This window comes from Nicotiana sylvestris, chromosome 1 (assembly GCF_000393655.2).
Source record: "Nicotiana sylvestris chromosome 1, ASM39365v2, whole genome shotgun sequence".
NCBI classification, from domain to species: domain Eukaryota; kingdom Viridiplantae; phylum Streptophyta; class Magnoliopsida; order Solanales; family Solanaceae; genus Nicotiana; species Nicotiana sylvestris.
This window is the reverse complement of record NC_091057.1, coordinates 155,378,838-155,450,926: the sequence shown is the minus strand read 5'-3', so window position 1 is coordinate 155,450,926 and position 72,089 is coordinate 155,378,838. Positions and strand designations below refer to the sequence as shown.

The 72,089-nt window shown below is 39.9% G+C and overlaps 4 protein-coding genes across 4 annotated transcripts; 2 read left to right on the top strand and 2 right to left on the bottom strand.

The window, feature by feature from the left end:
* The first annotated feature begins 30,534 nt into the window (after nt 1-30,534).
* On the top strand, nt 30,535-44,981 carry LOC104216249 (uncharacterized). The gene is made up of 14 exons (XM_009766267.2): nt 30,535-31,351; nt 31,507-31,593; nt 32,549-32,658; nt 32,959-33,009; nt 37,532-37,703; nt 38,112-38,429; nt 38,548-38,751; nt 39,016-39,501; nt 39,677-39,886; nt 40,563-40,751; nt 42,898-43,061; nt 43,190-43,342; nt 43,437-43,515; nt 44,152-44,981. The coding sequence occupies exons 1-14, from the start codon at nt 30,914-30,916 to the stop codon at nt 44,602-44,604; spliced, it is 3,114 nt and encodes a 1,037-aa protein (XP_009764569.1). The 5' UTR covers nt 30,535-30,913; the 3' UTR covers nt 44,605-44,981.
* A 648-nt stretch (nt 44,982-45,629) lies between these two features.
* On the bottom strand, nt 45,630-48,915 carry LOC104216250 (uncharacterized). The gene is made up of 9 exons (XM_009766268.2): nt 48,676-48,915; nt 48,511-48,576; nt 48,316-48,421; nt 47,722-47,764; nt 47,278-47,350; nt 46,455-46,542; nt 46,280-46,336; nt 46,104-46,182; nt 45,630-45,984 (listed from the first exon to the last, which is right to left on the bottom strand). The coding sequence occupies exons 1-9, from the start codon at nt 48,744-48,746 to the stop codon at nt 45,971-45,973; spliced, it is 597 nt and encodes a 198-aa protein (XP_009764570.1). The 5' UTR covers nt 48,747-48,915; the 3' UTR covers nt 45,630-45,970.
* Nucleotides 48,916-50,317: 1,402 nt separating this feature from the next.
* On the top strand, nt 50,318-51,273 carry LOC104216251 (hevamine-A-like). Its single transcript, XM_009766269.2, has one exon. It carries the CDS (start codon nt 50,371-50,373, stop codon nt 51,271-51,273), a length of 903 nt encoding a protein of 300 aa, XP_009764571.1. The 5' UTR covers nt 50,318-50,370.
* A 19,899-nt stretch (nt 51,274-71,172) lies between these two features.
* Nucleotides 71,173-71,622, bottom strand: LOC138876452 (uncharacterized). The gene is made up of 2 exons (XM_070155388.1): nt 71,521-71,622; nt 71,173-71,460 (listed from the first exon to the last, which is right to left on the bottom strand). Exons 1-2 carry the CDS (start codon nt 71,620-71,622, stop codon nt 71,173-71,175), a joined length of 390 nt encoding a protein of 129 aa, XP_070011489.1.
* Nucleotides 71,623-72,089: the final 467 nt, after the last annotated feature.

Below are 72,089 nucleotides of genomic sequence, written 5' to 3'. Positions count from 1 at the left end.
AATTGGGTTTGGTTAGTCCTGTCCAGACTCGAGAACCAAATCCCCCACCTCAGAATTTGGATCGATCAATAAGTTGTGAATACTGCTCAGGGATGCTCGGGCACGATACCGAGAAGTGTTGGAAATTGAGGCATGCCATACAGGATCTTATTGACACCAATAAGATCGAGGTCCAGACGCCGGAGGCTCCTAACATCAACCAGAACCCACTACCAGCGCACCACGAGACTCACATGATTGAGTTGGTATATAAGGGAGGAGAGTTGAGAAAACCCTCACAAACAGTGATGATGATCCAGGCCGCCCCGAAAGAAGTCTCAACCAGCGGGGGAACGAGGGTACAGTCACAGGGAGAGAGCGCCAAGCCAATAGTGATATTGGGAAAGAGCCCATCCGCCATAACAAGCAAACCCGAGCCAAACAAGTTGGTAATATCAGGGATTCCGCCCGCACCTGCAGTTGTGTTGAAGGGGGCATATAGAGAACTGGTAACCATAAAGCCTGTGGTCCAGCTGCCAATGATTGATAGCAAGGCTGTGCCTTGGAAATATGAAAAGGCGGTGGTGATGTACAAAGGAAAACAGGTGGAAGAAGTCAGTTGTGAAGCGCAAGGGCTGACTCGATCAGGTCGATGTTTTGCTCTGGTGGAGTTAAGAAGAACCAACCCAGTTGCAACCAAGAAACTTGTGTCCGAAGAAGAGGCTGAGGAGTTCCTGAGGAAGATGAAAGTGCAGGACTACTCCGTGGTCGAACAGCTGAGAAAAACACCGGCCCAGATCTCACTGTTGTCATTACTGATCCATTCTGAGGAGCATCGTCGGGCCCTGATGAAGATATTGAACGAAGCTCATGTACCCAATGAGATTTCTGTAAACCACCTGGAAACCATTGCCAACAAGATTTTCGAGGTGAACAGGGTAAAATTCTCAGATGATGACCTGCCGGTGGAAGGTATGGAGCATAATAAAGCTCTGTACCTAGCTGTCAAATGTGAAGACTCGGTGGTAACTCGAGTATTGGTGGATAACGGCTCAAGCGCCAATATTTGCCCACTATCTACCTTGAACCAATTAAAGATCGACCACGGAAGGATCCACAAGAACAGTATCTGTGTCCGAGGGTTTGATGGAAATGGAACAGCCACTGTAGGGGATGTTGTGCTTGAACTGACTATTGGTCCAGTCCTGTTTACCATGGAATTCCAGGTGTTAGATGCCACAGTATCTTACAACATGCTGTTGGGACGACCATGGATTCATGCAGCCAAAGCGGTGCCCTCCACCCTACATCAGATGGTGAAGTTCGAGTGGGAAAGACAAGAGGTCGTGTTACCTTTCATAGAGACTGCTGATGACAAAGGTCCTTGGGTCTACCATATTTACGACACAGGGTCGACCAACAAAATTTCTGAAGGAGAAATCATCCCGCACCCTAGGGTAGCTGCCGTGACAGTCATGATGGTCTCGGAAATGCTGGGTAATGGATTTGTACCAGGAAAAGGCCTGGGAGTCGAACTTCAAGGGATTGTCCAACCTGTCTCCCTTCCTAAAAATCTCGAAACTTTCGGATTGGGGTTCAAACCAACCGCAGCAGATAGGAAGCGAGCGCGAAAAATGAAGAAGAGGGTTTAGTTTCTGCCTAAACCAGTGCCGCGTCTCTCACGGTCTTTTGTCAAAGCAAGTGCCAGGGGGTCACCGGTCCCGAAGATTCTAGGACCATTGGTCGGTATAAATGAGGACCTGAATTAGAGTTTTGAGAGGCTATTCGCTGATGTCAGTATGGTGGAAGCTGGAGAAGGTTCCAGCGGAACAGAGATACAGTTTGTGGGGCCTGAGGCCAAGACCAACAATTGGACAGTTACTCCTCTTCCTGTCCGAGGGGAGTCTTGGTAGTAGGCTTTGATTTATGTTTTTGTTTGTTTGTTTGTTCGGATTATTCAAGGGTGTAATCCAAATTTTACTTTCGTTTTTGTAAAAGTGTGAACCCTTTTATCCCGCAAGTTTAATAAAGTTCTTTTCTTTTGTCCCATTTTAATTTTGTTTTGTTCTTTTTCTTTCTGAACAGTTCTCTTTTTACTGGTTCTAATGACATGGCATGCACAGCGGATCTTCGACCTAGTCTAATAAATCAATCTGAATCCGACTCAATGATGCAAGAGGTCGTTTGTGACGATGAATCTGAATGTGACGAAGGTGAAGCCTTCGAAGAGATAAACCGAGAACTGTGCCAATTTGAAGAGAAACCCAAGCCTAACCTAAATGACACTGAGGCTGTGAATCTAGGAGACGATGATAACGTCCAAGAGACCAAAATTAGCATCCACATTGAGCCGAATATCAGGGAAGAATTGGTCAAAACCCTCATGGAATTCAAAGATATTTTTGCATGGTCATATGATGATATGCCTGGATTAAGCACCAATTTAGTGGTTCACAAATTGCCCACTGACCCGGCATACCCTCCCGTCAAGCAAAAACTAAGGAAATTTAAAACAAAAATGAGTGTAAAGATCAAAGAAGAAGTGATTAAGCAGTTGCAGGCGAAGGTCATTCGGGTCACTCGATATCCCGAGTGGTTGGCCAATGTGGTACCAGTCCCAAAGAAGGATGGAAAAATCAGGGTGTGCGTCGACTACCGCAACCTCAACAAAGCAAGTCCCAAGGACAATTTTCCATTACCCAACATCCATATCTTGATCGATAATTGCACTGGGCGCGAGATCGGATCCTTTGTAGATTGCTATGCAGGTTATCATCAGATCCTAATGGACGAGGAGGATGCAGAAAAGACAGCGTTTATTACGCCATGGGGAACCTACTGCTATCGGGTAATGCCATTCGGGTTAAAGAACGTCGTGGCAACGTACATGCGAGCAATGACTGTTGTGTTTCATGACATGATACACAAAGAAATCGAGGTGTACGTCGATGATGTGATCATCAAATCTTGGCGTCAGGAGGACCATGTAGCAGACCTAAGGAGATTTTTCCAAAGACTCCGGAGGTATGATATCAAGCTTAACCCGGCCAAATGCGCATTCGGGGTTCCATCAGGAAAGCTGCTAGGATTCATCGTCAGTCGACGGGGGATTGAGTTAGACCCATCCAAAATTGAATCCATCCGAGATTTGCCACCGCCAAGGAACAAAACAGAGGTAATGAGTTTGCTGGGTAGACTCAATTACATCAGCAGGTTCATCGCTCAACTCACCGCAACTTGTGAGCCCATATTCCGGCTGTTGAGAAAGGATGCTACCATAGGTTGGACGGCAGAGTGTCAGGAGGCCTTCAACCAAATCAAAGGGTATCTGTCTAATCCACCCGTATTGGTCCCGCCTAAGCCAGGGAAGCCCTTAATTCTTTATCTGACGGTCCTGGAAAATTCATTTGGTTGTGTGCTGGGGCAACATGACGACACAGGAAGGAAGGAGCAGGCCATCTACTATCTTAGCAAGAAATTCACAGTACATGAGGTCAAGTACACTCAACTCGAGAAAACATGTTGCGCCCTAACTTGGGTAGCTCAGAAGTTGAAACACTACCTGTCTTCGTATACTACTTATCTCATATCCCGTTTGGACCCATTGAAGTATATCTTTCAGAAACCTATGCCCACGGGAAGGTTGGCAAAATGGCAAATTCTGCTCACAGAGTTTGATATCGTCTATGTAACGAGGACGGCCATGAAAGCCCAGGCGCTGGCAGACCATTTGGCAGAGAATCCCGTTGATGAAAAATACGAGCCTTTAAGAACGTATTTTCCTGACGAAGAGGTAATGCATACAAATGAGTTGGAATTACCTGAGGAACCGGGTTGGAAGCTTTTCTTCGATGGAGCTGCAAACGCGAAAGGGGTTGGAATAGGAGCAGTACTCATTTCTGAAACAGGACGGCATTATCCTGTTACGGCTCAACTACGCTTCTATTGCACCAACAATATGGCCGAGTATGAGGCTTGCATTCTGGGTCTGCGCTTGGCTGCTGACATGGATGTCCAAGACGTCTTGGTCTTGGGAGACTCGGACCTCTTGGTACATCAAATTCAGGGTGAATGGGAAACACGAGATCTAAAGCTCATACCATACCGACAATGCTTGCATGATCTGAGCAAGCAATTTCGATCGGTGAAGTTCAAACACATCCCGAGAGTTCACAATGAGGTTGTGGATGCCTTGGCCACCTTAGCATCAATGCTGCACCACCCTGACAAAATGTATGTTGATCCTCTGCACATCCAGGTCCGTGATCAGCACGCCTACTGCAATGCCATAGAAGAAGAAGCAGATGGCGAACCCTGGTTTCATGATATCAAGGAATACCTCAGAATGGGGATATATCCAGAACATGCCTCTGGAGACCAAAAAAGAGCCCTTCGGCGTTTGTCGAATGGTTTCTTCCTCAGCGGAGGAGTATTGTACAAAAGAACCCCGGATTTGGGATTGTTGAGATGCATAGATGCCAGTCAAGCAACGACGGTTATGGCAGAGGTACATGCTGGAGTTTGTGGGCCACACATGAGCGGATATGTATTGGCAAGAAAGATCCTTCGAACAGGGTGTTATTGGCTCACCATGGAACACGACTGTATCACTTTCGTGAGGAAATGCCATCAGTGCCAGATACATGGAGATCTGATTCATTCTCCGCCAACAGAGTTACATACGATGTCAGCACCCTGGCCGTTTGTAGCATGGGGCATGGATGTCATTGGACCTATCGAACCAGCAGCATCCAACGGCCATAGATTCATTCTAGTGACCATTGATTACTTCACCAAATGGGTTGAGGCTAAAACCTTCAAGTCAGTAACTAAAAAGGCAGTGGTGGATTTTGTGCATTCCCATATCATCTGCAGATTTGGGATCCCAAAAGTGATCATCACGGATAATGGTGCGAATCTTAATAGCAGCCTGATGAGAGAGGTATGCCAACAATTCAAGATTACACACCGCAATTCCACCCCATATCGTCCCAAGGCGAAATGGAGCGGTCGAAGCAGCCAATAAGAATATCAAGAAGATACTGCGAAAGATGGTGGAAGGGTCCAGACAATGGCACGAGAGATTACCCTTTGCTTTGTTGGGTTACCGCACTACCGTCCGAACTTCCATAGGCACAACTCCTTATTTGTTGGTGTACGGAACTGAGGCCGTAATACCAGCGGAAGTCGAAATTCCGTCCCTCCGGATTGTCGCTGAAGCCGGGATTAATGATGATGAATGGGTCAAAGCTCGATTGGAACAGTTGAGCTTGATAGATGAGAAAAGATTGGCAGCAGTGTGCCATGGTCAGCTATACCAAAAGAGAATGGCAAGAACATATAATAAGAAGGTGCGCCCCAGGAAGTTTGAAGTAGGGCAGCAGGTATTGAAGAAGATCCTCCCACATCAGGTCGAGGCAAAAGGCAAATTCGCCCCAAATTGGCAAGGGCCTTATATCGTGACCAGAGTATTGTCCAACGGTGCTTTGTGTTTGACAGATGTCGAAGGTAGATGTGTCGACATGGCTATCAATTCAGATGCAGTCAAGAGATATTATGCGTAATTTCTTTAATTATGGCAATTTTTGGTTTATTTGTTTGTATTTGGCATTTATTGGATAATGAGATGACGGAGGCAATTCTTTCTTCCTATCCAAACACTTTTTAACCCTTGCTTCCCCCTTTTGAGCCTTAAGTTATTCTTTCATACCCCTCTTTTGGAATCACTAAAAGAAAAGAAAAAGAAAAATGAAAAGAAGGAAAAAGAAAAAGGAAGATAAAATCATAAGAAATACAAAACCGTGGGAACTACGTTTGACCTGATTCCTCAAAGAGGATACGTAGGCGCCTCACGGCTCGGTCATAGTGTGCATCACAGTGTATATAGGATGCATAATGTACATAGTGTGCATAATAGGCACAGTGTGCGTAACGCACGTAGCTCAACCTAAGTGTAAAAATAAGATTCCCCAAGCAAGAAAACTGGGGCAGAGGTTATGTTTTAAGTTCCAACAAAGGTTTGATTCCAAAAGTTGTAGCACATCACCCATCAAATTATTTTCATTTTTATAGCCTTTCTTTAGCCCCACACCAAAACCAACATCAACGTCCAAAAGACCTCCCGATCAATGTCCAAGAGATGCCAAGTCAGGCAAATAAGGCCGAGAATAATACACCGATCACTAGCAAAGAAGAGGATCGTAAGACTGGGAATGAATTGATGGTCAAAGGAATCTCCAGAAGAGAGGGTCGTATCAACAACACCCCGATTCCTCGAAAGAAATAAAATGAGAGAGTCTTATCGGTGAAAACCTTCACAGGCACCGAAAGGCGACGTAAGATGAGGGATATAAAATGAGAGAGTCTTATCGGTGAAAACCTTCACAGGCACCGAAAGGCGACGTAAGATGAGGGATATAAAATGAGAGAGTCTTATTGGTGAAAACCTTCATAGGCACCATAAAGCGCTGAGAGATGAGAGAAAGAGAGAGTCTCATTAGTGAAAACCCCTCGAAGGGCACTATGAGGCGACAAGACAGATCAACAAAAAGCGACCACATTCGCAATGAAATGGACACTCATTTATCATCCCCAGCAAGTCAGACCATCGGGCAAATCGATTGATACGAATAGACTGGGTCGGGAATCTATGGTGCATGTCATGATCACGGGGACCAGTCATGTCCTCCAGATAAGTTCTTCTGAATTTCTTCTCCCACCAAATATCGGTTCAGAAAGATTTTCTCCTTTTTCTATCTTTTATTTCTCTTCCTAAAAATTTGTCTTGAAAAGAATTTTTTTCAAAGCTTACTACTAGTGACCGAAGGGGAATTCAGTCAATGCAGGATAACACAAACAGACTTAAAGGCCGGCCCCAGGCAATGCAATGATCGCGCCTGGCAGTTTTGGAGAAAGTAAGCTCCTAAAGGGAGTGGTTTCGGGAGTAAAAACAGACTCCCACAGCATGTGCTTAAAGAGAAAGCAGGAAAGGGGATAAATTGAAAACCAGCCCCAGCAGGCTAGAAACCCCCAGCAAGCAATTTTGTCCACCAACCAATTATGGGGACATAGAGCAAGAAAAGGGGAAGAAAGGAAAAATCATCCGCCGGAAAGGCACCTTCTACCACCACGATTAAAACTAACTAAATCCTTTTGTCTGCTGCAGGAAAACAAAGGATTGATGATGGCGGCAAGACGCAACGCCAGGGAAACCACCAAAAACCGTGGCAGAAAATTTTCTGCCGATTGTCGAAAATTTTCTTGGAAGAACGGTGAAACAATTTCAAATACATTTAAGTTCTAGGTCGCCCACCAGTATAATGCGGGAATATATTTAGGTTCTAGGTCGCCCACCAGTATAATGCGGGAATACATTTAAGTTCTAGGTCGCCCACCAGTATAATGCGGGAATACATTTAAGTTCTAGGTCGCCCACAAGTAAAATGCGGGAATACATTTAAGTTCTAGGTCGCCCACCAGTATAATACGAGAATACATTTAGGTTCTAGGTCGCCCACCAGTATAATGCGGGAATACATTTAAGTTCTAGGTCGCCCACCAGTATAATGCGGGAATACATTTAAGTTCTAGGTCGCCCACCAGTAAAATGCGGGATTACATTTAAGTTCTAGGTCGCCCACCAGTATAATGCGGGAATACATTTAAGTTCTAGGTCGCCCACCAGTATAATGCGGGAATACATTAAAGTTCTAGGTCGCCCACCAGTATAATGCGGGAATACATTTTAAGTTCTAGGTCGCCCACCAGTATAATGCGGGAATACATTTAAGTTCTAGGTCGTCCACCAGTATAATGCGGGAATACATTTTAAGTTCTAGGTCGCCCACCAGTATAATGCGGGAATACATTTAAGTTCTAGGTCGCCCACCAGTATAATGCGGGAATACATTTAAGTTCTAGGTCGCCCACTAGTATAATGCGGGAATACATTAAAGTTCTAGGTCGCCCACCAGTATAATGCGGGAATACATTTAAGTTCTAGGTCGCCCACCAGTATAATGCGGGAATACATTTAAGTTCTAGGTCGCCCACCAGTATAATGCGGGAATACATTTAAGTTCTAGGTCACCCACCAGTATAATGCGGGAATACATTAAAGTTCTAGGTCGCCCACCAGTATAATGCGGGAATACATTTAAGATCTAGGTCGCCCACCAGTATAATGCGGGAATACATTTTAAGTTCTAGGTCGCCCACCAGTAAAATGCGGGAATACATTTCAGCTTTAGATTTTGGAATCAGTAACCTCACCTGAAGGTGGAAGGTTACAACAGAGACCCCCAAGCAGGAAACAATAAAATCCCCAGCGCCAAGAAGCAGAAGGCTGCAAAGGCAAGCGCGCGATTCAAAAGGAAGAAGGAACGCGTCTCAAAAGAAGCAGTTTGGGAACGTTATAGCATGCCCAACATAACAAACTGTGATACCACTGAAGAAACCATTTGAAGGTTTAAAGAAGAGGGCCATGTTCCCAGCAAATCAAGCAAAGTGATGAAAACTGGCATTCAGAAAAGGCGAAGGACCAGCATCATCTCCCAAGTTCACAAAATAAAGGCATCAAAGGAAAGCGTTAGCCGACAAGAAAGCAAGGCAACGAGAACAAGTTGAAGATAGATGAGATCTCATATTCTAGCTTAGCTTCTTGTTTTTCCTTTCAAGAACAATGTAGCAAGGAGATCAGTGAGCAGTAGCATCCTACAGCAGCATGCAACAGCGCACAATAGCAGCGAGCACTACAGTCACACGGTAGTCCCAGCTACCAAAATTTTCCCGAACTACATTGACCTGATTCCTGTTCAGCCCAGGATATGTAGGAAACCTTTGAAGCAAAGGTTCGGTCAAATCCTTTTCAAAAAATTACTTCACACGGAGTACTCGGACGAGCAAAAATTGCCTGCTTTATCTTTGCGCGAAAACCCTTCGTGTCTTCGTGCAAAGAGGGGCAGCTGTAAGCACGTGATTTTTGCTTCACGGACAATTGCTCCAAAAGAAAATAAAAATAGTGACAAATGACTTCACTGTACAATTTTTCGAGTTTTCCGTGACATGTGTTGTTAGTCATTTGTGGGTCTGTCCATTTCGCATTTAATCATTATCAAACAAAATACAAAAAATATGTGTCATTAAAAGAAAATGCTAAAATATATATGTGCATCGTCCGTTCTAGGTTGTGATTTAACTTACTTAAACATTTTAATTTGGTGTGATAATTATGTTGAAGTGCTACATTGTTGTTGTTTTAATTTCATTTGTTTTATTATTATTTTGTTATTTTTTTAAAAAAATTAGAAAACAAAAAGAAAAGAGTTGAAAATCGGTTTGGGCCCAAAAATGAAACAAAAAAACAGGCCCAAACCAAGCACTCAAGTCCAGTCCAAATCAGGCCTGCCCAGGCTCATCCCCAAACGACGCCGTATAAAGGCGTTTGATCTGAGCCGTCCATCCAGGCCAATCCAACGGCCCAGGACCCCCCTTCAGCAACCCGTTTCCAAACCCGACCCAGCTACCGGTTCAGCCCAACCCCTCACTTAAACCAAACGACCCCGTTTTAATATCAAACGACCTCGTCTCACCCCTCACCATCAGATCCAAGCCGTTGAGATCATCTGATCTAACGGCTCAGATCCAATCCCCTACTCCGTATAGAAGCTTTCCCTCATACCCCACGCCCCCTATCCGAACCCCACCCTTCACTCATCTCCTTCCCCAAGCCCTGAAACCCCCAAACCCTAGCAGCCGCCCTAGTTTCCCTTTCACCAGAACCCGGCGGCATGAACGCCGGTGACCACCCCCTTCACACCCCTGAAACATCCAACCACCCTGAACACGAATCTACTAACCCTGTACCTCGAATCACCTTCCATCATCTCGAATCTGGATTTGAAGATTCGAGACGAAACTCGATCTATACCAAACCACCCTAGATTCCCACTAGACAGTCCCTAGACCTCCTCGTGACCAAACCAAGCTTGGTTTGGTCCGAATCTACCCACAACTCCTAAAAACTCAAATCTGAGAATCTAAACCTTAGAACACAAGAGCCTGAGGAATCCGACCTGCTTCATAGAGGGTTTGAGGTCTAATAGACCTTAACCAAGGTGTTCTCGGTTGAGAACACCCTGGTTAGAGTTTTGTTTGGCCTCAAATGGTCAAATCTAATTCGGAATGGGGTCGGCCTGCTTTGAACATTTTTTTTGTAAGTTTTTCTTTTCTGTTTTTGTTTTATTTGAATGTGATTGGGTCTGTTAGCATGTTCTGTTGTGTTTGTTCGGTATTTTCTGATACTTTTCTTAATTTCTTTCGTCCTTGTAAAGACCTTTATTTGGTCGATTGTTTTCTGTGTATGTTTTGAACGTATTCTGTGATATACATGTTCGATTAGGATAGTCGTCGCATAAATAATTCATATAGGTTCCCAATAATTGCACAAAAGTTGTCCGAAGCCCTTTGGGTCCATGTACGTATTGTTTATATGAACGACTGATTGTTACCTGTTGTAATTAGTATAGTCGACTTGATAAATGTCGTCGATTAACTTCCTACGACTGAATGTTCAGATATGCTAATGCGTACAACCTCACATGACTGAACGAACCTGTATTGTGAATTGAATGTTGGACATTATCTGTGAATGCTAGTTTGTAACTGCATTGTAAACAATTAAAAGAATCAGGCTAGGGCAATTCTGAAATTGAACTTTCAGAAGTTCAAAATGCCCTGATGCTACGATGGGTTTAGGGCAGTAATAATCAGGGTTTAACAGGGGTAGTCTGGGGTTTGAAAAGAACAAAAATGATTAGTTTAAATGAGCTGACAAGTAGGGTACTAATTTGGGATTAAACTAATACCAATGGGGAACAAGACACAAGAGTATGGGGTTTAAAATGAATACTAAAATGAGCCCATAACTCTTGATTAAAGAATAAGCCAGGCGTGGGGAACAAATGGCTGGCATCAAAAGATGCTTAGGCATGGGTTTAAAGGGTATGGGCAGTCTGCAAATTGGCAGAATCCAGGCAGCTTGACTGCACTGGTTGTTTGGCTTATAAATAGGCCATTTCAGAACTTAAAAGGGGCTGGAAATTTTAGTCTTGAGGGAGAGGTCTTGTGAGTTTAAAGAAAACTGAAAAACATAAGGAAATTTCCAGAAAACACTGTAACCAAACACTGTCTGAAAACTACAGAAGAATTCATATTGGTCAAGCTGTCTTGGCCAAGTTCTGTTGTTTGCACTGATTGAGCTGCTTGTGATTGTTGAACTGCTGGTGTTGCTGCATCGAATACTCTGTTATTTCTTTTGTTTCACTACTCTTTTCTGGGATTACTTGTTTGGTGCTCGACCATCTGTTGGTTTTCTTTGTTCTGGAAACTGTTGTTGTTTGTCTGTGGACTGCGGAGAACATTTATGGTTGTTGGTTTGCTGCTGTGTTTGTTGCTGTTTGGTTGTTGTTGCTGTTGCTTGTTGCATACTACTCAACTGATTACTCTCCTTCTTCCTTTCCTTTCCTTACCAGGTACACGACTAATACCACCAATGTAACTTGAAAGTTTGAGCATGAATGCAAAAGAGAAGACCTGCAGATTGTCTTTATATATACATGGACTGTTGTATTAAATGTCATGTATTATATAATAGTTACATTTTCGTTTGGACAATAGAAGTAGCCTGCATGCCTAGTATATCAATGTAGGTTAGTGAATGCTAGTTCATATATGTATGATGTTAGATGAAAATATTCCCATTGCAATAAGTCGTATCTTAGACTTAGTTTGATTGTGTAGTATATTCTCTAATGTAGGTCAGGTATGAAAACTATCCACTACTAGTTAAGTTCTCTCCCTTCTGTCAAATTGTCGCATATAAATTGATAAACTTATTTTTAGATTAAAGAACCAGTTCAGGGCCTCAACCTCATGAAGGTCGAGCCCAAATCGAAACAGACCAAGCAGGCCCGTATCGGATAAACAGTGGCCCAAGTCTGGCCCATCTCGCATGAGCTGGGTTTGGGCCCATAATGTTCGATTAGTTGTCCATGGGCGTGATCACGTTTTTTTTATTATTCTGTAAAAGCATTTTGAATCTTGCTATAAATAAGCCTGCAAGCATGTAACTAACTAGGGCTATCTACTGTTTTCAATTAGTAGAGACAAACGCGACAAGAAACGTAGTTGCTATAGGATATCTTTTTAAAATAAGGACGAGATGAGCCTCGACAAAAATAAAGAAAAATGCACAAATTGCGGGGCCCTCGTTAAATGTATATATTGAAGCATTCAGTCCCTGAGGTGGGTCGTTTAGCAAATCTCACGACCTCCCGAAATAATAACGCGATAGCCTCTTTAAGCGCGTATTTAATAATTTTACCTTCTTAAATTCGGGTGCGCATTTATGTGACCCAAATCCAAATCTTGATGGATTCGAAATGTGTTTCTAATCATGGGTACATTGATTGTGACGTGGTTCGAGATGCATGTTCATGACGTCGCAAATTCCTTTTAAAAAATAGAACGAGACGAGCTTCGACAAACAAATGTACAAAGCTGCGGGGCCCTCTAGAAACGTATATATATCAAAGTATTTAGAATTCGGGACGTGCCGTTTAGCGAATTTCGCGGCTTTTCCCAAAATAATAACACGATAGTCTCTTAGGGTGCGTATTTAATAATCTACTTTCTTAAAACTTGGGTGTGCATTTCATGCGACCCAGATCCAAATCCCAAAACATCAAATAAAATATGTTCCGGATTGCGGGTGCATTTCATGTGACGCAGTCCAAAGACATGTTTTAAGCGATGTTCACATTCTTTTGAAATAATAATAATAAAGCGGTAAAAAGTTAAAATTTGCACATAAGTTCATATTTGTATAAAATCAGATAATCAAGCCAAATATAACAGTTGAGCGACCGTGCTAGAACCACGGAACTCGGGAATGCCTAACACCTTCTCCCGGGTTAACAGAATTCCTTATCCGGATTTCTGGTACGCAGACTGTAATATGGAGTCATTCTTTTCCTCGATTCGGGATTAAAATTGGTGACTTGGGACACCCTAAATCTCCCAAGTGGCGACTCTGAAATAAATTAACAAATCCCTTTCGATTGTCCTTTAATTGGAAAAAATTCCCTTGCGCCCTTGCGGGTGCGTAAAAAGGAGGTGTGACAGGTATGACCAACCTCGTCTGTTTTTCGATAACTCCCCTAAGCATTACTATCCCCCTCAGAACCCACAACACTCTGTTGTTCCACCTCAGTATGTTGCCCAGCCACCAAAACACCCCAGAAGGCGAGCACGAGCATCACAAAATCTCTACCAGCCTCCACAAAATTTTCAAGTGCCCTATAACCCACATCTCTGCCAAAGGTATAGAAGGGAACAAACATTGAAAGATAATTTTACACCAATAGGAGAGTCCTATGCAAGCTTATTTGAGAAGTTAAAGAATCATGACATGATTGCACCCATTCCTCCAAATCGTGTGGACCCACGTGCAAGGAGCTTTGACCCATCTAAAAGGTGTGAATATCATTCCAATGCCTAGGGGCATAATGTTGAAAGCTGTCGGGATTTGAAAAGAGAAATAGAAAGGATGATCCAGGAAAACCTGATTGTGATCCAAGACAGTGACACCCAGAATATCGCGCAGAATCTTTTACCTGCACATGATGATGCACACTTTATGGGAATGATGTCCGGTGATATGGAGTATGAGAATCCTCTCGGGAACTTGCTAACTGAAGTTAATGATGGTGAAATCGGGGAAGGCTCTGCTGATTCTGATGAGCAAATTTGTGGCTAAATGTCAAGCCTAGCAATTGAAAAGTCATTCCCTCCTCACTATGAGGGAATCTTGGTAGCTTGTTTTGATGTTTTTTCTATTATCTGGGTTATTTCAGGGTTGTGATCCATATTTTATTTGTTTTATTGAGTCAGACCCTTCTATCCCTCTATTCTGTTTGTATGAGTCTTGTCTTTCTGTTTTGTTGCTATTTTCATTAGCCGGGTTATTTAGGGTTGTAACTCGGATTTTAGGTTGTTTGTCTTGTTGTTTATTCAATGAAATACAGTTTGTCCTTTTGTGTCATTCCATGCTTAGTTCTTTTCCCGCTAGTCTTAATGACATGACATGCATGTGAAAATTTTGGCCAGATCTTAGGAATTGATTTAATCTGGAATTTGATAACTAAAAAAAATACTTTTGAGGATGAATAAAGAGTTGGAATACTTTGGAACTAAGGTCGAGTAAAATTCAACTTCAAATTATTGTGAAGATCGGTCTTGGGGATGTTTAATCAATTGAAGTTTGTTGGAAAGTTTGTCACTAAGGTATGAAGAAATGTCTTGTGACCACGACACACCAAGAAGACAGACATGTTCATCAATGCCGTGATTGCGAAAGGATACTATGTTTAGCGTTTTCAAGGCTGGGAGGCCCCTTTTATGCTACCCAAATACTTTATACCCTTTTGAGCCTGTGTTATTTTCTTTGACTACCTCTTTTGGAATCAAGTTTAGAGTCGAAAAAAAAGAAGAGAAAAAAGAAAAAAGATCCATGCCCCAAGAGTACAAACTGGGGCAGCTCTTTGAAAGTTCAAGTGAAAAAAAAGAAGAAAGAAGAAGAAAAAAGAACTGTCGAAGGTCCATGCCCTCAAAAATAGAAGCTGGGGCAAATAAAAAGGGAAAAAGAAAAGAAAAAAAAGAGAAGAAAAAGAAAATAAAAGAAAAGAGAAAAAAGAAAAAAGAAACAGAAAGAAAGATGAAAAATAGTTTAGGTCAGATGTTTGAACTACGTTAGACCTGATTCCTTGAAAATAAGGATACGTAGGCAGCCTCACGGTTCGGTCCAACCAAAAAAAAAGAAAAGAAAAAATAGAAAAATCCAAAATCCCCAGCATCTGAAACTGAGGCAGAGATTTTTTGAAAGAGTCGATTCCAAGAGTTTTAAGTCTACAACCCCTCATTCTGAGTTTATTTTGAGCCTTCATGCCGACCTTTTGTCCAACCCTATCCAAAAACCTTCCAAATAAAGACCTCCCGATACGCCTTCAAGAATGCCAAGAGAAGCATGTAATGAGCAACGGCGGTCACGCGACATAGAACACTGTCAGGATGCTCGCGCAAGAAAGCAAAAGAAAAATAAAAATAGATAAGAAATGAGAGAGTCTTACTGGTGAAAACCCTCACGGGCACTGTAAGGCGACGGTAAGCAGAGATGAATAAATGAGAGAGACTTGTTGGTGAAAACTCCTCGGGGCACCACAGGTCGAAAAGTGAGTCATAAAGCTGGTGTGAAGAATTGGCATGAACAAGCCTGACTTCAAAGGTCATAAGAATAGAAAAGGGAAGAGTGAATTAGTTTGATAGATCGGCCACTAAGTCCAAAATGCATGTCATAACCATTAAGGCTAGTTAGTAAAAATAAAAGTGAAAAAAAAAACTCTTCCTTCTGTCCTTCTGACAGGGGCATTTTTTTTGTTAATAATTGTTTCTTTGCATTATTTTGTCCTTTACTCTGTGTCGGTCCTTGTCAAAACAAGCAAGAAAAGATTTCAAAATCTGCTACCAGTTTTTCAGTTGTACAAAGTAAATTTGGACAGCACTAAGTTGTTTCTATCAACATGCCTTGAGGATTCATGCAAAGGTTTCCCCTAAATACTCTTGTCAGCCTACTTGGCGCAAGCAAAGATAACTGGTGATTCTCTCTGACAGACAAATTGCTCAAAAGCAGGAAGTCATTCAAGATATCGGAAAAGGTCACCTAAGCAAAGATATCCAATTGGGATAAGGTTGTTTGAGCTGCAAATATAAATGGTACTGGGTGTGAAACAATTATGGTTGATGCAGAGCAAAGTCTCTTGAAGCCGACTCAAGCTGATCGAGCAAAGGCCAAGTTGCTCAAGGCCACAAACCAACCATCATTTTCAAAATTGACAAAATTTTCTTTGTTTGAAACAAGAACAAAGCAGTGCAAGGAAAGAGGTTCCAAAAAAAAGGGAAAAGAAAAGAAAAAAAAAGAAAGAGAAAAATAGAAAAAAAAAAGCAAAATAAAAAGAAGATAGAGAAAAGAAGAGAAGAGTTGGCGAAGGGAAGTTTCTCAAATTTTTGCCTTTATTTGTCTTGTTAATATGCATAAAATCATGCCATTGCTCTTTACATTTCCTCCCAGGGTAATATGTCCTAGTTTGATGGATTTTACTTCCAATAAAAATCTTAGTCTGATGAATCTTTCTCCTAAGATAGAAAACCTAGTCTGATGAATTTTCTCCTAGGATAAACGTCTTAATCGGATGAATCTTTCTCCTAAGATACCAAAAAATAACAAAGAAAAAGACCTGGTCTGATGAATTTTTCTCCTAAGATAGAAAACCTAGTCTGATGAATTTTCTCCTAGGATCACAATCTTAGTCTGATGAATCTTTCTCCTAAGATAGAAAACCTAGTCGGATGAATTTTCTCCTAGGATAAACGTCTTAGTCAGATGAATCTTTCTCCTAAGATACCAAAAAAAACAAAAAAAAAGAGAAAAAAAGGGCCTAGTCTGATGAATTTTCTCCTAGGATTAATGTCTTAGTCTGATGAATTTTTCGCCTAAGATAGAAAACCTAGTCTGATGAATCTTCTCCTAGGATCAAGATCTTAGTCGATAAATTTTTCTCCTAAGATAGAAAACCTAGTCTGATGAATTTTCTCCAAGGATCAAGATCTTAGTCTGATGAATTTTTCTCCTAAGATAGAAAACCTAGTCTGATGAATTTTCTCCTAGGGTAAACGTCTTAGTCTGATGAATCTTTCTCCTAAGATACCAAGAAAAAAACAACAAAAAAGAAAAGAAAAAAGGACCTAGTCTGATGAAATTTCTCCTAGGATAAACGTCTTAGTTTGATGAATCTTTCTCCTAAGATATAAAACCTAGTCTGACGAATTTTCTCCTAGGATAATTTGAAAAAAAGGAAGTCTGGATTTGAAAAAAAGGGTCAATTTTTAGTTTTCTTAAGATTATCAATGTTTAATTTTCTTGAAATCAAGGGGTCCTACCTGGAGAATAGGGTCAGTCTTTACTTTAGTCAAGCTTAATTTATAGTTTTCCTAGTCTATTCTTTAGTTTACCCTCATCGTTGCATCAATAGTACACGTGGTTTACAATTTTACTAACAACTCACAAATCTTCCTAGTGCAAACTGGGGCAGAAAAAATTTCTTTTGTTTTGTCTGTTTTGTTGTAATCAGGCGTCCACTTGGAGAACAAGGGAAGACAACTCAAGTTTCAAGGGAAAACAGTTTTGAAGGAAGACAATTCAAGTTTCAAGGGAAAATGGTTCAAGGTGCAAGGGAAAACAGTGTCAAGTAACAAGAGAAGACGATTCAAGTTCAGCAATCAGGCGCCCACCTGGAAAAAAGGGGAATTCAATTCATAATGCAATTCAGATTAGCAACAAAAGAAGCTTGCATCAAGAATGCGAGTCAGCAGTCCAAGATGATCAACATAAGTTAGTCACAATCCAGAATAAAAAAAAATAAAAAGAAAGATAAGAAGTGAATCCAAATGCAGAAGTTAATGAAAGATGTGAGTTGCTCAAGACAGGACTGAGGTCACAAGCTCTGCATGTCCCTTTTTGGTCTGAAAAGCTGAAGAGGAACGAACTAGCACCTGCAACTAGCAAGCGTCAATGTTCAAATCTAAAGTCCGTATGAAGAACCACTCAAGACTCAAGATCAAGCTTCAGAAGACTTATAGATAGGAATCTTGTAACTCGTAGTTGGTAGGCTTATCTAGTCTTTTTCATGCTTTAATTTTTGATGTAACACCAGGACTGCGGACCGGAACCTCGGCGAAATGGCACCTCAATCGGCTCTCCACCTCGGCATACTCCATCACCTCATTCACCTCTGAACTACACGTGGCCTGATTCCTTTATAGCCAAGGATATGTAGGCAGCTCAGAAACCAGGGCTCGGTCACATTCCCCTTTTCTCTTAGTTTTAGTCTCTCCAAATAAGGGTCGTGTCAAAAAACCTGTCTAGTCGTTCTTTGTCTGAAAACTCTTTGCGTTTCCAGTCAAAGAGGGACAACTGTAGACATGTGATTTTTGACCCTCCCCAAGATTTTTCATATTTTAGCACGTAAATATTTAATTTAGGCCAATATAGCTATTTCAACTCATTTTTACTCTTTTACCTTATTTTATCACAAGAAAATGAAATTTACAATAAACAAATATTTTAGTTTACGCATCTTTCATAAATTTAAATAAAAATATACAAAAAATAGTAGCTTATTTTTATTTTTATATATAATCTTGAAAATACAAAAATAGTTTCATATTTAGTATAGTTTAGTTCAATTAATTAAAATTAGTTTTATATTTGTTTTTATTATAATTGTATATAATTTTAGAAGGAGGAATTAGTTTTGGGTTGGTTTACCCCGTCTTTATGAATCTTGTAGTCCATTTTTTTTAGTCTTTGACTCAATTCCCTAGCCCATAATTCCTAGGCTCATACCCCTAACCTAATCCCTACCCCTATATATAGTATCTAATACCTAAAATAAAACTACACCCTAAAGAACCTAGAATGGCGGAAGAACTTAGCAAAAGGGGACATTCCCCATTTTTGGAAAGGAGCTGCATAGACCTAGCTAAGGGACCTTTCAGCTGTGACCTTCCAAAAAGGAAAAAGAATGAAGGCCTAAGCTGGATCTTCTTCACAAAAAAATAAGAAAAAAACCTTTAGCATAGTTAAGCTCCTTCTTCTCCGATTGAAACAAAGTCATCTGCACACCCATCATCCAAGCTTGAAGATCAGCCAAAAAACACCCCATTACAACCCAAATTTCAACTCCAAAAAAGCTAGGAAAAGCATCTGCAAAACTCCCTGAAACTATACCAAATCCGCATCGAAATCAGCTCGAAATCGCTACCCAAATCCGGTCGAGTTGAATCAGTTCGGGTCGCCGATTCCGGTCCAGATTCGAAACGCAATCGAGGTGCTATTATCAGATTCGGTTTCTAGTTCATCTTTGACTAACGTCGTTGTTGTATAAACATTATTTTCGGTAAACATTTGATTCTTAGAAGAAAAAAAATTCTTTTTTTTCTTTTCATTTATGTTTCTAAAATCGTGTGTGTTGTCCTTCATAAATAATTGCTTGGATTCTATAGTTACCTTGCATGCAGTAAAGTATGTGATTAGTGTCTTTTTATTTTGGTTTGTTTTTTTGTAGTGCTATAATTATATAAATTATATGACTGCTAAATTTGTCGTTTAACGAAGGACTTCATGAAGCATTCTCATGATTGAAGTTCTCATTTATGTGTTAGTGTATTCGTGGTAGAGTAGTTGCTATGTTAGAATTACTGATTCTTTAATTTAGAATATGGATTGGTTTTGAGTTGTTGGGTTTGGTTATACAAATTGGAATTAAAACGAACATTATCTTGAAACAAGACTGTAATTTAGGTTTTAGACATAATTAAATGGATCTAAGTATTGTTGTATATGTTCTTATGTTAGTTCTAGCTTTATTTTGTCCATTTGGAACGTTCATAACTAGTGTAGAAAATACTTTGAACATCGAAGTTTGCTTTAAGTGCATTATTTTAATAAATTATTTCCTTAAACTCGGGTGTGCATTTCATGTGACCCAACTCCAAATCTTAACAATGTTAGATAAAATGTGTCGAGAGCTGCGGGTGCATTTATGTGATGCGGTTCAAAACGCGTTTTATATGATGTTGAATTTTTCTTAATTAAATAAAAGCGGTCATAAAACTAAAATTTGCACATAGGTTCATAATTGTTTAAATCAGATAATTAAGCCGAATATAATAGTTGAGCGACCGTGCTAGAACCACGGAACTCAGGAATGCCTAACACCTTCTCCCGGGTTAACAGAATTCCTTACTCGAATTTCTGGTTCGCGAACTGTTAAACAGAGTCAATCCTTCCCTCGATTCGGGATTTGAACCGGTGACTTGGGACATCATAAATCTCCCAAGTGGCGACTCTGAATCTTTAAATAATTAATCCCATTTTGATTGTCACTTTAATTGGAAAAAACTCCCTTATACGCCCCTTTCCGGGGGTGTAGGAAAAAGGAGGTGTGACAGGCCCGGGGGTCGGGTTTTGGTAATTTCGGGATTTGTGCCCTTTATTGATTGTTTTTGCTTGGGCTTTGTTCCCTTAGCATACTTTGACGTCCTCGTTCTAATTTTGGATAGATTTGACGCGCGTGGAAGCCGATTCGAGGGGCAAAGGCGTCGCGAGCTAGAGATTTAGCCGATTCGAGGTGAGTAATGATTGTAAATAATGTTCTGAGGGTTTGAAACCCGGATTGCACATCGTAGTGCTATGTTGAAGTGAGACACATGCTTGATGACGAGCGTGGGCTATTGGGAACTGTGACTTAGTCCGTCCCGGTTGATGATTTTACCGCGTATTTGACTGAAAACTATTTGCTATCATCATTATTTGGGCTGAATGCCATATTTGGGCTTCGTGCCAATATTTGAACCCTTCGGGGATTTTCATTACTATTTCCTCACTGTTTTGACTTTATACTCGAACTCAGTCATGTTATTTTCGACTGTTTTCATACTCAGTCATGTTTACTCAGTTTTAAGACTTAAATGATATTTTAAATGATGTTTGGGCTGAGAAACACTGTTTTACTATTGCCCGAGGGGCTTGCGAGTATTTTTGACTGAGTAAGGCCGAAGGCCTAAGTTGTGAGGAAACACTAATACTGATTTGAGGCCGAGGGCCTGAGATATATATATGCCACGAGGTGGTTTGATTTATATGAGGCCGAGGGCCTAGTTTGATGCCACGAGATGGCTTGTTATTACACTTGGGCCGTAAGGGGCCCCTCCAGGAGTCTGCACACCCCAAGTGAGCGCGGGTACCTATTGTGATATGAGATTGAGTCCGAGGGGCTGTTATTGTTCTAAGATGTTGCCCGATGGGCGGATGTGGTGATACTGTGCCCGAGGGGCAAACTTCTATTTGTTTACTTTACCTTAAGTACCTGTCAATTACTTGTTTACTTGTTGAAAGAGGATTTTACTTGACTTTTCACTGTTTTACTACTTTTAAATGGTTTTACTGTTTCATTATAGAATGCCTTGTGCCTTACATATTTTTTTTTTTACTTTCAGTCGTTATTTATATTTGTTACTCACTGAGTTGGAGTACTCACTTTACTCCCTACACCCTTCTGTGCAGATTCAGGCGTAGCTGGTTCCGCTTCCGAGTGCTGATTCCTCCAGCTTCAGGCGGGCTTTCGGAGATTACGAGGTAGTTGTTGATGTTCGCAAACCCATGTCTCTACTCCTTTATCACTTCTATTTCCCTTCAAACAGTTGTACTAGTTATGGATTTAGCAGAATTATATTATGACTTATAGATGCTCATGACTAGTGACACCCCGGTTAGGGCTGTGTATGGGTGTTCTTCCGCGTATTTATGTTAACATTGTTATTTTGAATTTATTTTATCATGATTAGACCGTTTCTTAAATGCTTAACTGTTAATAGTTGGAAAATGAGAAGTGTCGGCTGGCCTTGTCTTCACGAGAGGCGCCATCACGACCGGGTCCGGGTTTGGGTCGTGACATCAATGCTCACCACCTGCTGATAAGAAATATTCATATCCAACTCACGAGACATTCTAGACTTGATGCTGGGAATAAGGCCCTCAATAAACCGGCGAACCCTCTCGTGAACAGTAGAAACCAAGGCTGGTGCATGCCTAGCCAAACTAGTGTAACGGACAGCATACTCTATGACAGTCATAGCATCCTGGTGCAAATGCTCAAACTCTGCGCGCCATGCATCCCTGAGGCTCTGAGGAACATACTCTCTCAGGAACAGACCTAAAAACTAAGTCCAAGTCAGTGAAGCAGCCTCATCCGGAATGTCTAACTCATAGGTGCGCCACCACTCACAGGCAACTCCTCAAAGTTGGAAGGTAACGAAGGAAACCCCACTCGATCTTGATATACCCATGGTACGGAGAATGCGGTAACTCTCATCTAGAAATCCCAGAGCATCCTCCGATGCTAGACCACTGAATACAGGAGGCTTGTACCTCTTGAACCTCTCAAGCCTCAACTGCTTCTCCTCAGAAATCGCTGCCCTGCCCTCAAGCTGAACCGGCACTGCAGGCGGTACAAGAATAATCTCAGGGACCTGGTCAACATGCACTAGCTGCTCAGGAGTGCGGGCGGGGGGAGTCTGTGCTCTTCCCTAGCTTGAGATGTAGTTGCAGCAAGGGGAAGCAACCCTGCCTGAGCCAGAGTGGCGTACATGCTCATGAACTGTGCCAGAGTCTCCTGAAGAGCTGGAGTAGTAGTAGCAGTAGGCGTGTCAGGTGCCTGGACTCCGGCTGGAACTGCTGGTGGTACCTCAGCGGCAGCTCGCACAGGTGCTTTGGCTACACCACGTGCGCGTCCTCGGCCTCTACCCCGGCCCTGGCCTCTAACTCCTACAGTAAGAGGCGCGGGTGCCTGATCATCTCGGGTAGCACGTGTCCTCACCATCTTTGAGAGAATAGAAGACAGAAGTTTAGAATTATGATGTCAAAATATCACATGACAAGGAAATCAAATGAAGTGAAAATTTTCCTAATAGTTACATAGCCTCTCGTAGATAAGTACAGACGTCTCCATACCGATCAACGAGACTCTAATAAACCGGCTTGTGATATATGACTCCTATGAACCTAGAGCTCTGATACCACTTGTCACGACCCCAGTTTGCCCTCCGTAAACCATCATGACGGCACCTAGTCCTCTACGACTAGGTAAGCCTAAATTGCGGAAGATAAACCAAAGTGCGGAATAAAAATAAATTAAAACAGAATGAAGAGTGATAAAACAGTGTTTAAAAGTGCCGCTCGGCATACACAATATTTAACTCTCAAACTAATACATACTTTCAAGACCCGAAAACCCATGAATCACAAGCTAAGGATCATTACACAGTGCTCTAACTCCAGAATGTCTAACAAGAACAGAAAGAGAGAAGGGCTAATACGTAAAAACGAGAATAGAAATGGATTCATCGGTCTGCGAGCGCGGAAAATATACCTTGAAGTCGCTGGAGCAGTCGCCTTGCCTCAAGTGTGATAGGACTGAGTCTCAGTACCTAGATCTGCACATAAAAAACATGTGTAGAAGGGGATAAGTACACCACAACGGTACTTAGTAAGTGCCAAGCCTAACCTCGGTCGGGTAGTGACGAGGAAGGTCAGGGCCCTACTGAGATAAAATAAAGAATATAAGACATGACAGTATAAGATAAGCAGTACAGTTGAAAACTAACGATAAAAATTTAATACAGGAAAACAAGGAATTCAATAACTGAAACAGTGGCAAAAACAATCACAAGGAAATAACCGGGGATCTCTCAGTATCCCGAGAATCTCTTAGTGCTCTCAATATATGCCAGGGATCTCTTGGTATCCTCAATATATGTTAGGGATCTCTTGGTATCCCGAGGGTCTCTTGGTATCCTCAATATGTGCTAGGGATCTCTTGGTATCCCGAGGGTCTCTTGGTATCCTCAATATACATGCCGGGGATCTCTTGGTATCTCTCACCTCAGTTCAAATCATAAAATACGTACAGGGGATCTCCCGGGATGCCGTTTCGTAGTCCCAAAGTAAAACACATAGCAGCAACACAAGAATATTCAATTAAGCTCAATTTCGTATCAAGTAAACATGTAACTCTAATCTAACATGCTTAACATAATTCAATTAAGGCAGTTTAAGCAAATAAACAGTTAAGTCAATTAGACATGCTTTTTCTAAGCTAACAACAGGTTTAAATTGCAAGTCAAAATGAAATAGGAAAAGGAACACAATTGAAATTTCTTGAAGAAAACCAGATTTTCAACAATTAGCTCAAGTATGCACTCGTCACCTCACGTACAAGGCATTTCAAATAGCAAATATACCAAATCCTAAGGGGGAGGTCCCCCACACAAGGTTAGACAAGTCACTTACCTCAAACCAGCCCAAAATCAACCCGAAACCATGCTCTTGCCACGAGTATTCGACTTTAAATGGCCCAAATCTATTCAATTCAATTGCATAATATAAATAACACTTCAAGTAACTGATTCTATAAAGAAATTCTAAGCTAATACGCAAAATTAGGTAAAATGACCAAAATGCCCCTCGGGCCCACGTCTCGGAATCGGGTAAAATTTATATTTTCAGAATCCTCACACTCTCCCGAGTTCACGCATACCAAAATTATCCAAATCTAAGGTAAAATTCCCAATCAAAAGTCGAATTCTAGGTCTAAGAACTTCCTTCTAACTTTTTCCCAATTTTCATCTCCAATCCGAAATTAAATGATGAATTCATGTTTAGATTAATGGGTTACAAGAAAAAAGGAGTTAAGAATCATTACCCAATTGATATCTCTGAAAATTCCTCAAAATCTCGCTCAAATCTGAGCTCCCAAACTCTAGTTTTGATAAAAATGGCTAAACCCTTGACTTTGAAATTTTATATCTGCCCAGGTAAATCCTTCTTCGCGAACGCGGAAGGACCCTCACGTTTGCGAAACACAACTTTGCTTGGCCCAGATTTCCTTCATCGCGAACACAATGTCCCCTGTTACGAATGCGGTAGCAAACTTCCCCCTCCTACGCGAACGCGGGACCCTCTTCGCGAACACGTAGTCATACGACCTCTCAGCTTCGCGAACGCGAAGCGTTAAGCTTCCACCAGTCCTATATCCTCTTCACGAATGTGAGACCCCACTCGCGAACGCGAAGAAGGAAACCAGAACTGGAGACCTACTGCATTTTCTGCAATCCTCTAAGTCCAAAAATGACCCATTGAGCATCCGAAACATACCTGAGGCCCCCGTGACCTCAAACAAACCTGCCAACCGATGCTAAAACATCATTCAAACTTTTTCAAACCTTCGGAACGTTAAAAACAACATCAAAACACCTATTTTTCATCGTATTCAAGCCTAAGAATTTCAAAAACTCTAAAAATACGCTTTCGATCAAAAAGTCTATCAAACCTCGTCCGAATAACCTGAAATTTTGTACACACGTCACATTAAATACTACGGAGATATTCCAACTTCCGGAATTCCATTCCGATCCTCGGATCAAAATCTCACTATCGATCCGGAAACTTCAAAAATTCAACTTTCGGCATTTCAAGCATAAATTAGCTACGGACCTCCAAAACATAATCTGAACACGCCCCTAAGCCCGAAATCACCCAACAAAGCTATTGGAAGCATCCAGTCAGCTATCGAGATTGAGATGCCTGCCTCAAAACCAGTCATCCGAGTGGGGCCCTGCGACATGTGCCATATTTAGGTTGCTTGCTTCCTTACACTAAGACCACTATTTCTATTCCAAGCCCATCTTCACAATGTTCTGACTACGACCAACTTTCCAACACTTAAGCTCTCATTTAGGGATTAAGTGTCCCAAAGCTCTACGAAACTCAAAACCAAACATCCCGGCAAATCAAAATAGTAGAAATAAACTTGGGGAAAGCAGTTAATAGGGGATCAAGGCATAAATTCTTAAGACGACCGGACGGGTCGTCACACACCATACTGTATGGCCCCGCTAGAGTTGAAAGAATTGAAAGAACAGTTGCAATACTTGCTTGATAAGGGCTTTATTATACCTAGTATCTCGCCCTGGGGTGCGCTCGTGTTATTTGTGAAGAAGAAAGATTGGTCTGTGAGGATGTGAATAGATTATTGGTAGTTGAACAAAGTCACTATCAAGAACAAGTATCCATTGCCGAGGATTGATGACTTATTTGATCAGCTTCAGGGTGCCAAGGTGTTTTCAAAGATCGATTTGAGGTCTAGCTACCATCAGTTGAGGATTAGGGCATCCGATGTCCCTAAGACAGCTTTTCAAACTCGATATGGGCATTATGAGTTCCTGGTGATGTCATTTGGCTTGACAAATGCCCCACCAGCATTTATGGATTTGATGAACCGGGTGTTCAAGCCTTACCTGGATTCCTTTGTGATTGTGTTTATTAATGATATCTTGATCTACTCCCGCAACCGAGAGGAGCATGAGCAGCATCTTCGGATCGTACTTCAGACTCTGAGAGACAGTTAGTTATATGCTATGTTTTGAAATGCGAGTTTTGGTTGTACTCAGTCTCTTTCTTGGGGCACGTTGTATCAGCAGATGGTATTTAGGTGGATCCTAAGAAGATTGAGGCCGATCAGAATTGGCCTAGGACTACTTCAGCCACAAAGATTCGTAGTTTCTTGAGTTTAGCGGGTTATTACTATTGTTTTGTAGAGGAGTTTTCATCTATCGCATCCCCATTGACTAGGTTGACCCAAAAGGGTGCCCCATTCAGATGGTCAAACGAGTGTGAGGCGAGCTTTCAGAAGCTCAAGGTAGCTTTGACTACGACGCCTATGTTGGTTTTGCCCACATATTCAGGATCTTATACGGTATATTGTGATGCATCTCGTATTGGTCTGGGTGCAGTATTTATACAGGGTGGCAAGGTTATTGCATATGCTTAGTGGCAACTGAAGTTTCACGAGAAAAATTACCCCGTTCATGATCTAGAGTTAGCATCCATTATTAATGCGTTGAAGATTTGGAGGCGCTATCTTTATGGCGTGCCGTGTAAGGTATTCACGGATCATCGAAGTTTGCAGTAACTATTCAAGCAGAAAAAGCTGAATTTGAGGAAGAGGAGGTGGTTGGAGCTATTGAAAGAGTATGATATCACCATATTGTATCATCCCGGAAAGGCCAACGTGGTGGCCGATGCTTTGAGTAGGAAGTCAACTAGTATGGGCAGCCTTGTGTACATTCCAGTCGACGAGAGACTGCTTGCATTAGATGTTTAGGGCTTGGCCAATCAGTTCGTGAGGTTGGATGTTTCTGAGCCCAGCCGTATTCTAGCTTGTACAGTTGCTCGGTCTTCTTTATTTGAGCGTATCAGAGATCGACAGTATGACAACCCTCATTTGCTTATCCTTAGGGACACAGTGCGGCACAATAGTGACAAGCAGGTTACTATTAGAGATGATGGAGTTTTGAGGACCGTGTTTGTGTGCCTAATGTGGATGGACTTCGTGAGTTGATTCTTGAAGAGGCCCATAGTTCCCGATATTCTATTCATCCGGACGCCACCAAGATGTATCAGGACTTGCGGCAACATTATTGGTGGAGGAGAATGAAGAAAGATAAGTTTCATATGTGTCTTAGTGTCTAAATTGTCAGCAGTTAAAGTGTGAGCATCAGAGAATTGGTGGTTTGCTTCAAAAGTTAGAAAATCCTGAGTGGAAGTGGGAGCGTATCACTATGAATTTCGTTGTTAGACTTCCACGAACTCAGAAGAAGTTCGATGCAGTTTAGGTCATTGTGGATAGGCTGACCAAGTCAGCGCATTTCATTCCTGTGGCAGTTACCTATTCTTTAGAGCGATTGGCAGAAGGGTCATGCCGTACCATGTTATGAGAGGGTTAATGCACTAAGGGTGATGCCGTGCCGTTTCTATTATTTCATATGGGGAGATTGAGAGTAAAAGCACGAAGGGTGTTGCCGTGCAGTTTCCTTTACCACTTTTACTTGTTCTATCTGTTTAAGGCATATTGATTGAACAAATCTTTATCACTGTTTTGATTCTTTATCTTGTGATCCCCTCAGCATGTCCCCCTCCCAATATTGCTTGTCTTGTTCTTCCTTTACTGCTGTTATTGGTATATATAACGTTATACTACACAGGTTATTTGTGGGTGTCTTGTCTTAGCCTCGTCACTACTTCACCGAGGTTAGGCTCGACACTTACCAGTATATGGGGTCGGTTGTACTGATACTAGACTCAGCACTTCCTGTGCAAATTTTGGTGTCAGTCCTAGCTGATCTTGAGCCTAGCCGACTTCATTCCACAGGAGACACAAGATAGATCTGCCAGCGTCCGTAGACCCTGGAGTCCCCTTCTAGCTTTTTCAGTTTACTGTTTCTTTTAATTCGAATACAGTTGTACTTTCTATCAGACAGTTACTTGTAGTTAATCTTAGAAGCTCGTTGAATTGTGACACTAGATTCTAGGTAGTTGTGTATAAATATTAAGGTTGTTATGGATTTCCGCACCTTTACAACTTGTAATGGCTTGTTTGTTGTTAATCACTAAAAGGTTTAAGAATTTGGCTTAATAATCTCTAATGTTGGCTTGCCTAGCAAGTGAAATGTTAGGCGCCATCACGGTTCCGACGGTGGAAATTCCAGGTCGTGACAGTTACAATCGAAATTCATCATTTTTGCTTGTATCTAAAATCAAATTATATAATGTCAAGAATTTAAAAGAGAAAAAATAAAGTAAAATACTTTCCTTAAATCCAGAATTTAATCATGAAGAAAGTTCATGGAACAATTGACAATCATAATGCTCAATCCCAAAGCTTCTACTCAATTGGTTAGAGTCTCGTGCTGATAATGTGTTATAAAACAATAAAAGAAGAAGAAGAGTATTACAGAGAAAAGTAGGGAGAGTGAATTTTTATTGAGTTGGGATGAATTACAATGGAATAGAACTCCTCTATTTATAGGGAAAGAGTGACTTAGCCGTCACGTAAAATTCCTACAATCTCTTTAAAATATAAACATTCATCTTAAATAAAACTCTGTTTATAACAGATACAACAATTTTACGGAATTCACGTCGCCTAAAAAAACTGAATGAATAAGAAAAAAGAAATACATATATGTAGTGATACCTACTAGCTTGAATTAAGTTTAGTTGTTGTGGGTTCACTTACATTAAAGTATGGTAAATTTAATTAAAGGAAATATTCTAGCTTTTATTAGATATCAAACTTAACGTCTTCCTTTGTTTATCTTATCAAATCAAGTTTAACAAATTTTATTTATACTCATCAGCTTGCACATGAAGTTCAACTACCTTATTATTTTTCTCCTTATTTATTATCGTATTAGTTAAAGTTTGAGCTTAAACATTTTTACGAGGCACCTCTCACTGCCTCCTCCTATCTCTCGCCATGTGTCCTCAAAGGTCAAGACTGCACGAGACACTAACACACTACTATATTGTAAATTGGTCAATTGGTCATATTCTAATTCTAGGGATCTAATCCATTCAATTCAATCAAGCCAATGTTTTAAAAATAGGCTGGCAAATATTTTGTCAAAAATCATTATGTTATGCACATCCTGCTATTTTCACCTCCTCATTTCATCTTTTTACGAAATTTTCCAATTGAGAAATAAGAATAACGTTTTCTTTAAAAAGGTAATTGTAAATTTCTTAAGAAAAAAAAACGTTAAAAAGGAAAAAAATACAGTCCTAATTACTTCCTCGTAAAGGAAAATTTGATTTCATTCAAGCAGTATGAAAACACTGATTCTGTTGCCAAATTGTGAATTATTACACTCGTTCACAAGAAGGGTATTTTAGTCTATAGACCCAAACTTCAATTTCACTTTACAGACAAACAAACCCTCACCACTAGGCAGCGGATCTGATATCGCACTAAATTCTCCCTCACCTTCTCGATAAATCCAAAATATCGTTTATTATTCAATTTATCGTCTAGTACAGCTCCTTTGTCCAAAAGTTTTTCATTTTCCACTTCTGTAAATCAATCTACACCAAATTAATTTAAAATGTTTCCAATAAATAGTACACAGTGAAGTTTGACTGCTTCTAATAAATTATCTTCACTTTCCTCTAGCTTATTCACCTTTACTTTAGAAAATTCTTGTAAATAGTTAAGTAGTGTAGTATCTTTTCTACAGTCCATTAAGAAACTTAAACTCCTAATTTTATCAAATAGATTTCTTATTTTTTCCAATTTTTAAAGATCCATTGTATAATGATTTGTATACTTTTAAAGTACTTAAAATATTATACTCAATTTTTAAAAATTATTTGCATCATATCCATCAAAATAATCCAATTAACTTCCAATAACCGTTTCTAAATCAGACGTATATACCAAAAAAGGATTTAGGTTATGAAAATAATTGCAAGTATAGAAAATCGTAATGTAACTGCTTTTAGTATACAATTACATATAATTAGTCTTTTAAACAACAAAAAACAATCAAATTATCTATGTACTGTTTGAATTGAGCAACTTAATTATTCATCTAATAAGCTTTTGGTCAAAAATTTAAATATTTTGTGCACCATCATTGTAGTTTGTGCAATTAGTCCATATAATATTTTATATTATATACACTCTCATGTAATACTCCAATCAAAGCCGTTAAATAAAATGATCCATGATTACCTATTTAGTACATGATATAATTTAACAAAGTCCATCTAAAAAAACAAAAATTATGTAAAATACGGAATATACGGTGTACATAATTCATACAAAGCTGTATCCTAAGTGTTTTTAGTAGATTTTGTGTATATATAAGTTGACTAACGAGGACGACCAATGCCACGTAAGCACATCTTCCGCATGGGTTCTATCTTAATCTATTGATTTTTATTCACCTCTCTTATTGCATCCTTTGCTTCTGCTGCTTCTACTTTCTTGAATCAATAATAGCCATATTCTCTTTCCTTTTTCATATACAAATTACTTAATATATGCAGATTTTTATTTTTTATATTTAATGTGATGTAAGCTGTCTTTAACTCAAGAAAGAGAGAGAAAAAGAAAAAAAGAAGAGAAAAACTCACAGGCATCTTCTTGATTTCTTTAATGGTAGAAAACAAAGACACTCTCTGCTAATTCTTCTTTTGACATCACAAGAAATATTTTTTTTAAGCTCTTCCAAATACTACTAGGAGAAGTGGGTAGCTGTGTTCTTGAATTTCTTAAAAGGTTCTTTCTTTAGTTGCTTTTTGCTTCTATGAGTTGGTGCTGTATATAAGATTTTTTTTGTGATTATTTTGATGGGACTGTAAATGGGGTCTCTTGAAAATGGGATTTCTTTAAAGAAAGATCAAAGCTTGCTTCGTTCTGCATCAGCAACTAGTGGGAGGAATAATGCATTTGGTCAAAGAGCAGTCAGATCGAGATTTGCAAGATTCTTGTTTGTTAACAAGATCAATTATTTGCAATGGATTTGTACTGTGGCTGTATTCTTCTTCTTTGTTGTTCTATTCCAGATGCTGTTGCCTGGTTCTTTAATGGAAAAATCAGGGAATCTGAGTTCTCAAGATAGTGAAGTAGTGGATTTAGCTCTCTTGAAAGAGTTGGGGGCTTTGGATTTTGGGGAAGATATTAAGTTTGAGCCTTTGAAGCTTTTAGCTAAATTTCGTGATGAAGCTGTGGAGGCCAATGGGACTGTTGCTTCAAGGACTGTACTGAGATTTGGTTATAGAAAACCTAAGCTGGCTTTGGTAAGCATCACTACCCCGGTTCAATTCTTACTTATTTAAAGTAAATCTTGACTGTGGTTAAGTCATAATTTCAGAATTTTGTTACTTTAACAGTTCAACTGTATGGTTTTATTCCTTCGAAGTAGTTTCTGATTGATTGTGTTTGCTGCATATAGGTATTTGCTAATTTGTTGGTTGATCCATATCAAATAATGATGGCTAATGTTGCAGCTGCATTACACGAGATTGGTTATGAAATTGAGGTAACTTGTCTGATTTTTACTTAGTACCTTAAGGCTCATTGAAATGGAGGCAATGCCAGCTGCTATGTAAGTCAAACTAGGTTTTGGAACTGATCAGGAAGTTAAAACTAGGTTTTGGATGTTTTAAATTTCTAAGTTAAAACTAGGCTCCGAGATTAATGATGGTGATAACACAATTAGGGACTTCTTGCTTTAAATTTCTAAGTACGGATACAATGTTGTTCATGTACAAGTGGTAATCAGTGCTACGTGTTTAGTCAACTCAGGGTAACAAGTGACTACTGAAATCAAGGACTCTGCAGAAGTTGAACTGTTGCATTTGTTGAATACTACTTCCAGGATTTTTTGTATCAACTTTTCTTTTAAGTTGCTAGGAGAATTACACATGGAATTGGAAATCTTTGGGCCTGGTTTAGGACTAAGTTAAACCTGATAATCTGAGGGAATCACAAAAATCAGGTATCAAAGCAGAGGTGATTAGATTTGTCGTATACACTTGGAGAGATCATCAAGTTGATCTGGACTTGGTAAAAAAGGATTGATGAAGATTTTTCTAAAATGCTGGAGAAATAAAAAGACAACAGAATGCTTTAACATCAGCTTAGCTTATTGTATAAAGATGCCTGGTGAATGAATTTCAGCTTTTGCACACTTGGTGGTTTAAGAACGGGCAACCTGAATGTTTTCAACTTATGGGTAGCACCGTGAAAGATTATTTGTCAATCCAACAAGACCTGTAAATAAGTCCATCCCAATAATGTATTCTCTAAACAATTACTGTTTAGTTTCCTTAATAATTTTTACTAGCACAAAGAAGGCATGAATGTTGCTTGGTGCCTACAGCTGGCATGTCCTGCTAGGCTACAAGTATCAGAGGTTGTGGAACAAACAAAAGTTTCACCTTATCTTACAAGAGATGGTTATTTCTTTTGATAAACCTTACAAAAATCTGCAGGTGCTCTCGCTTGAAGATGGTCCAGTGAGATCCATTTGGAAAGATGTAGGAGTTCCAGTCATCATCACGAACACCAATGGGGATACAAAGATCTCTGTAGATTGGTTAAAGTATGTATCTTTTTATTATGTTCTAATAATTGCATAACTTTTGATTAATGATTGATGTATGAAAACTCTTTGTCTGTAGCTCAAGAATCATTTTTCTACTTGTTGTATACCTTTACTAGGCTCCTGCAATCAGACATAATTTTATCTACTCTTCATCAGATATATATTAAGAGTACATGGCATGTTAAGAGTTGTAGTTCCCTGTGCCTTATAATCTTAAATATTTCACCACCCAGAATCCATCTATTACCGAAAAATTGGAATGACATAGTTTCTGATTATTTTACATACTCTTTGTAGCTATGATGGCCTACTGGTGAACTCTCTTGAAGCTGTCAACGTCTTGTCTTGGTAAGCATTATATCTTCCTTAACTGTCCTGTTCGTTAATACTTTTGTCATTTTCCTCCTTTCATTCTTCGTGGAGTATGCAAATTGCTGCCTTACCTGATAAATATCTACATAACCAATTCAACTCAGAATTGTTTGATATATCCAAAGATACATGCAAGAGATGCTATAAAACTCAATGGACCCAAGTTAGTTATGCTCTGGTTCTGGTTGAAAGAATTGCTGATGATTTCCTAGTTTGGGCTCTTCAGGAGTGGTTTCATGGGTGTTTTAATTTAGTAGGCTGATGACCTTCAGCTCCCTTTTCTTTAGGTAGAAAATGATCTAATCTGGATTTTGGTTTTATGTGGTGCATATCTGGTGCAATTTTCTAATATATTTTAGGCCAAATCCTATTAATGGTGTGAACATATACTAGACTGTACAACCGTGCATTTTAGAAATGGTAACAACAACAACCTAGTGAGATCCCACATGTGGGGTCTGGGGAGGGTAGTGTGTACGCAGACCTTACCCCTACTCCGGAGGAGTAGAGAGGCTGTTTCCGGTAGACCCTCGGCACAAGAATGAAAGAGACAATGTATCAGTAGCAGCAAAGGAATCCTAACAGATAACCCCAGCAACGCAATAACCTAAAAATAGAGAGCAAAGTATTAACACTAAGCATCAACAAAGGCACAATACTACATACACAAGGGAATAATATGTACATACAGGGCCGCTAAACATACTATAGCCTAACTTTTGACCCTAAAGAATTATTAAGAACACAACTGGAGCCCCTAACAGCCTAAAACAAGACACTATCATACTAGCCTCCTATCTCCTAACCTACAACCCTAGTGCTCGACCTCCACAACTTTCTATCAAGGGCCATGTCCTCGGAAATCTGCATCCACACCACGTCCTGCCTGATCACCTCTCCCTAATATTTCTTAGGCCGCCCTCTACCTCTCCTCATACCCGTTAAGGCCAGCCATTCACACCTCCTCACCGGTGCATCCAGGCTTCTCCTCTTCACGTGCCTGAACCATCTAAGCCTAGCTTCCCGCATCTTGTCTTCCATGGGAGCCATGCCCACCTTCACCCGAATATCGTCATTCCTAATCTTATCTAGCTTAGTGTGTCCACACATCCATCTCAGCATCCTCATCTCTGCAATTTTCATCTTCTGGATATGAGAATTCTTCACTAGCCAACACTCTGCACCATACAACATGGACGACCTAACCACCGTTCTATAGAACTTTCCTTTAAGTTCCGGAGGCACCTTCCTGTCACACAGAACACCAGACGCTAGCCTCCATTTTATCCACCCCACTCCTACACGGTGCGTGACTTCCTTGTCAATATCCCCATCCCCCTGTATAATCGACCCCAGGTACTTGAAGTTCCCTTTCTTGGGGATGACTTGTGAGTCAAGCCTCACGTCCACGTCCGCTTCACCCGGCACACTGCCGAACTTGAACTCCACGTATTCAGTCTTAGTCCTGCTCAGCTTGAAACCTTTAGACTCAAGGGTCCGTCTCCAAACCTCCAATCTCTCGTTAACACCACCTTGCGTCTCATCAATCAGTACTATATCATCAATGAATAACATACACCATGGCACCTCCCCTTGGATATGGTGTGTTAGTGCGTCCATCGTCAGGGCAAATAAGAACGGGCTGATCGCAGATCCTTGGTGTAGCTCCATAACAACCGGAAAATGCTCTGAGTCGCCCCCCACTGTCCTAACCCGAGTCTTAGCTCCATCATACATATCCTTAATCACCCTAATATAAGCCACCAGAACACCTTTCACCTCGAGGCATCTCCAAAGAACTTCCCTAGGTACCTTATCATAAGCTTTCTCTAGGTCAATAAATACCAGGTGCAAATCCCTCCTCCTATCCCTGTACAGTTCCACCAACCTCCGAATAAGATGGATCGCTTCCGTAGTGGAACGATCAGGCATGAACCCAAACTGATTCTCGGATATCGACACCAGCCTCCTTACCCTCGCTTCCACTACCCTCTCCCACACTTTCATGGTATGACTCAATAGCTTGTTGCCCCTATAGTTGTTATAGTTCTGGATATCGCCTTTGTTCTTGTATAGCGTAATCATCGTACTCCACCTCCATTCCTCTGGCATCTCCTTCGTCTTGAAAATAACATTAAACAGCCCAGTTAGCCTCTCAATTCTGCTTTACTCACATACTTCCAAAATTCTACTGGAATTTCATCTGGCCCTGTCGCTCTGCCCCTGCACATATTACGCATAGCCCCGACAACCTCCTCGACTCTAATGCGCCTACAGTAGCTAAAATCTCGGTGACACTCGGAGTGCTCCAATTCCCCTAGCACAATGTCTTTCTCCCCTTCATCATTTAGCAGCTTATGGAAGTACGTCTGCCACCTCCGCTTAATCTGCGCGTCCTCTATTAACATTTGGTCTTCCTCGTCCTTGATGCACCTCACTTGGTCTAGATCTCAAGTCGTCTTTTCCCTCGCCTTGGCCAGCCGGAACAACTTCTTATCTCCGCCTTTTTCCCGCAATTCTTCGTATATGCGACCAAATGCTGCATTCTTCGCTTCTGGGACCGCTAACTTCGCCACCTTCTTAGCTTCATTATAACTTACTCTATTCCTCTGCCTCTCCTCCTCGTTCGTACTCTCCACTAACCGTCGATACGCCGCTTTCTTTTCCTCCACCTTACCCTGGACCTCGGTGTTCCACCACCAATCACCCTTGTGCCCGCCCGAGTAACCTTTCGAGACCCCTAGTACCTCTTGTGCCGCCTTCCTAATACTGTTTGCCGTCATCGTCCACATACCGCTAGCTTCCCCACTACTTCTCCAGGCCCCCCATAGCCAATAGCCTCCTCCCCATCTCGTGAGCTCTCTTCGTCAAGGCACCCCACCTAATCCTCGGACTACCCCGAACCACCCTCCTCTTCCTCCTTATCGGGATGCTGACGTCCACCACCAAGAGCCGATGTTGGGTCACAAGTGACTCACTCGGGATAACCTTGCAATCCTTGCACAACCCTCTATCATACTTCCTTAGGAGAAGATAATCGATCTGAGTCTTAGCCACCGTACTCTGAAAAGTAACCAAATGCTCCTCTCTCTTCGAGAACATAGAGTTTGCAATCACCAACTCAAAAGCCTTAGCGAAATCCAATAGAGAAGTTCCACCTCTGTTCCTAACCCCAAAGCCACAACCGCCATGTACCTCGCCATAACTACTGGCAGACGCGCCGATATGCCCGTTGAAATCCCCTCCTATAAATAACTTCTTCGTGGGCAGAATACCACGCACCACTTCATCCAAACCCTCCCAAAAACCTCTTAACCTCTTCATCCAAACCCGCTTGGGGCGCTTATGCGCTAATGACATTTAGAGTGAGCCCTCCAACCACTAACTTAATAAACATTAATCTATCACTTACCCGCCTAACCTCAACCACCGACTCCCTAAGATCCCTGTCCACCAAAATACCCACTTCGTTCTTACCCTTTGAGCGTCCAGAGTACCACAGTTTAAACCCATTTACATTCCTCGCCTTCGATCCTACCCACTTAGTCTCTTGAACACATGCTATATTGACCTTCCTCTTCTAGAGAATCTTCGCCAACTCGATAGACTTACCCGTTAACGTCTCTACGTTCCACGACCCGATTCTCAACCTAAACGCACCCTTGCCCCCCTTACCCCCTTGCCCCCCTTTCCCCCTGCCCCACCCCCTATCATCTGCCCCGCCTCCCGACCCGATTCTCAACCTAAACGCATTTTAGAAATGGTATAGGTGTTTAATAGTATATAGTATTATGTCTTCCTCGTTTTAATTTTTAAAAAGAGGATTACATCTTGTTGGAAAAAACCAGGCAACATTTTGAGGAACAGGATTTGGTGGAACATGATTCCTGCATGTATTTGGTGGGCAATTTGGAAGGAAAGAAACTCTAGATGTTTTGAAGGGATAGCAAACTCCGAACAAAAGATCATGATGAATGGTATATTTTTGTTTCACTTTTGGTGCAAAGAAGCTCTTGTAGAAGATGTAGATACCATAGTTGACATTTTGGGAGCTTTGTAACTAGAGCAGGACTATTTTTTTTTTTTTTTGGAGGGTCCTGTAACTTTGGTTTCTCTTAGCACTGTCTTTGTGCTAAGGACTACTCTAATTGTTAATAAAATTATATCTTGTTACCTTGTTCGAAAAAAAGAGGATTACGTCTTGTTGTGAAGATCTATAATTTTTTGAGTTCCAGACAGGTTTGGTTTTAGATTGAATTTTTGGTCAATCTATCTCACATGTGATATACGCTCAGAGACGGTCTTGTTAGATAACTTTGTCACTTAAAATAATCACGTTCTAATAAGTATTGCCCATTTCTTGCGTAACTTATTTTCAAAGCATTTGTATTTATGTTGCACTATCTTAACTATGGTGATAAGAAGTTTAATTTGCATCATTTTCCTTTCTCTTATCGCACTCTTTTCCGGTGCCTTTTTCCAATGATATTTGTGACAGTGTAATGCAGGAGCCTTTCAAGAATGTACCTCTGGTATGGACCATTAATGAAGTTACACTTGCTTCTCGGTTGGAGCAGTATATTTCAAGTGGGCAGAACAATGTTGTGGACAACTGGAGAAAAATCTTTACTCGTGCCAATGTTGTTGTCTTCCCAAACTATATCCTACCGGTATTGCTCTTTAATCAAACTTAGTTCTCTCCTTTGTCTCTTAAGTACAGGTGTGCAGCAAGAGTCTAGCTTCCATGCATGTCTAACTGCTGTAAAATTCTGGGTGAAAAATGATTTGCACTCTTTTTAAGTGTTGGTATTCTGTAATGCACAATAGAGTTGTCATGGTAGAGGTCATCTCACACATTATATTGCCTTCCCAAGAAGGAAATAACATGTAATCCATGAAATATTTGGATATCGTTAATTATTGCCTAAGCAAACACAATTCATATGTCCTCATCATCAACTATTAAAATTATTGAAACGGCTGTTATTCAAACTCCCTTCCGCATTCTCATACTTTGGTTCTTGTTAGTGAGGAATCGGTGTTATCTGTGCGCTAACTATGAGTCATACATTATTTAGATAGCTTATTCAGTCTGTGATGCTGGAAACTACTTTGTTATTCCGGGTTCTCCTAAAGAAGCATGGGAAGTTGATATGTCGATGGCTGTATCCAATGATAATATACGAGCTAAGATGGACTATGCACCTGAAGACTTTGTTATTGTGGTTGTGGGGAGTCAGCTTCTATATAAAGGCCTCTGGCTAGAACAAGCCCTTGTTTTACAGGCTTTATTACCGGTTTTTCCTGAATTAACAAATGATGGCAATTCAAACTCCCGTTTCAAGATTGTTGTACTTGCTGGGGGTTCAAATGCCAATTACAGTGTGGCTGTGGAGGTAGGATCTTTTTTTCTTTTCTTGGTATATACTTTAGCAATTTGAATGTCTGTAATTCTTTTTCTTTTTGGTTCTTCTCATATGTACGGGTAGTAACTTGGCAATGTGATTTCCATAGGCTATTGCGCGGAACTTAAGATATCCCGAGGGAATGGTGAAGCACGTTGCTCCTGCCGAAGATACAGATAAAACTTTGAGTGTGGCTGACCTTGTCATATATGCATCTTTCCGTGAGGAGCAATCTTTTCCGATCACTTTGCTAAAGGCAATGTGCTTTGGGAAACCTATAGTGGCTCCAGATCTACCAATGATAAAGAAATATGTACGTATCTTAACTCATTAATGGTTAGTACTTGATATGTTTTAAGACAATCATAGCTTTTCTTTGGCCTAGTTTAACACACCCAGTGCACAAAGCATTTGGTCAAACATATCTCATGCACTGAATAATTTGTCTTCACGGGCTTAAATGTATAATAATAATTGACATTTAAAGAAAGGAACTAAGTGTTTTACTTATTGGGTCGATGTAGGGTGGTTTTTGACTTTTAAAGCAAGGGACTGACTATTTTTACACTCTTATTAGGTCAATGATAGTGTCAATGGCTATCTTTTTCCAAAAGAAAATGTCAACGTTTTAACACAGATCATGTTGCAACTCGTATCAAATGGTGAACTATCAGTTCTAGCCCACAATGCTGCTTCAGTTGGACAACATACTGCAAGGAACCTTATGGTTTCAGAAAGTGTGGAAGGGTATGCTTTATTATTGGAGAACATTCTCCGATTTCCATCCGAAGTTGCATATCCCAAGGCTGTTACTGAAATTCCTGTAAAACCAAAAGCAGAATGGCAGTGGCATCTTTTTGAAGCAATCGAAACAAAATATTCTCAGAACAAGACTTTGAAGACCTCAAGTTATTTGAATAAGATTGAAAGGCAATGGAATCCGACCCAAAGAGAGGGTTCTGCAGCTGTGGTGGAGAAGAATGAGAACTTTTTGTACAGCATTTGGGAGGACCACAGAAATACTGAGATAGCTAATGTGAGAAAGAGAAGAGAAGACGAAGAGGTAATTGATTCTTGGACTTGCTGTTGTTTCCCTTCTTCCGTTTGATCTCCCTTTAACACTCGACTTTGTGATGTAGTCATTATTTCTACCACCAAAGCAAAAGGAGTTGTTTTGTAATTGGCACATTCCGTAGATTAATATGACTTTTATCTGCTTGCATTTGAATTCGATGCAGTTGAAGGACAGAACTGATCAACCTCGGGGAACATGGGAGGAAGTATACAGAAATGCCAAAAGGGCTGATCGGTCTAGGAACGATTTGCGTGAAAGGGATGAAGGGGAGCTTGAAAGAACTGGTCAGCCATTGTGCATTTATGAACCTTATTTCGGCGAAGGGACCTGGCCCTTCTTGCATAGTACAACACTTTATCGTGGTCTTGGACTTGTGAGTCATCTTGATTTCAAATTGCTTGCTATTTCTCTATGGCTTGCTTGGCAGGTTATGTCTGGTAGCATAAAGTTATTTGTTTTCTCCTTAGTTTTATTCATTGTATCAAGTCATACCATGAACCATATGTAAAAAAAACTGAAATTTTGTGCTACTGAAAGAAATAGGAATGGAAGCTTTGCAATAGTGTTTGTATGTTTTAAGCTTAAACAAATATCACTTTTTCCAAGCGTGTCACAAAAATGCTTTATATATTTGGTGGTTTTCTCTTTTCCTTTTCTTTTTATCAATTTCTCTGTGGGAACAACAACAACAACAACAACAAAAAATCCAGTGTAGTCCCACAAGTGGGAAATCTTTTCAAAAGTTGAATTGACAATTTGCTCTAGGAGGGTTGTTTTCTTTGGCTTATCAGTGTCCTTTTATTTCTTCATTGAAATTGGATGCCAACCTGAGCGAGAGAGAAAATACAACTTAATTTGCAAAATGACATGGTACTAGCTATAATTGGTGAAGTACTATTTATTTTCATTTAGTGTTGATATATTTAGTTATGATCTTTCAATGTGATTTTACTGCCAAAGCTTTAGTATGATTCATAATCTTTTTGATGCTGGTGGATAATAAAACGTCACTCCCCAGTCTGATGTGTATCTGAATTGGCTCATTGTAGTCTACCAAAGGGAGACGATCCGGTCATGATGATATTGATGGTCCTTCTCGGCTTCCACTTCTAAATAACCCTTACTATAGAGACGTTCTTGGTGAATATGGAGCCTTTTTCGCTATTGCTAACAGGATTGATAGGATACACAAAAATGCCTGGATAGGGTTTCAATCTTGGAGAGCAACAGCAAGACAGGTACTCCCGCCGTTTCAATTTATGACGTAGTTTGACTTGGCACAAAGTTTAAGGAAAAAGATTTTTGAAACTTGTGGTCTTAAACATTCCATAACATTTGTGTTGCTATAAAAGCTTTTCATTAAGAGTAAAATGGGTAAAAAAGATACTTTAAAGTTAAATTGTTCCCAAATATAGAAATGTGTTATTCTTTTCGAAATAGACTAATAAGAAAAGTGCGTCATATAAATTGAAACAGATGGAGTATATATTGTTCATGGATGTCACCGTTTTCGTTTGTACTTTAGGCAACTTGTTCTTTTGCTACATGATAGCATATCCACAGAAGAGAGAGTATGGCCCTTGTCCAATTTAGTTTAGACGCAGCTCAAATGCCTTTTATGCTATAGGCTGTGTTAAGCATGCTTTCACTGTATGGGGGCAGGACTGTCTAGATTTCTCTCGCTTTTTCAGCTCTAATAAATTGCCTTTTTGACAGACTAGTTTTGGTGACAACTATCTCCATTTACCTTCTTGATGTCAAGTAACTATGTGAATGTTGGTTCACCTGTCACGACCCATACCATGCAGTCTTTATCAGGAATAACTCGTAAAAATTTGATTTCAGATGCTTCAACCTCTGCACTCAACATATTTATTAAATAAGCTATCCAAACATCCTGAAAATAACTTCAAACCTATTGAAAATGGTAGTCTATACCTGAGGTAACCTAGAGTCAAAATCACATATGACTGTTCAAATTTAAATTCATTCTAGTAAAAGTCTTGAAGAAAAAAAAGGTCCAGATGTATGCATTTAAGTCATAGTTTAAGAATATCCTGCATTGGTTGAGAGAATGAATTGTTGTCTCCTTATATGGTCTTGGAATATCCTTATATGGTCTTGGAAAATCCTCACCTCATTAGCTAGTTTGTGGTTGAGTTGGGCCCGAGGTCTATTTTCTTAACAATAGTTACAATATATGCATCTATATCATCACCAGTGCCTCATGGGTCTAAGTGGAGTATGATTTCTTCAAGTTAGACTGTGCATAGAAACCTGACCTTCCCAAATGAGAAATAAGGACTTCAGGTGGTCCACACATTGTTGTCTCCAAAGTACGAAGTTGTAAAATAAAGTTGTAAAATAAATTCCAACTCTTCCCAACGAAATTTGACTTAATATATCATGATCAAATAGTTAACTTCTATTTCCAAAATATGGGAAAAGAATTTTGAAATCTTCTAGTACTAACTCATGCACAGTGGCGAAGCCACATGTTTTATAAGGGTCGTCGAAAAATTGCACTCTATATATAGATAAAATATTACGTTTTAGAGGTATATAACACATATTGAACAACCTTTGTCAGGATTTTTTTTCACTTCTTTCAAATTTGAATATCCTTGGGTAAATTCCTAGCTTCGCCACTGCTCATGCATAACTGTAAACATGGATGTGAGTCATTTTGATGAAGTACAAACATAATCATTTTTCTCTTATAAGTTTACGGAGATGTTGAAATTCCAGTAACGTGTCAACAAAGGCTCAAGTCTGAACATAACTTTCTTTAACAATGCATAAGTTCCGTGTATTATTCCCCTTGAGATACTGCATAGCCGCAAATATCCTATTAAAATAGGAAATTTGAAAGCCAATCACCATAATAGGCCACAATGAATCCGTTTTAAATCCTCAATTTTCTGGCTGAACAAACAAGAAACCAAGAGGTCCATCCAATTATAAAATCTAAATGTTTTACAGAATAGAAAATCTTGATAGGCATTTTTTTTTTGGGGGGGGGGGAGGTGGAGGGGGGTGTGGGTTATGCTGATCAATGTGGGCTTTGGAGAGTAGTTGCTATCCTGGGAGGTAACTTGTCGTGTATTGTCTGGCCAAACAATGTGACTAATCAAGTAAAAGATTGCTAATTCACGCTCTCAAATTTACTGCTTCAGCTGACTAGATTTAAGTGGCCAGAGGTTCTTCGCTTCTGCCTTGAATGGAACAAGTAACTTGCCAGCAAGTTTGTTTGAATATTTTTGGTGTTGATAGGTCTAGCTTGGCAAGTGAATTAAGTGAATTGATGCTTTTAGTGCAAATTGCATTGGTGTACCCATTGGTTTTTATGATTTACAATTTACACTAACATTGTTGCATAAACAGCAATTGTTGTCCAACACTGCTGAAAAGTCACTAGTTGATGCTATTGAAGCGCGAAGGCATGGTGACACACTCTATTTCTGGGCTCGTATGGATGTGGACCCAAGGAACCCGCTTAGACAAGATTTCTGGTCATTTTGTGATGCTCTTAACGCTGGAAATTGCCAGTAAGGCTCCCTACATTTATTAAATTTACTGTCATGATTCGCAACATCCTTGCTTCAAATAAACACTTCCTATGTTTGATATCTGTTCGCAATGTATTACCTAATGTCTTTCACGTGATCTATTGAAGGTTTGCTTTCTCTGAGGCGCTAAAAAAGATGTACGGCTTAAAACAGAATTTGAGCTCTCTTCCTCCCATGCCTATGGATGGAGACACATGGTCTGTCATGCACTCTTGGGCCTTGCCTACCAAGTCTTTCCTAGAGTTTGTTATGTTTTCAAGGTTTGAATGCTTTTTCTTAGTTGAATCCTGAGATTGAGGTCCTGGTTTATTTTCCTTGGTGAAAGTTCTGTTAAGATGTCATCTTTCTTCGCAGGATGTTTGTTGATGCACTCGACTCACAATTTTACGAAGATCACCATCGAAGTGGCCGATGTTATCTGAGTTTGACCAAGGTAGTGATCCTAATTTGGAAGGCAAACAACATTAAAATGTGAACAAAATGCATCTTTACCATGTTTAATTCATGCATTTGCACGTGCTATGGAATTTGCTCACTAACCTCCTGCTTCTGAGACCTGGTTGTTAAACAACTAGCAGAATGAGCAAAAGGAGGGAGTTATATGAAGTCTTTAGAAAATAGAGAAGTATTGAAATATATCTCTCTCAAAATACAAATTCTATATTTTACTGGATTTGGTATATAAAAGAGGGGAGGAGGAGAATGAAAAAGGTAGAGGGATATTCCCTTGTACGAGCCACGTTATTATGCAGATTACTGCATTGACAACCTCGCCCCCCCCCCCCCCAGCTCCACCACACTGCTCCCCGAGCCACCCAAAACAACATTAACAAACTCGGTGTAATCCCATAAATAGGGTCTGGGGAGGATAGTGTGCACGCAGACCTTACCCCTACCTTATAGAGATAGAGATGTTGTTTCTGATAGACCCTCGGCTCAAGGAACAGTGGAGGAGCCACCCAAAAAAAAAGGAAGAAAAAAACTCGGTGCGCAGAAGAAAATAATATTATTGTTGACATTGTTATGGACTTAGCTTGTAACCATCAAATTTTTCTGACATATTTTTCAGGACAAACATTGTTATTCTAGAGTCCTTGAGATGCTTGTAAATGTTTGGGCATACCATAGTGCAAGAAGAATGATGTACGTGGATCCACAGACGGGCTTAATGCAAGAACAACATAGACTAAAAAGCCGTAAAGGCAAAATGTGGGTGAAATGGTTTCAACTTAACACTCTTAAGAGCATGGACGAGGAGCTGGCTGAGGAGATGGATACTGACCACCCAAAAAGAAGGTGGTTGTGGCCGTCAACTGGTGAAGTGTTTTGGCTAGGTATCTATGAGAAAGAGAGAAATTTGAGAAACAAAGAGAAGGAGAAAAGGAGGCAACAAAGTAAGGATAAAATCTTGAGGATTAAGAAACGAACTCATCAAAAAGCATTAGGAAAATATGTCAAGCCTCCACCTGAGGAGTTGGAAAATCCGAACACAACGACGACAACAGCAACAGTTATGAGGTAGCACTAGCCTACAGTAGTCTGTCCAAAGTTAAGTAGTCTAATTTGGTTAATATTATTTTTTCAATATCCCCACCATTTTTTCATTTTTGTTCAGAGGGATGCTATAGGTTTATGTTGTGTATGAGAGGATATTGAGCATAGATGCATCCTTCTGATATTGTTGCCAAGCATGTGCATGTATGTTAGTGTTTCTTTTCTCCATTTTTTCTTTTTTCTTTTAAAAATTCTCTTATTCTTTTTTTCCATCACTAATTTTCTCTCCAAGATTCTCTCTTTATTTATTCATATAGGAGACACAGAGGGATGGATTTGTAAGCTAACAGTTACACGCTGAGCTTCAGCGATTGTATGTGTTGTAACTTAAGAAAATTTTCTATACCTTTGTGCTAAGATTAGTTGCTTTGATGCAAACTAAGTTGTCACTGAGTTAAGCCGAACATTCACAAAAGTCGCATCTGATTTGTGAAGGAAAGGCCATTCAAATCATATTTTGTTGCTATCGCTTGCCTTACTCTTCTTTTAATGTTGAAGATAATGAGTTTAAGTGCTATGCATTACCAAAGCTAAAAAGATATTTACACTATCAAATAATTTATTAGGCAATTACTACTAACTCTCTTGATATGCATTCATTGGTAAATTGAGAACTTCAGCATCTAACATGTTATCGCAGGTTAAAGTGAAAAGATAACTGATGTTACCAAGGGTAAAAGATTTAACTTAAATCCAAAGACAATAACCGCTCTAAAGCGTACCAAGCGTCAAATGTCTGCTGTTGCATTTTGCAACATAAACTTTATGCACTTTTTGCAACATAAAGCGTACCGAGCGTCAAATGTTTATGCATTTTGCAGCATAAACTTTTAACATTAAAAGCGTAGCCTTTAGAATCATGATCGTCCTTGGGATGGAGTATTTATGTTTTTTTTCTTGTCCTTCAAAACCAAGAGGCAGCTTTAGTCCGATTTATAACAGCCAGATTAGTCTGTTCTGAGCACAAATTGTGGCAAAGGAAAGAGGGCCAAATTGAAGGTTGATAACATCTCCTTACACTTAAAAGGAAGCACAGATTATAGTTCTGTGGGAATACCTTAGAATAGCGCTATTGGATGTTTAATTAAGATTTACACACTGGGGCTTCTATAGATCCTAAACTGACCAAAATTGAACGAGATTCATATCATTGAGGAACACAGATAACAATCCAGCGGGTACAAAATTGAGACTCTGACTGATACTTCAGCATTTTCAATTCTGCAACAATGCAGTGAGATCTGGTAGTCTTAGCGGTGATGGCCAAGCGTTGGCAATTCGAACCACCATCCAAGGTCTTGGAAATTCCATTGTTGACTGCTCGAAACACATACTCAATATCTTGGAGCTGCAAACAACGATGCAATAAGAATCCAATGAGAAACCAATTCAGGTGGAAGAAGATTCTTTTCCCTTGATATTTTGAGTAGAAGGTTTGTGCAACTAAAACAAGAGTATAGGCTTTACCTCCACCTATTGTTGCTTCAGGCAACCTCTCAATGGAATATTTGTGTTGAGTAATGTACATGATTGGTACACCAGGGACCTGACCATCCAACAGTTAACCGTATAAGTAAATAGTTAGCAGTAGAAAAGATGAGGAGTAGGGAAAAGAACAGGGATACCAGCTTAATATGTCATACCTTGCGTATTCTACGCTTCAAATCTCGATCACATGTTGCAACAATATAGCACTTGTGCTGTAGAGGAACAAAACCATCCACACACTTAGTAGAGATCACAAGCAAATTGGCTTCAACACGACCACATAACTAATACATTCAGAGAACATTTATACATGATGGATTAAGATCATACCTGAGTAACTCTCTCGACAATACAATCATCAGCATATGTTCCTTTGTGAGTGCAGGGAAGCCTTTCAAACCGGGGATCTTTTGCAATTCTATTCACAAAAAAGGAAAAAGAGAAGAGAATAAGAGCATTATTATCATAGGGACAACAACTGAAGGCCTCTCTTTTTGCCACAAATTTACTGATGCTGAAAGAGAATTTTCATAACAATATAAAATAATAAAAACAAAAGGAAAAACCAGATATATTCTTTCCAACAAAACTTCCAAAAGAATATAGAAATATAAATCAAACAGTACCATCTAAAATCACCCATGCTGGTTCCATCAATGCTCCTAACAACATAGAATTTACTGACTCAATTTACAACCATGTTATCCCGCTGTTTCTATTAAAAACAGACTCTAGAAGGTAGAATAATTTGCACTCATGACATGGCTGGCTAGCCTAGAAAGCTTAAAAAGAAAAATAAAGAAAAACACACAGATAGAGACAAAACTAGTCTATTGTTCATTTTTTCCCGATTTTAGAAGTTTTTTAGTGTTTACAATAGGTCATTAATGTCAAGGTGTTCTTTTAATCATCATGAACGAGTTCCCAATTCATATTTCAAGCATAGTTCAAAACTCTGCGTAAAAGGTAACCGTCAAATTAAACATGCTAGGCTAAGATATCAAAAATGCTGAATAGGTTTGAGCTGTAACACTTTATATCCAAGATGTGCTTCACATGAATGTCGTCCATTTTCCTTCATTTTAACAAGTGAAATAGAATTCATCTCACCCAAAAAAAAACAGTTAAACGACAATATGAAACAGGAAAATACCTCAGAGCAACACGGTATTTCTGACCCAGCTTCTCCAGCTCAGCCATAACACAGTCTGTTATACAAGGCGTACCTGTGTTCGGAAAACATATTCAAAGAAACATGTAAAATCACCGTAAAAGTTAATATAAAGCTGCACAGCTTTGGGATATACCAGTGAACTAAGATAGGTTGTAGTTCGAAGCACATGCTTCACGAAAAATGTAACTGCACACACTAAGCAAACTGCCACACTTCGAAACACACTTATTGATCATATTCATTGGCTAATCGCTATTTGATTTCAAAATTTGTCTTGAAATTATATTATATCATCCTATCCCTGAAAACAAGTGCATAAATTTACTTTTGTTACTTTGATCACAAAAGTATCCTACAGAGGGAAGACTATGATCATGAATACAAGGCCGCCAAGAGAAACCGTTTAGGATAGAGGGAACTTACATTTGGCATACAAACAATCCATCATTCCTTTCTCCAAATCCAACTAAAACATAAGAGATCAGCTCGATCAGTTACAGCAATCAGAATTAACATATATCAAGGCAAATGAATTCATTAGACAAAGATAGAACAAAAACTGTATATGACCCACATTATTTGCTAATAAGCACTATCATCTAACTGAAAATTAAGGGAGGGGAGGGCAACGAAAAACAAGAGAAGAGAACGTTTTCTGCTCTTTCTCATTCTAGGTGGGGAGTTGTACGAACGTTCTCCAATTAGATGATGGTTGTTAGTAGCGAAGTCTTCCTAACACCACAGAAAGCTAAGCTAGAACTTCCATCACTTGTATAATTTGAATATAAAAAACTTTCTGATACTCAATTGAATACTGGCTGTCAAGCATAGGCAGGTCAATAAAACGAGATAAAATAGGTTTAAACAATAATGAGTGAAAAACTGTAAAAGCCGAGATAATCTATATCATGCTCCCTTTTTCACCATAACTTCTCTTTTCTATAGCCAAAATGACACCAACTCTGAGCAGCATTAATAAATACATTTTATTTACCAAAGCCAAAAATGGTCACTCACTTTATTCTGAATGGAGAAATTGATAAAGTTAGTATCGACTAGAACTCGATAAGGCGGTCCCAGAGCTGTGTTGTACTTGAAGAAAAGCGCAGACGAAACGTAAGGCCTGAAATCAATACAAAGTTCTGTGCTTTAATTTCTTATGAAGAATTTCTTTTGTCAAGTAATTTCTTTAGGTCAGAATTAGAAACTTACACGTTCTTGGGGAGCTTCTCTTTAGTCAAATCTTTCTTATTAGGGTTCAAAACGTCCTCTTTGTACCTGAAACGGAACACCAATGAAATTCAATATTGAAAATCAAATACACAAGAAAGTAGACGGGCTTGTGAAGAAAATCAAAAGAGGGAATCAATAACTCACTGTTTGATAGCTTTGTGAGTAACCATTTTTTTCATCACTGCGAATTTGGGGGCTTTCTTCGCTTTTCCCATTTTTGGTTCTCCAACTGTGTGATCGAGCAAGGGCTTCTTGCTGGAAACGTAGTACGCTTTCTGAAAACCCTAACACTTATTTGGAGCGGGTCAAGGGTTTTAGGTAGTTCGGACGGGTTCTAGTCGGCGTAGTTTGGACCCAATACCTAAGGCCCAAGCCAGTATTTGTGCGTGGAAATGACGTCAGATGACCACTTTTAAGCATGTTGTTTAAAATGAATCCACAGTTTACAATATATTTAAAGATTAGCTAATTTCGCTTAAATTTTACGATACGGTGTCCTAGAGTTTAAACCTCAAAATTCAAACTTCAGGACTCGTATCCTACAGTTCGAAAATTGTATTCAAAAGTTTGAATCTTATGTACTGAATTTTAAATTAGTAGTTCAGAAATTCAGGACACTCAGTCCTTAATTTCAAATTAACAGCTCAAAATTCAGGACACTAAGTTCTGAATTTTTAAATTCAGGACACTTATTCCTAAATGTTGGGTAAATTGGTTAATTTTAAATATATTTAAAATTGTGATTATATTTTAAATTGCAAGCTTAAAGTGGATATTTCTGCACTTCGCCTTATTTATGCTCACTCGGATATTCATCTGCTTTATTGTGTTGCTATTTGGTTTTAGGCATTTAAAATCAAGTTACACATCAAAATTAATTATATATATATACATTTTGTCGGCTGTTATTTTTGGGAGCGATTATATTCTGTAGTTTTCCTTGACATAAAATTGACATTTAAAATAAGAAAAGAAAGTATGACTCATAATTTTTATTGTATTGGGGAAGTTATTCAGGTATCGCCAATCCTAACTTGTTTGGAATTGAGGGATAATTATTGTTATTATATTTAGGTGGAAATTGGAGAAGAAGAGCACCTTCTATTCCGTTACCCTTTTTAAGTAGTAGTAAGGAGTACTATATAATCTTTCCTTTAGATTGCCTTTTGTTTTATTCCAACTTTGGACATCTTTCCTAAAAAGATTACGAAATAACACTTATACGAGCTCCATCGTATGCCCTAAATCTATAAACCAACCTCCAAGTCCAGCCATCCAGGAGACAATATTCAATAGTTACGAAATAATTTAAATAAGTAATAATCAGAAAACCCTATTTTTATGTGTTACGGTCTAGTGCACAATATAAAAAGTTTATTTACGTGACTTATGGTCTAACACCCATTACATGTGTAAACCCCATCTACTTTTATTTTGTGATAAAGTAATTGATTGAAATTTTGAATTTACCTATATGGACATTATATCTAAAGATAAGAACAGAAAGAAATGTTTTAATTGTAAGTGTTGAACCAAAAAAAGGACTAACGCAAAACGATATCAAGCTCTCATAAACAGACTAATTAATGGTAGTGAATAAGTTAATTATCTTTAGAACTTCGGTAGCGTTTAGTTATTTGCTTTCAGTTTTCTATTGTCTAGCAGTCAATAATGAACTGAACAACTTCCACGCAACGTAGAAGCACAAAATAACAGTAACAAGGCTTCAATTTTGTCTACAATGGTACAATGGATTCAACTCTTCCCTATAAAAAGCATGTAGCTTTGCTGTGTTCCAGCAAGAACAAACTTCAGATCACATTGAAATCAAATTAAAACATGGCAATCAAGACTTCATTTTTGCTAGCTTATGTCCCAATATTGTTGATTTTAGCACTAGTGGCGAGGTCTGAAGCAGGAGGAATTGCTATCTACTGGGGACAGAATGGCAACGAAGGAACACTAGCCGAGACTTGTGCTACAGGGAACTACAATTTCGTGAACATAGCATTTCTTTCATCGTTTGGCAGTGGTCGAAACGCAATGATCAATCTAGCTGGCCATTGCGATCCATACACTCCAAATGGATGCGTTAACGTGAGTTCTGACATAAAATCTTGTCAATCCAAAGGAATTAAAGTTATGTTATCGATCGGGGGAGGGGCAGGAGCATACTCAATTGCCTCATCTGCTGATGCTTATCAAGTTGCTACATATCTCTGGAACAACTTCTTGGGTGGAAAATCGACCTCTCGCCCACTTGGCGACGCGATTTTGGATGGAATTGACTTTGATTTAGAGAGCGGAGAAGGACCATATTGGGGTGATCTTGCTAAATATCTAGCAAGATATAGCAAGATGGGTAAAAAAGTGTATTTAACTGCAGCACCACAATGTCCATTTCCTGATGCTTGTGTTGGAGGGGCATTAAAAACAGGTCTTTTTGACTATGTTTGGGTACAATTCTATAACAATCCTCCATGTCAGTATAATTCAGGAAATTTTACTAGCTTTCAAGATTCATGGAATCAGTGGATTTCATCAATTCCTGCTAAGAAAATATTTCTTGGATTGCCTGCTGCTTCTGATGCAGCTGGAAGTGGGTTTATTCCAGTCAGTGATTTAATTTCTCAAGTTCTTCCAGCCATAAAGGGGTCTGGTAAATATGGAGGGGTTATGCTATGGTCCAAGTATTATGATGATCAAACTGGTTATAGTTCTTCTATTAAAAGCCATGTCTAAAGATTTGTATCTTTATATATGTATTAAATATGTGAAATAATATTATTTAGTTTTCTAGTCCTACCCTCTTTTCGTTTTAGTATTAATGACCAAAAATTCCACAAGAAAATAAAGTAATTATATTATGTTGTTCCAAGAAGATAGCTACAATGCAGCATTCAAAATGTGTGACTTATCGGTCACAGATGGATTGGGAGACTATGGTTCAAATCTCAATTAAGATAATAAAAATTTAGGTAAATTTATTTTGTGTATTTAAATCTTACCAAATTAAATAACCTAATAATTTACTCGTAATAACAGGTGTTCAATGCAGCATTTACCTCTAGTACTACCACCGTTATTAATAAAAATATCAGCCATGAAGCATCTTCAGATTTGTAAAGAATTTATTACTGAAAGCAATTTGCGAAACACATAAAACCCCACAATAATTTAGAAAAAGAAAAGGAAGGAAAGAAAGAATGTTATCTTGCAAATGCAAGGTCTAATTGGACTACTGACTTATCTTTTTCCTACCCAAGTTTTTCCACTTAGACAGAGGCCTGCTCTTCTAGTGTGAGGAAGAGGCCATGAATTCATATATATACCTATAAATATGCCCTGCATTTATAAGGAAAAAGAAGATGAAAGAAATAAGAATATAGCTAATACATGTATTTTAGGATGAATATGTCATGCTTTTTTATTCAAACCCCCATTGCAATAAGGAAATTGACGTTCTTTAATGGAGTAATAATAATTCAATGATCAAACTTTTTCTTAACTTTAATTTCAAGCAAGTTTTTGTTCAATATTTATAATCTAAACGTCTGAAGTCTGTATTTGTTAAACTAGATTACGATTGCCCGTGTTACCACGGGAACGGCTCCTACAGTGATAGCATAATTAAATTTCGCATTATTACCAAAAAAAATAATTATAATAGTTGCAATACATGAACTCAATTGCTGAATGTAAAATTATATGCAACACGCAGAATATGTAATATTTGGTTGTATACCGTACATAACAAATATTCAAAACTAAATGACATAGCATATTACTAATTCAAAGCAAAAAAACTACAATGCTTAAAAGACATGTCATGAAACGTTAATGGAACTCATCACTCCACAAGTATACAAAACCAGATTGCTCTGTCATTTCTAATGTTGCTACCATCCTGGCCATCAAAGCAACTTTTTGCCTTCCTTTCGCACTGCAAAGTCACATAGTTAACTCTATTATCATTGAGATGTAGAAAGTTTCTACCATGAGTGAATGAGATGATAAGAAACTTTTATTAGTAGCTATCATATTGGCTAAAATAAATTCCAAATGCCTCCAAGCAGCATCACCAACATAACGCTGATATGTGCATATGGCTCGACGGACTTGCACTACTTGTCCTTCTGGATAAGCTAGATATCCATCCATATTCTCCATTGCTGGCACAATCTAGCAAAGGGCCAAATTCACATAATCTAGTTAACTCTCATTGTTTTTTCAATCTCAATCATACTTCGTAATAACTTTTTGCAAGAGAGAGAGATTAATCAGCTTCGTGATATATGAAGCAACCTTGAAGCAGATACTCATTCTCATCTTTCATATTCGATTTCTTTATTCTAAATTTTTTCATGCCTTCCTATATGCCTTTCTGGAACCCGTCTAAGAAATGTGCACAATCATATAGCAGCATCGGCATTTAAAAGGCCCAATTATAAACTTCACCATAATTTTCCAACACACATGGATCACTACCATTTCCTCTTAGACAACTTTGTCTTTACTATCCTTAATGAAACTAAGAAATATATTCACAACAAAGGTTTCAACACCACATCATAACCTATCAAATTATAGGAAGAATTTATGCATAAGTTTCATATAATTATGGCTTAGAGAAGTGCAATACACATTTTGACTGTCCACTTGGTCAAAATCCTCTAATAATGTTTGACTACTTAAAAAGCATGGAGCTAAGTAAAAAAATTTAGTTGCTTCTCAGAATCAACAAACCAGACATTAAACTGGTTATATAGTTCTTTTTTTTACGTAGCGTGTCATTAAGTGAATTGCATCTTTCAACTAAAAGTAATAGATGTCGTAAAGAAGTAGTATTTCAGTAACCAAAATGTAAATTCAATAGAATTTTTCTTGAAGACAACTTGCAAATCATTTCATGTGCCAGATGCACCATTTTCTGAAAACTTAATACTGTATCTTACTTTAAAATTCAAAAACTTAAGAACAAACATGTTTATATAACATTGATTAATCCTCAAACTAATTGTAATGCATGTTTCCAAGACTAATCGACCTTCTTCCTTTCCACTGCAATACTCAATTAACATCCCAATTGTGTCACCTGACAAAAAAAATATGATGATCCAAAGGGTCATCTTGTATTTTAGAATCCGAATTCGGATTCCGAGGCCTTGAAAACCTCATTTTTCTTCTCTTCGATTTGCGTGCGCAGTACGGACACGTTTTCGGAAAGTTTTTATGTGAAATTTAAGAAAAATATTGAATTTAGCCTTTAAAAATGATTAAAGTTGACTTCGGTCAATATTTTTGGTAAACATACACGGACTCGTAATTTGACGGTCCCGTAAGGTCCGTACTAAAATATGGGACTTGAGCGTATGCCCGAAATTGAATTCCGAGGTCCCTAGCCCGGGAAAAGAAATTTTAAAAAAAATATTTGGTGGAAAATATAAGGACTTTTGAAAATGAAACGGTGTGTGATCTTGATGTTATTAGACCCGTATTTTGGTTTCGAAGTTCGGTACAGGTTCAATATAATATTTAAGTCGTATATGTGAAATTTGATAAGAATCGGAGTTAATTTGACGTAATTCGGGCATCCGGTTATGAAATAGTAAATTTGAAGTGTTCTTGAGGAAAATCATGAGTTTGAGGTTAATTCATAGTTGTTGATGTTATTTTGATGATTTGATCGCACGAGCAAGTTTGTATGATATTTTTAGACTTGCGTGCATGTTTGGTTTGGAGTCCCGAGGGCTCGGATGAGTTTTGGATAGGCCACGACGTGATTAGAACTTAGAAAAACTTAGATGTGCATCTGGTGTATGCGAGATCAGGCTTCGCAAATGCGAAGTCTGTTGGCTTGGGAAATGCGACAATAATGTCGCAAATGCGAAGAAGGCCTGGGAAGGCCAACCTTGCAAATGCGAAACCTTGGCCGGAATTGCGAAGGCCCGAGAGGTCGCAAATGCGATATATGTGTCGCAAATGCGAAGGCAGAAGAAATTCAAAGGGTTCGCAATTGCGAATCCCTAATCACAATTGCGATAATTGCGGCCTGTTAAGTGAGATTTTAGACGGGATTTTCACTTCATTCTTCAAAATTTCAAAACCTAAACTCATAAGAGTGACTTTTCTAGAGCAAGTTCTTCCCCAAATCATAGGTAAATGAATCTTAACTCTTTTTCTTCAATCTATTTCATCTTTTTACATGATTTCACTTCAAAATCTAGGGTTTTTCATGGGAAATTGGGTGTTCTTGGGTAGAAATTAGGATTTTCAAAATTTGGGGATTTGGACCTCAAATTGAGGTCGGATTTCAAAACCAATTGCATATTTGGGTTCGTGGGTTCGTGGGTAGTCGGGTTTTGGTTCGAACTTCAAATTTTGACCAAGCGGGCCCCAGACCGATTTTTGACTTTTTGGGAAAAATATTGGGAAATCTGTATTCATGCATTAGAATTGGTTTATTTAGCATTTATTGATGTTATTAAGTAAATTATGACTAGATACAAGCGGATTGAAAGTGGAACCGAGAGGTAAAGCGGTAATTGAGGCTTGATTTTGTGCGTGAAATTGAGGTAAGTTTTTGGTCTAACCTTAGCTTGAGGGAATATGTGTTGTGGTCTTATTTGCTACGTGTTAGTGTAGAGTATGACGTATAGGTATGGTGACGAGTATCTATGCATTGGTGTTGAGCATGCCAGTGAGTGTTATACCATGATTGTTGTGACTCTTATTATGTACTGTCCATGCTTAAATTAATGATTATCAATGTTGAACAAGGCTTATGATAATTTCTTGGTAATTGACCATTGTTGAGTATTGGCTCAAGTTGAGATTTATTTTGTGAAGTAACTGTTGGAATGATATTGGTTATAGCTGAATCCCTTGCCGGGATGTATTTGTTTCAATTGTTAATTCCCTTGTCGGGATGTATTGTTTCTATTGTTTGGGTGAGGAAGAGTGTAAAGCACGAAGGGTGATGCCGTGCATGATATTGTGAGTGAGTGTTAATGCACGAAGGGTGATGCCGTGCCGATATTGTGAGTGTTAATGCATGATGGGTGATGTCGTGCCATGATTTGAGAGCTAATGCACGAAGGGTGATGTCGTGCTAATATTGTGAGAGTTATTGCATGAAGGGTGATGCCGTGCCACGATTATGAGAGTTAATGTATGAAGGGCGATGCCGTGCCATTTCTATTATTTCATATGGTAAGAGCGAGAGTAAAAGCACGAAGGGTGATGCCGTGCACGTGTTACTGTTTCATTATTCTTGTTGATACAAATATGGCGTTCATTATGCTTCTCTATTGAATTACTGTTAGAATCTGATATTCCCTGCAGCATGTTCCCCTTCACATCTTTATCTATTATTTTCTGTTATTATTGTTCTATTCGTATATGATTTAACTATACAGGTTTATATGGTTGTCGTGTCCTAGCCTTGTCACTACTTCACCGAGGTTAGGCTCGACATTTACCAGTACATGGGATCGGTTGTATTGATACTGCACTCTGTACTTTTTGTGCAGATCTCGGTGTCGGACCTTGTGAGTAGCTTGAGGTAGGTGCCTCAGTCCAGGAAAACCAAGGTAGATCTGCTGGCGTCCGCTGAGCCTGAAGTCCCTCTTTCCCCGCTTTAGTTTTCTGCTGTCTCTTTTCCTTTCGATAATAGTTGTACTTTTCTTTCTAAATCAGTGTTTGTGGAAATTCATAGATGTTCATGAAATTGTGACACCAGATCATTGGGGTAGTCATGTATCGGAGTATTTTGAATTGTTATAACACTTCCGCACTTTATATCTCCTTAGCTTTAGTTACTATTTATCTTTGATTGGGTTAATTGCTAATGTGTTAAAATCATAGTAGTTGGCTTGCCTAGCTTTCACGAGTAGACGCCATCACGATCCCAATGGTGGGAAATCCGGATCGTGACAAGTTGGTATCAGAGCTCTAGGTTGCCTAGGTCTCACAATTCACGAACAAGCTAGGTAGAGTCTGAGGGATCGGTACAGAGACGTCTGTACTTTTCCCCTGGAGGCTACAGAGTTTAGGAAAAACTTTACATCTATTCTTTCCTGTCGTGCGACTTGATTTCTCAATGCTAATGAACTTCTACTTTGTTCTTTTGCAGATGGTGAGAACATGTACCGCTTCATCAACTGACCAGCAGCCCGAGCCCCCAGTGGCAGTCCTACGAGGGCCAGAGGCCGAGGCCGAGACCATGCTAGAGGTCGAGGTAGATGCAGGGCTCAGCCCAGAGCTCGAGCAGCAGCACCAACAGTGGAGCCTAAGGTAGAGTTTGAGGAGGAGGTTCTGGCCCAGGCAGTTCCAGCAGGGCCAGCTCAGGTCCTATAGGGGTTCATCGCTACCTCGGTACTCCAGGATGCTTGGTCCGTCTAGTAGCCCTTATGGACAGCGTCACTCAGGCAGGCATATTCCCTATAGCACCAGCTGTCTTTCAGGCTGGAGGAGGAGCCCAGACTCCTGCTACTCGCACTTCGGAGCATATGACTCCCCAGTTTCAGACTCCAGCAGCTCAGTCAGTTGGGGTAGTTCAGCCGGGTGTTGTAGCACCGACCGGAGATGGGTCAGTTATGTCTGATGATGCCTTGTGGAGGCTGGACAGGTTCACCAAGCTTTTTACTACCACCTATGGCGGTACATCTTCAGAGGATCCCCAGGATTATTTGGACAGTTGCCACGAGGTTCTACGGAATATGGGGATAGTGGAGACCAATAGGGTCAATTTTGCTTCTTTTCGTCTGTCAAGTTCCGCCACGTCTTGGTGGAGGGATTATTGTTTGGCTAGACCAGCTGGGTGGCTCTTACTTGGGATCAGTTCTCTCAGCTATTTCTGGAGAAGTTTCTTCCTATCACTTAGAGGGAGGACTATCGGAGGCAGTTTGAGCGTCTCCAGCAGGGTTATATGACTGTAACTTAGTACGAGACCAGATTTATTGACTTGGACCATTATGCTCTTCTTATACTTCCCACCGAAAGAGAGAGGGTGAGGAGGTTTATTGAGGGACAAGCTCAGCTTATTAGATTGCAGATGGCTAAGGAGTTAGGGAGTGAGATTTCTTTCCAGGATGCAGCCAATGTGGCTAGGCAAGTTGAGATGGTTCTATCACAGGGGAGTGGTCAAGGGTATGATAAGAGGCCCCGTCATTCTAGCAGGTTCAGTGGTGCCTCGTCTGGAGGCAGGGATTCTTTTGGTAGGGGCCATCCTCCCAGGCCGTTTCATTCAGCACTTTAGGCTTCTCATGGTGCTCCAGGTGGTCGTAGTTCTCATATGCAGTATTCTAATCAGCTACCCTATAGTGCACCACCAAAGCCTATCAATACACTGATCGAAGCCTACTTTGCACTACTATTAAGTAGCAAGAGAGGGATGAAGAGCTTTTACCCAATTTAGGGTTGGGATTGATTTCCACAGAGAGCTAGAATTTGGAGTCGGGTATCTATCTAGTTTAGAGTTGCATATGTGTTCCAAATTACACTTCTATACATTTTTGGGGGTTTTGTTTTACTTCTACTTTTATCAAACTACAATGGTAAATGAAACTAGATTAAACTAAAAGTTAAACTAAAGAGGATTGTTCAGATGGTTTAAAAGGCACTAGGGTAGTGACTTTCGCCTAGGTGGTCAATTGACTAGCAATTGAATCTAAGACACGATTGACATAATTGGGGAGTATGATATAACCGTTGCACGATATTACCCACTCTACACCTCTCGATGGTTCGAGTGATTTTTCTTGAATTGACTTTCTCAAGAACAATTGGGTATGCAAATTTGCACAAGCAATCAAGGTTCAATTCGGGTATTACTCTCTCGAAGTTTAACCCTTTAATTGGGGCTATCAATCTCTTGAGTACGCCCCAATTCCTTATTGGACCAATTTCAGAGACTTAGGCTCTCTTTCTCAAGAAGTGCTCAAGTCAACTAAACACAAACTAGTGTTTGCAACCACTAATTCGGCAATTAACCACGAAATTGACCCAAATATCAAACACTCATAGTCAATCTAGCCCTAAAATTCAAGACCCATCAATTACCCACACTAGGGTTGAGCCACAACCCTAGCTTATGGGTCTAGCTACTCATAATTAAAGAAGAAAAGCAAGAAATAGATGAAGAACAACTCATATTAATTAATTACTAAGATAAACAATAAGATTCAATGATGAAATGTAGATAGAATTGCCCAAAATGGCTAAAATATTCGAACCCACGAGCGCCGCTATGTTCTAAAACTATCTGATACCCTAAAAATGGGAAAAGAAGCTATTTATACTAAGCTAAAAAATCTGGACAAAAATACCCCTGCGGGGCTAGTGCGGACCGCACAAAATGGTGTGTGGCCGTACTAGGGCTCTAAGCTTGAAAATCTAACTCTCTGAACTCGGGCACTATGGACCACAGAGAATGGACTGCGGCCGTGGAGGCTTCTAGTGCGGTCCGCATAAAATGGAGCGCGGACCGCATTGGCTTAAACTCGAAATTTGGCAACTCTCTGATCCTCCTTACTGCGGGCCGCACTAAATTGAGTGCGGCCGCATTGATCTTAGTGCGGACCGCACAAAACCTAGTGTGGCCGCATTACCTTTATTCCTGAATGTCATGCTCTCTGAACCTCACAGTACGGACCGCACAGAATGGTGTGCGGCCGCACTGGCCTTGTTTTGCTTGAGCTTTGTCTTGTCTTGATACTTGTGCAAGTTTCACTCCTTTTAAACTGATATTTGACTTCTTGTCACTTTGTTGATCAAACCTGCAATCAAGCACAACTTGTGAGGCTTTTGGACTATTTTTTACACATTTCTAATCAAAACTTAAGCAAGAAGGAGTATAAAATGTATCAAAATCTCTAGTTATCATGCACCTCCGATCCAGAGTTTTCAGGGTAGTTACTCAGGCCGTCAGGGTCAGTTTCAGGGTTAGCAGTCCCAGCAGAGGCACATTGCTAGGTTTTTCCCTCGAGCATTGTGTAGTTCTCAGCATCAGGGTTCTCGTGCTATGGTTCAGGCACTGAGTGTTCCACCGCCACTCGGACAGTTAGAGGTAGGGGTCAGGAAGCTAGAGGCAGAGGTCAAGGTGTTAGAGGTGGAGGTCAGGCCGCTATAGATAGAGGCTAGCCAGCAAAAGGCCGTCCAGGGATGTAGTTCATAGTGGTGGGGCCCAGCCCCGATGTTATGCTTTCCCAGCTAGGTCTGAGGCTGAGGCATCTGATGCAGTTATCACACGTATGGTTTTAGTTTCCAGTAGAGATACATCAGTTCTAGTTGATCCAGGGTCTACATACTCCTATGTGTCATCTTATTTTACTATGTATTTGGTTGTGCCTCGTGATTCTTTGAGTGCTCATGTCTATGTGTCAACACGGGTAGGTGATTCTATTGTTGTAGATCGTGTCTATTGCTCGTGTATGGTTATTATTGGGGTCTTGAAACCCGTGTAGATCTCCTACTCCTCGATGTGGTTGATTTTGATATTATTTTGGGGATAGATTAGTTGTCACCTTGTCATGCTATATTGGACTGTCATGCCAAGACTATGACCTTAAACTTGCCAGGTTTGCCTCGATTAGAGTGGAGAGGGACTCCTGGTCATTCTATCAGTAGGGTTATTTCTTATATGAAGGCTCGACGTATGGTCGAGAAAGGGTGGTTGGCTTACTTGGCATATGTTCGAGATTCTAGTGTTGAGGTTCCTTCTATGGACTCCGTGCCAGTTGTTCGGGAGTTTCTAAAAGTATTTCCTGCAGACCTATTGGGGATGCCACCCGACAGGGATATCGACTTTTGCATTGATTTGGCTACGGGCAATCAGCCCATTTCTGTTCCGCCATATCGTATGGCACCACTAGAGTTGAAAGAATTGAAGGAGCAGCTGCAAGACTTGCTTGATAAGGGCTTTATCAGACCTAGTGTCTCACCCTAGGGTGCGCCGGTATTGTTTGTTAAGAAGAAGGACGGATCGATGAGGATATATATTGATTATCGGTAGTTGAACAAAGTCACCATCAAGAACAAGTATCCATTGCCGAGGATTGATGATTTGTTTGATCAGCTTCAGGGTGCCAAAGTATTTTCAAAAATTGATTTGAGATCTGGCTACCATCAGTTGAGGATTAGGGCATCCGATGTCCCTAAGATAGCTTTTTACACTCGGTACAAGCATTATGAGTTCTTAATGATGTCATTTGGGTTGACGAATGCCCCAGAATCTTTTATGAATTTGATGAACCGGGTGTTCAATCCTTATCTGAATTCCTTTGTGATTGTCTTTATTGATGATATTTTGATCTATTCCCGCAGCCGAGAGGAGCATGAGCAACATCTTCGAGTCGTTCTTCAGACTTTGAGAGACAATAAGTTGTATGCTAAGTTTATAAAGTGTGAGTTTTGGTTGAGCTCAATTGCCTTCTTGGGTCACGTTGTATCAACATGGGGTATTCAGGTGGATCTGAAGAAGATAGAGGTAGTCAAGGACTGGCCTAGACCCACATCAACTACAGAGATCCGGAGTTTCTTAGGTTTGGCGGGTTATTACCATCGATTTGTGGAGGGGTTTTCATCTATAGCAGTCTTGATGACCAGGTTGACCCAGAAGGGTGCCCAGTTCATGTGGTCGGGCGAGTGTGAGGTGAGCTTTCAGAAGCTCAAAATAGCTTTGACTACGGCGTCAGTGTTGGTTTTGCCTATAGGTCCAGGGCTATATACAGTATATTGTGATGCAATATTGGACTTGGTGCAGTGTTGATGCAAAGTGGAAAGGTTATTGCATATTCTTTATGATAGTTGAAGATTCACGAGAAGAATTATCCAGTTCATAATTTGGAGCTAGCAGCCATTGTTCACGCGTTAAAAATTTGGAGGCATTATTTATATGGCGTGTCATGTAAGGTGTTCACAGATCACAAGAGTCTACAGTATTTGTTCAAGCATAAGGAGATAAATTTGAGGAAGAGAAAGTGGTTGGAGCTATTGAAAGACTGTGATATCACCATCTTGTATCATCCGGGGAAGGCCAATGTAGTGGCCGATGCTTTGAGTAGGAAGTCAGCCAGTATAGGCAGTTTTGCGTATATTCCAGTCGGTGAGAGACCGCTTGCTTTGGATGTTCAGGCTTTAGCCAATCGGTTCGTGAGGTTGGATGTTTCTGAGCCCAACCGTGTTCTAGATTGCACAATCACTCGGTCTTCATTATTTGAGCGTATCAGGGATCGGCAGTATGATGACCCTCATTTGCTTGTCCTTAGGGACACAATGCGGCATAGTGGTGCTACGCTGGTTACAGTTGGAGATGATGGAGTTTTGAGGATGGAGGGTCGAGTTTGTGTGCCTAATGTGGATGAACTTTGTGAGTTGATTCTAGAGGAGGCCCATAGTTCCCGGTATTCTATTCATCCCGGCGCCGTGAAAATGTATTAGGATTTGCGACAACATTATTGGTGGAGGAGGATGAAGAAGGATATTGTTGCATATGTAGCTCGGTGTTTGAATTGTCAACAGGTAAAGTACGAGCATCAGAGACCTGGTGGTTTGCTTCAGAAGATTGATATTCCTGAGTAAAAGTGGGAGCGTATCACTATGGACTTCGTTATTGGACTCCCACGGACTTAGAGGAAGTTCGATGCAGTATGGATTATTGTGGATAGGCTGATCAAGTCAGCGCATTTCATTCCTGTGGCAGTCTCTTATTCTTTAGAGAGGTTAGCTGAGATCTATATCTGGGAGGTTGTTCGTCTTTATGGTGTGCCCGTGTCTATTATTTCTAACCGAGGTACGCAGTTTACCTCGCATTTCTGGAGGGCAGTTCAGTGTGAGTTGGGTACACGGGTCGAGTTGAGCACATTATTTCATCTTCAGATGGATGGACAGTACGAGCGTACTATTCAGATTTTAGAGTATATGCTCCGCGCATGTGTTATTGACTTTGGAGGTTCTTGGGATCAGTTTTGCCATTAGCGGAGTTTTCCTACAACAACAACTATCAGTCGAGCATCCAGATGGCTCCCTATGAGGCATTATATGGTAGACGGTATCGATCACCAGTTGGGTGGTTTGAGCCGGGGGAGGCTCTGTTGTTGGGTACAGATCTAGTATAGGACGCCTTGGACAAGGTTAAGATCATTCAGGATAGGCTTCGTTCAGCTCGGACCAAGCAAAAGCGTTATGCCGACCGCAAGGTTCGTGATGTGGTATTCATGGTCGGAGAGCGAGTGTTGCTTTGGGTATCGCCCCTGAAGGGCGTGATGATATTTGGGAAGAAGGGCAAGCTAAGCCCTAGGTTCATCGAACCTTTTGAGATTCTTGATCGAGTGGGAGAGGTGGCTTACAGACTTGCGTTGCCACCGAGTTTATCAGTAGTGCATCTAGTGTTTCATGTGTCCATGCTTCGGAAGTATCACAACGATCCATCCCATGTGTTAGACTTCAGCACTGTCCAGTTGGATAAGGACTTGACCTATGTGGAGGAGTCGGTAGCTATTTTAGACCGGCGGGTTCATCAATTGAGATCGAAGAATTTCCCTTCAGTTCGTGTGCAGTGGAAAGGTCAGCCTATTGTGGCAGTGACCTTGGAGTCTGAGTCTGATATGAGGAGTGTTGCGCCCCCTGTTTTCCTCCGCGGAGAAAGTCCGGGTTCCGATTTTCATGGGGATAATAACTCGTTTCCCTTTGGGATTTGGGTATTTGAAGAGTCGCCACCTAACGGATTATGGTACGTTAGGGCACCTAGAGCGATTAACTCTTGGATTGGTTTGCATTACCAGAGATTTAGGGTAAGGGCTCGAAATAACCTTGAGGGGAAGGTGTTAGGCACCCCTCGCGGTCCACAACGATGGGTCCCGATCGAACTTAGCTTGTGAATTAGTCCATTAACAAATAAATTGTTTTTAAAACACATAATTGCAAATAAAAGCAGGTTGGATATTGTATGACTCAGATAATAGACAAAAGATTTGAACAAGTTGTATACATGTAAAGCAAAGTTTTAAACAGAAGGGATTTGGGAAAGCAGGGGTCCTAGGTTGGTTAGCCTACAGGATCACCCCACACAATGTCCGGTAAACACTCCTCAATGAGGGGCTACACGTGACATTAGCGCGTAGTCATCATATCCCGTTCTACCCAAGTCCCTCCCTCGGGTCATAGCCTAAAGCGTTCTAAGAACCTTGACAATGCCTATGCGTGCACTACCCGTCCCTTCCTTGTGGCCCTGGAGGTATTTTAGGACCTCTAAATCTGGGCAGTTCTAGACGACCCCTAAGGTGCTTAAAAAGGATAAAATTCTAGGCGACAGGCAAGAACACATAGGACTTAACAGCTAAATACAGAAAAAGGCCCAGGTTTACCACCACAAGTAATACACATAGGCAACACGTCTCAAACATAAACAAGATCGGTTTTTTGTTTAGAGAAAAGGCTTGAGCTGGTCGTCTAAGTGGATGACAATGCACAGAAACATGCAAACTTATTTTTATAAACTTGACAGTAAGGCCCTAATTAGTTTTGCCTATTGATCTTAACCTGTTAAATCTGAACAACTTCAAGTAGTAGAAATACAGTTTCAGAGTTGCAGGATTTGAAAACGCCCTATAGGCTTGCCTACACACTGAATAGTGATGTCCTAAGAGCATGATAATTACGTTTGATATAGTAAAACAATGGGCAGATTTTTAAAACGGACTCTTGAATTCGTATAGGCATGCTTTCTAATAATAAATTAGAGCAGCATTTAGAAGAATTCATTTCAGGAAAAACAAATCATTGATTAGACCAACTTCGAAATAAACTAATCATGAACTGGATCGACTTATTTAAACTAAACTGATTTTTAGACCTATAGGCAGAATTTCTAATGTTGTTACCTATGAGCATGATATATAGTTGTTTAGAAACTTATAGGCATTATTTCTAGTGGAAATGAATTTAAACAACCATTGGAACAGAAACTTGAACTTGATCACATGCTTAAGTATGATATCTATTTGTGAAATTGATTGTAAAACCTATAGGCATGATTTCTAGCATGGTGAGGTAAACATAGCAAATATATGAAATCCTATAGGCATGGTTTCTAACATGGTAGAGCAGACATAGCAAATATGATATCCTATAGGCATGGTTTCTACCCATATTACCCCACAAATATGTAACTACCCACCCCTTTTTACTAATCACCCCAATATTCGTTTACAAATTAGTACAAACTAGATGAATGAATTACATAGATAAATAAAAAGGAGAAGTTACACTATAGGGAGCCTGAAGCAGGCCCAAGTGATTTCCCAAACCTTCAATAGCCTCAAATGCCAATTTCATAGACAATATCATTGTCTAGGTTCCCTAATGATCTTAAGGATCCCGGGCAGTGCTCACACCTAAACTTTGTAACCAAATTGAGTAGTGCAGTGTGGAAGGGCCAGCCTCAGTGTGCCAGAGTTCAGAGAGATCTCAAGAGGATCTCAAGGCAGTACACACACTGAAGGGGGCAGAACCTAGGGACTTAGGAGTAGAGTGAGAGTGCTTGACATAGTTTGAAAGGGTTTCAATAGGAAAATAGTGTAAAAAAGAGACTTAGTTGAAATAACTTTGTAAGCAAGAGAGTTTTTGGGTAAACAACCTTTGAAAACAGTGGTGTAATTAAACAAACAACAGGTCAGTCAAACAAGTTCAGCAATATTCAAATAACAGTCCTTCATACACGGGAATGGGAATTGGGGACACATAGATCACATAGTATCAGGAGCATAGTAGTTTTTGTGGGGTTTAAGGGATTAGGGGATATCTATTGGTACCAATACAGTAGGAGTTTCAGAAACAATCATATAATCAGCCATTTAAAGTGACAGATCAGCTTACATATCAAAACTGGATAATAAATAGACAAACATTCAAAGTAGGGTAGAGTCATGTTGAGACAGACTACTAGGGGAGGGGGTAGAACATGTTCTGAAAAAGCCCTAAGAAGGTTAGACTAACATGCTAGATGAAGCAGTAATGTAAAAATGTCAATTGCATGTGGAGCAACAGAACCATAGATAGAAACAAATTAGAAACATGATAAACTGAAGCAGTAAAAGAAACATATTGGTTTTAGGACTTGAATTGAAATCAGAACATACCAGCAAAGAGATAGTAAATACAAAGTGAAGAATAGAAGAGCACAATAGTTAGCCTTGGCTTGCAGCCGGCTAACTCAGAATAATAGCAAGTAACCAAAGAGAGAGCAGAAAGTTTTGAGTGTGAGAGAGCTTTTGAACCAATGTGTTCGTGTGTTGTGTTAATAAAAAGTAGGCTACTTATAGTTTGCAAATAGGCAGAAAATGAGGCAAGAAAAAGTTCAGCAATAATTATGGAACCAAGTACTAATCAGAATCCAATCAATGCAGGTACTCCTTTAATTAAGGGGTAATTAACCAATGGTAATGGGCAGAAAATGTTTAAGGAAAGAAATCAAGTAAGGCATTAGGTACAAAATAGACAATTAGGGGTAAATACATGAGGGTTCAATTAAGGAAACAGTTAGTGAAGAATCAGCAAATAATACGGTTAACCCAAATAAGGTAAGAAAACTAAATAAGGTTGTAGAATATGGAAATAATCAAGAATCAGCATATAGCAAATCAGTGAATCAAGGACTCGAAATTACTGATTTAAGGAGAATAACATAGGTTCCTATGAATAAGCAAATAAGCCAAGTTTAAGCAGGAAGTATCGAAGGTCTAAAGGAAAGTTTTCAAATCAAGCCAAGAAACAGGGAACTCAGAATCAATCAAAGAGAGAGTCATGAGTCAATGTTTTAGCATATAAATAGAGTAAGATAAGAATAACCAGACATAGCAAACATGAAGGTTAAACAACACTGATAAAAAGAGGCAAGTCTTGAACAGTCAAGATGAACACAAGCACATAAAGTTGATGTAAGTTAGGCTAAAAAACTCAGTAGGAACATATTCGAGGCAAGGTAGTCACAGAAACTCAAACAAGAACCGGTCAGTCATAAAAACCAAACGAAGAAACCTAGAAAATTAGGGCTTTCAACATAGATGAGTTGAAGATGTAGTAAAGTCATAGAATCAGTTAAAATATGCAAGAAATAGAAGTTTAAACACAAAGAATTAGTTAAACAAGATTTTAAAAAGAACTTTCGAAAACCCTAGTTTTTAGAAGTAGGTGAAAAATACTAAAAATCAAAGATTTTGATAGTGTAAGACATTAAAGGAACAAACTCAAATCGTCTTAGATCTATACAGATCTAGGAGATATAGGAAGAACTTAGGGTTTCAAAAGAAACCCATATAGAGATGAAGGAACCTGCTTAGAATTCCAAGTATCATTGCAAATATAGTGTGATTTTGCTTGAAATCACACTGAAGTAGCCAAGAACAGGCAGGTGATGAACCCTAGATGCAAGTCGGCATGGCCCTGGGCCCTTGAAGACCTTAGAGAAGGCAAGCATGGCATAAGAGAAGCCATTGGAGGCTTAGGAGACGATGAGAGGTTACCGGAGATGACCGGAGATAGGAGGTCGGCGGTTGAAGGGCTAGGGTTAGGTTGCGAGTGTACTGATAGTAGAGAGGATTTTAGGGCGGCGGTATATGGAAAATGATTAGGGTTGAGGGTGGTTTAGAATTAAAAAAGGCAAGAATCAATACAGGCCGTTGATCTTTCAAATCAACGACCATGATCTAATTGGTTATGGGTCGGGTAGGTGTGTTTAGGCTTTGGGTCGAGTAATTTGGTCGTAAATTGGGCTGGGTATTGGGTTTAATTGAGACTATAATTGAAATCCAATTTGGCTAAGTTTTAAATAGCCAATTTAACCGTATATAATTTATAATAAAATAATAAATGATTTCTAAAAAATATTTTTGTGTACTAAAATGATTTAAAATGAGTATTTAACATTTTAAAAATATAGAAGATCATTTTATGCATATAAAACGTAATTGTACATTAATAAGTCTAATATTGCAATTATATACAAATTAGCTTTAAAAATGCAAAAATTCAATTATACAAATGCACTAAAAAATATTTTAATAATGTTTTGGCATAAATATAGTTTTTATATGACTAAAATACCACAACAATAATTTAAGGGATAATTATTGGGGATTTTATGAGTAAAAAGGGGAGGAAATAAATCAATTTAAAATCTTTAAAATTATAAAAACCTTTTGCATGCTTATATATGCATATATATACTATTTTTAAAGTATTTATGCATATTAAAAATATATAGGGAAAAATTGGGTATCAACAACTACCTCTCTTTACCCGGGAAGGATGAAAGAGTTTTCGGGTAAAGAAATGATGGCCAATTTTGACTAAAGGGGAAGCTTTGAAAGATAGGGGCTGGACTTTAGTCTTCGAGTTGCCTACATATCCCTGGTTTTATAGGAATCAGACCATGTGTAGTTTTAGATTCATCTGCGGAATGCGCCGATGAAATTATGGCGAGAACTTAAACCCGATGCCGAAGCGGCTATGGTAAGCGGTTAAAGCTTAGGACGGTTGAAGGAACTGGAGCGAGATCGCTCCTGTTAGGATAGCGGGTTTTTACTAATTACATGCAGATAAAAGATGCCGCAAACAAGTATTTGCGAAAATTTAAACATGATGCAAATTTCTTTTGGACCATGAAGGTTGTCTTCAGACGGTTAAAGATGACGTCCTCAGACCATGATGTCCTGAGCCATGAATTGTTCAGTGAGGGATTCGTAAGCCATGAAATGATATTCTCGGGCCATGAAGATGGTGCCTCCGAACCATGACGCCTTTGAATAATGATATGCAAGTTTGAGAGACCCTCAAGTCATGACATAGTGTCTTCCGGCTATGAGGATGATGCCTTTAGACTATGACGCCTTCAGATAGATTAGCGATATTTCAGCCCATGATATGCAATAATACGATGTAAATAAGACAAGGCTTAGTCTTGTGAAATGGAGGGCAAAGCTTATCCCAACAGAAGAGCAAATAGGTAGGGCTAGAAATAGAGAAAAATTTGTGCGAAAAGGGACAGTGCTTAGTCCCATGCGAATGGGAGGCAAGGATTAGCCTCATGCAAGTATGGAGGCAGGGATTAGCCTCATGGATTTAAGGATTAGACTCATGCAAATAGGGAGGCAGGGATTAGCCTCATGGAGTCAAGGATTAGACTCATGCAAATAGGGAGGTAGGGATTAGCCTCATGCAAGTATGGAGGCAGAGATTAGCCTCATGGAGTCAAGGATTAGACTCATGCAAATAGGGAGGCAGGGATTAGCCTCATGCAAGTATGGAGTCAGGGATTAGACTCATGGAGTCAAGGATTAGACTCATGCAAATAAGGAGGCAGGGATTAGCCTCATGCAAGTATGGAGTCAGGGATTAGACTCATGCAAATATGAAGTTAGGGATTGGACTCATGCAAATACGGAGGCATGGATTAGCCTCATGCAAGTATGGAGTCAGGGATTAGACTCATGCAAATATGAAGTCAGGGATGAGACTCATGCAAATATGGAGGCAGGGATCAGCCTCATGCAAGTATGGAGGCAGGGATTAGCCTCATGGAGTCAAGGATTAGACTCATGCAAATAGGGAGGCAGGGATCAGCCTTATGCAAGTATGGAGGCAGGGATTAGCCTCATGGAGTCAAGGATTAGACTCATGCAAATAGGGAAGGCAAGGATTAGCCTCATGCAATTATGGAGGCAAGGATTAGCCTCATGCAAATATGGAGGCAGGGATTAGCCTCATGCAAAGAGCGAGTAGTAAATAAGAGTAGTGTATGTCTTAGTTGGAGATATATCCAATGTTTGATGGCCAGATGGATAGTGAAGTTTCTTTGTGTGTATATGTTTGTGAGTGCTATCGTTACGTCAAATGTGCATGCGTTCAAAGAAAAATTATAAGTTTTGTGGGGGGGAGGTTGGTTCATGCTTCGTCCGTCGGCTTTGCTTTGCTCCGTTCTAAAAGCCCTCTCGAGTTCCCCTAGGTGACATTTGACTGTTACGGAAATAGAGTTTTCGAAAATATACAATTATTGATAAAATAGAGTTGTTTTAGAAGTTTATTGATATATCCAGTAATTTTGATGAACTATTGATTGTAACACATCTCGAAGGCATTGCAGCTCTCTTATGTTGGAATTTTGAGGGTCCTCCTCAAAATTTTGCCCTAGTTTGGTGGATGATCTTTGACCGTTTTCGGATGATAAGCCTTGTTGAACCTTCTTCGGAATTTTGAGAATCCTTCTCAAAGTTCTGCCTCAGTTTCTTAACCAACTTCTAACTTTCTAGCATGCGATGGCGTCGGCTGGACTTGTTCCGGAATTTTGAGGGTCCTCCTCAAAATTTCTGCCCCAGCTTTTGATCTTGGGGAGAAATGAAAATTTTATTATGATATGACCGAACCCATAAGGCTACCAATGTATCCCCTCTTAGACGGAAATCAGGTCAAGCATAGTTCAATTACATCAAATGAAGAAATATAAATAATCTAAGCATAGTATCTCTTGAGTGTGTCTGAATTGATTGGCTTTGGCCAGATTTCTCCGTCCATTTCTGCAAGTATGAGTGCTCCTCCTGTCAGTACCCTGTGAACCATGTACGGATCTTTCTAGTTGGGAGAGAATTTCCCTTTGGCTTCATCTTAATGCAGGAAGATTTTCTTCAATACCAGTTGCCCTGGTGCAAATTGCCTTGGTTTGACCCTTTTATTGAAAGCTCTGGACATTCTGTTCTGATGGAGTTGGCCATGACACACTACATTCATCCTCTCTCTATCTATAAAGGCCAGTTGTTCATAGCGGCTCCTTATCCATTCTGCATCGCTGAGTTCAGCTTCTTGTATGATTCTTAAAGAAGGAATTTCTATCTCGACTGGGATGACAGCCTCGGTACCATAAACCAGCACGTAGGGAGTTGCTCCAGTTGATGTGCGAATTGTAGTGTGATATCCCAACAAAGCGAAGGGTAACTTCTCATGCCACTATTTGTTGTTCTCTACCATTTTCCTTAGTATCTTCTTAATGTCTTTGTTGGCGGCTTCTACGGCTCCATTCATCTGAGGTCTATAAGCTTTGGAATTCTTGTGCTTGATTTTGAAAGCTTCACACATAGTTTTCATCATATCACTGTTGAGATTGGTGGCATTATCAGTAATAATGGACTCGGGAACTCCAAATCCGATAATACGATCCTTGACAAAATCTGCGACGACTTTCTTGGTTATAGCTTTGTAAGATGCAGCTTCTACCCATTTTGTGAAGTAATCAATGGCTACCAGAATGAACCTATGTCCGTTTGAAGCAGTGGGATCAATTGGACCAATAACATCCATTCCCCAGGCGGCGAATGACCAAGGTGAGCTTGTTGCATTGAGCTCATTCGGCGGCATTTTTATCATATCAGCATGCACTTGACATTGAAAGCATTTGCGGACATACTGGATGCAATCCGTCTCCATGGTCATCCAAAATAACCTGCCCTGAGTATCTTCTTAGCCAAGACGAAACCATTAATTTGTAGGCCACAGGTCCCAACATGTACATCCTCAAGTAGCTTAGAAGCTTCATTCGCGTCGACACACCTTAGTAAACCCAAATAAGGAGTTCTTCTATACAAGTTTCCTCCGCTATGGAAGAAGTGATTCGACAGTCTCCGGAGTGTGATTTGCATGCTCTAGGTATTCTCCCTTCGACAAATACTCCTTGATGTCGTGGAACCAAGGTTTTCCATCCGTCTTTTCTTCAACATAGGCACAATATGTCAGCTGATTATGGATCTTTACCGGAATGGGATCAATATAGTTCTTATTTGGATGTTGTATCATAGATGACAAGGTGGCCAATGCATCGGCAAACTCATTCTGAATTCTGGGCACATGTCGGAATTCTATCTTCGTGAACCTCTTTCTTAGTTCCTGCACATGGTACAGATATGGCAATATCTTAGAATTCTTAGTGGCCTACTCTTCTTGTACCTGGTGCACAAGCAAATCTGAATCACCGATCACCAACAACTCCTGAACGTTCATGTCGACTGCCATATTGAGCCCTAATATGTAGGCTTCATACTCTGCCATGTTGTTGGTGCAGGAAAGTCTGAGTTTAGCAGATACCGGATAATGCTGACCCGTTTCTGATACCAAAACTGCTCCAATGCTCACTCCTTTAAAATTTGCGGCTCCATCAAAGAACATTCTCCAACCATCGTATGCTTCGGTAATGTCTTCCCCTACGAACGACACTTCTTCATCAAGAAAATATGTTTTCAAAGGTTCGTATGCTCCTCCCACTGGATGTTCAGCAAGGTGATCTGCCAATGCTTGTCCTTTAACCGGTATTTGAGTTACGTAGACGATGTCGAACTCACTTAACAGTATCTTCCATTTGGCCAACTTTCCAGCCGGCATAGGTTTCTGAAATATGTACTTCAGAGGATCCATTCTAGATATGAGGTATGTAGTGTAGGCACAGAAGTAATGCCTCAATTTCTGAGTTGTCCAGGTCAAAACACAGCAAGTACGTTCAAGTGGAGAGTACCGTGCTT

Excerpts from the sequence above, each read along its gene's own strand:
- LOC104216249 (XM_009766267.2), top strand. The coding sequence starts at position 30,914 with ATGGGGTCTCTTGAAAATGGGATTTCTTTAAAGAAAGATCAAAGCTTG. Across the intron at positions 31,594-32,548 it reads AGATTGGTTATGAAATTGAG|GTGCTCTCGCTTGAAGATGG; the intron begins GTAACTTGTCTG and ends AAAAATCTGCAG. Across the intron at positions 43,516-44,151 it reads GTTATCTGAGTTTGACCAAG|GACAAACATTGTTATTCTAG; the intron begins GTAGTGATCCTA and ends CATATTTTTCAG.
- LOC104216250 (XM_009766268.2), bottom strand. The coding sequence starts at position 48,746 with ATGGGAAAAGCGAAGAAAGCCCCCAAATTCGCAGTGATGAAAAAAATG. Across the intron at positions 47,351-47,721 it reads GGATTGTTTGTATGCCAAAT|GTACGCCTTGTATAACAGAC; the intron begins GTAAGTTCCCTC and ends TTCCGAACACAG. Across the intron at positions 46,183-46,279 it reads TGAAGCGTAGAATACGCAAG|GTCCCTGGTGTACCAATCAT; the intron begins GTATGACATATT and ends TTGGATGGTCAG.
- LOC104216251 (XM_009766269.2), top strand. The coding sequence starts at position 50,371 with ATGGCAATCAAGACTTCATTTTTGCTAGCTTATGTCCCAATATTGTTG.
- LOC138876452 (XM_070155388.1), bottom strand. The coding sequence starts at position 71,622 with ATGGCAGAGTATGAAGCCTACATATTAGGGCTCAATATGGCAGTCGAC. Across the intron at positions 71,461-71,520 it reads CAGATTTGCTTGTGCACCAG|GAACTAAGAAAGAGGTTCAC; the intron begins GTACAAGAAGAG and ends TACCATGTGCAG.